A 72089-nucleotide genomic window follows, 5' to 3' on the forward strand; every position below is an offset into this window, starting at 1 on the left:
AGATCGGCAAAAATAAAATAAGCTGTGGACAGGCAAACACAAACATCAACACCACGGTTTTATTGAACCACGTGAATTGCCATCACCCCACCCCTTGGGCAAACAAAAGTGGCAGCCAGTTACTGCAAAAAAAAGTTGCCTAGGCAGGATCCATGAGCAATATGGCGTCTCTCACATCGTCCCCTCCACTGTCAGCAATCAATAACAGAATGCACTGCCAGGAAGCAATACTACATGCCCAACAATGCACTTGTGAGCAAGCTTAATTCCCATCTAGCCAAGTTGCTGGTGGTGCAGTCGCTGCTGTACCATTTAGTCTAGGCTGCTGCCCTTTGGGAGCTGATGGCATGCACTCAGCCTCGATGGAAGATACCTAGCAGGCTTTATTTCTTCTAAAAAGCCATCCCTACCTTGTACTCTCATGTGGAAGAGAACGCGGGTGACTCCTTGTGATTCTCGATTTGAGGCAAGGTGTAAACCACAGTGGACAATTGGAGCAACTGTTATAGGCAGGGATAGTACATGACTTTCACAGCCCACTGGGTCAATCTTTTTGTGGCAGTGGTGAGGCAGCACCCCAGTAACATGGCCAGGTCCTTTTGTCCCCTCCACAATTGTGTCATCCTGGCTCCTACAGCAGGAACTTATGCACCACCTCAACCTTCTCCTCCATTGGCACGCTTTCATCCTGAACAGCAGGGCACATTGTCATTACTACTCCCCCTCCTTTCTATCAGACCTGTTGAACCCTGAAGTAAAGGAGAGCTGACGAGTAGCTACCCCTCTGAGTTGTGCACTGACCAAGGGTAGGCTTCAAGAGAGGAATAACAGAAAACCAGAGTGTTGAGGAGTATGAGGAGAGACTAGTGGAGACAAAAGTATTACCTCAGGCTATAGATTCCATTAGCACCTAATGTGAGACAGGAGGTAGCCTACAATGTCTGTTCACAGTCTACAGTAAAGTACAAGCTGTAAGCAGAGCCACATTCCATTATGGACAGTGCGGACATATTATTAGAAGTTGTAAGTAAGCCAGGAAGGCAAAATATATCTACCGCTCCCGCTTCCCCGGGACTTTACTGCACCCATCACTATTCACATTGCCACATGTGTTAAAATGTCCCATTAAAAATACACTACTTATAAAATACAAAAGGCAATAAAAGCAATAAAACAAAACAAAAAATTATTAAGTACAGGAATCCGGTTCTCTTTGGCTTAGTGACCGCCGATCACTATTCTACAGTCTCCTGCACAGAGCACCCCCGAACTGCTCCAGAGCCTGCATATCCACAAAATATCCAGATACACGTAACTTAGTGGCACGGGCCACGCGGGACACCAAGACCGCACGAGATTCCATGCACTGACACCGGCGTATGACACATGGGACGCCAAGACTGCACGGATCATTTGTAGCACATACCGAGAGGCTTCTATTCTTGTAGCAAATACAGTGTTGGCCCATTGACGCTGCTACCGGGACTTCTTTTTTGTTTTTTCTTTTGTTTTGTTGCGTTTTGTGTTTTATAAGTAGTATATTTTTAAAGGGACATTTTAACACACTTTTCCTCCCCAAATAGGGGTAATAAATTATTGTATATGATATAGTTTATGTGTCCTCTGCGTGTAACCAGATATAGAGTGCCAGTCTACCAATTACGTTTTTCTTACCTCATACTACTGACTGAGTCAGCCAGACTTTGAGCACCATTACATGATAATAGACGGGTGAGCGACTATAGAATTCTGTATCTTATTCACAACAAGCCATTTTTTCTTCTGACAATTAACAACTGTGCGTGTTGTATGGGAAAGCATTGTGACCATGTCAAGACATCATTTTTGAAAGCTTGATCCCCTCCCCCCAAAAAAATGCATAAGAAAAAGTGAAAAGAGATAACATGTTTTCCTAAAAATTCAGAGTCCTAGGAGACTAGAGAGTGTTAACCCTTTCAAGACCAAGCCATTTTTCACCTTCGTGTCCACGTCTAATTTTGCAAATCTGACATGTGTCACTTCATGTGGTAATAACTTTGGAACACTTTTACTTGTCCAAGACATTCTGAGACTGTTTTCTCGTGACACATTGTACTTCATGATAGTCATAAATTTGAGTCAATATTTTACCTTTATTTATGAAAAAATCCCAAACTTACCAAAAATTTTGAAAAATTCTCAATTTTAACATTTTTTATTTCTCTGCTCTTAAAACAGAAAGTGATACCTCATAAAATATTAGGCTACTTTCACTCTAGCGTTTTTCTTTTCCGGTATTGAGTTCCGTCACAGGGGCTCTATACCAGAAAAGAACTGATCAGTTTTATCCCCATGCATTCTGAATAGAGAGCAATCCGTTCAGTGTGGATCAGGATGTCTTCAGTTCAGTCATTTTGACTGTTCAGAACGGAGATAATACCGCAGCATGCTACGGTTTTATCTCCGGCCAAAAAATCTGAACACTTGCCCAAATGCCAGATCCGGCATTTTCTTCCACAGGAATGTATTAGTGCCGGATCCGGCATTAAAAATACCGCAATTCCGGATCCTTCCTTCCGGTCTGCGCATGTGCAGACCTTTAAAAATGTGAAAAAAAAAACAAAAACTGACACGTTTGTCCGTATAACAAACGGACAGACGGATCCGTTCTTGCAATGCATTTGTGAAACGGATCTGCATCCGGATCAGTCTACAAATGCTGTCCGTTTGCATGCAGATTGCCGGTGACGGAACTGCTTGCCGGATCACTCTGCCGCAAGTGTGAAAGCACCCTTAGTACTTAACATTGTCTACTTTATGTTGGCATCATTTTTAAATGTAATAAAAAAAAATTAGGACGTTAGAAGGCTTAGAATTTTAGAAGAAATTCTTACATTTTTTAAGAAAATTCCAAAACGCACTTTTTAAGGACCAGTTCAGGTCTAAAGTCACTTTGTGGAGCCTACATAGTGGAAACCCCCCATAAATGACCCCATTGTAGAAACTACAACCCTCAAGTTACTCAAAACGGATTTGACAAACTTTTTTAACCCTTTAGGTGTTCCACAAGAATTAAAGGAAAATGGAGATGAAATTTCTAAATTTCACTTTTTGGGCAGATTTTCCATTTTAATCCATTTTTTTCTTTAACACATCGAGATTTAACAGCCAAACAAAACTCAATATTTATTACCCTGATTCTGCGGTTTACAGAAACACCCCACATGTGTTAGTATGATGTAAGGGCACACGGCAGGGCGCAGAAGAAAAGAAGCGCCGTATGGTTTTTGGAAGGCAGATTTTGCTGAACTGGTTTTTAGATGCCATGTCCTATTTGAAGCCCCCCCGATGCACCCTTAAAGTAGAAACTCACAAAGAGTGACCCCATTTTGGAAACTAGGGGATAAGGTGACAGTTTTATTGGTACTATTTTGGGGTACGCATGATTATTTTTTATTTATTTTTTCTGCCGATCGTCTTGTGCAGGGGCTCGTTTTTTGCAGGAAGAGTATACTATGTATACTTTTTCTTATTTATGATAAATGAGCAGATATAGGAAAATGCTATTTATTTTATTTTATTTTTAATTTACATTTTTATTTATTTATTTATTTTTTAGACTTTTTTATTTTGACACTTTTTTTTATCAAGTCCTTCTTGGATCTTGAAGATCCAATGGAGCTGTTGGCTGTACTATACTTTGTAATGCTCTTTTCACTATGATAGATGAAAACACCAAATGCCTTTGCAAAGCGTCCGGCAGCCCGATGGTTGATAGAGTGCTATCAGATTTCTTGATAGATGGCAACACCAGATGCCTTTGCAAAGCGTCCAGTTGCCATGGCAACCATCGGGCCGCTGCCATCGCAGAGCAGCAGCCCGATGGTTGAGAGAGGGAGCACCCTCCCTCTATTAACCCCATGGATGCCACTGCCTCAGCATCTAAGGGGTTACAGCAGGGGGACCGCATCAGGGGCAAGGGGCACAGATGGTGTCAGGGTACATGGATGGGGGGGACCGCATCAGGGGCACAGATGGGGGCAGGATACATGATAGGGGGACCACCTGCCCAACAAAGAGGGGGGCTGAAGGCAGGGGAGGTTGAAGGCAGGGCGCACAGATCGATGAAGGGTGCACAGATGGGGCCCACAGATCAGGGGGCACGGAGGACACACTACCTGATTTTAGGCTCTCATCTGCAGAATGCAGATCAGAGCCTGGAACAGGCACTTTTACACTGCCGCGATCCGATTGGTTAGTCTGCACAGACTAACCAACCGGATCGATCGCCAGCAAGAGACCACTCTGATTGGTCCCTTGCCGGCTATACTGGACTGTACGCTGTCCGTGACAGCAGCAGTGCAGGGGCAGAAACTTTGATACAAGCGTTTTTCAGCGCTTGGATTAAAGAGCTGCCATGACCTTTATACAGGTGCTATCTACACGGGGTAGTGCAAATAGCACGTATATAGCCGTATGGCAGTCAGGAAGGGGTTAAATACTAATTTATAGGGTAATTGGAGCCAATTTGTTTCAGCCTGAATCGATTCGGGTTCTAACTGAATTGACAAATCAGAATTTAACCAAATTTTGACAGGTTTGCTCCTCTCTATGTAATGTGATTGGCTATTTGATTTTACACGTGCTAAACTCTATGGACTTCCCTCCATATATAACCCTCAATGTAAACCACAACATATACGGGGCAGCAGACACTGTTTATTAGGAAGAATTTTCCTCATACAGGAAAGGGATCCTGACTCTGTTGAGGTGCTGCACTCTGACATCAGACTTTCCAGCTTCATGCTTCAAATTTATCTTGGTGACCAAGCCCAAGACCATTTATTCTAGGCAGCAACCTGTGCCATTAAACAATTTTGGTCATTGTTTGGGGCTAGCCACATGCCATGGGTCTTACCCCTTCACAAAGGGCAAGGACCTGTGAGACACTCACCATGGTATGCACATCACCATGGTATGTACAGTAGAACAGGGAACCTGAAGCCTCACATATTGTAACACAAAGAATAAATCATGACATGTAACAAAAACAGTAGATCAACCAATAGTGATAGACGAACATCATCCGGGACGTTTCGCGAACGCGCGTTCGAGATCAAATGTTCACGAACTGCACAAACACATCGCGCCCATTGACTTTAATAGCAGGTCATATTTGCAGCCACCAAATACAAACTATGAGTGTACAAATAGTCCCACAACATGGACAGTGACATACCAGAGGGGGGGTCACAGGCAAAAATTCCCACAAAAAAAGATGTATTTTAATCAGGAGCTATTTTTATGCATCTTAAAGGGAAAATCAAACAAATGTGCCCTGCTGGAGCCTAGAAAATTTTTATTTCCTATCGGTTTGATGTATACAAATGTGCAGCACTCCACGTTTTTGCATCCTGCACAGTCCATTTAAAAAAATGCATACGTTAACGTAATTATTTTTTCTACCATGGAATTGTATTGCGAACGGACGACACTGTACGGCATCAGTCTGAGGCATCTGTTAACGCATACATTTTTGGTATGCATTAAATGGATGGCAAAAATAGGACGTGAACCCAACCCTAGCGTCAGAATAAGCACCAGTACACAGTGGAGCAGCGTGGCAGAAAGGGGAGGCCGCCATGTACTGACAGAGCGCTACCTGGTCCTGGTGGTCAGGGGTGATGACTTTTTCTACTGGAATAAAGAATAAAGTTACGTTAAAACCAAGCACACCATTGTTTTTCTTGTAAAATTCCCAATAAGTTTGATGTGTCACATGACCCTCTTGCTATTGAAAAAACTAAAGTTGGATTCAAAATGGCTGACTTCAAAATGGCCGCCATGGTCACCACCCATCTTGAAAAGTTTCCCCCCTCACATATACTAATGTGCCACAAACAGGAAGTTAATATCACCAACCATTCCCATTTTATTAAGGTGTATCCATATAAATGGCCCACCCTGTATATATATATATATATATATATATATATATATTATATTATATAGAAATACATCTATGTTAGGCGTATTTCTGACACAGATTGTGACGCAAAGGTTCTTAGCACCGCAATCTGCATATTTTTTCTGCTCATTCCAGGTCTAAAAAAGGTGACGTGGGCAGGGAAAGGGATACAGTTATAGCATACAGTTATTGGATATCACCGCCATACATTGACTTGGTAACACCTTTGTACAGTTACAGGATAACACCGCCATACCGTGACCGGATAAAAGGGTATAGGATGGCACAGAACAGGGAATAACTAGGGGCACTGCACAAGGTGTGGTAAGAGGGCAAAATGCAGGGTATAAGGGGCACAGTACGGGGTGAGGGACACAGTCACATGACCCTGTAACATTAGAAGGTCCTTTTGGTGAATGTGGTTCATACGCCACCATAATGAGAGGCAGAGGAGTGATACAAGGGTGTGATTATGTGGCTAGAGATAAAAAGTTTAACTGTCGGCCAGTAGCGGCCCCAAAAATTAGCCAATAGGAATTCACCTGACAGCAAAGAACTTTGAAATCTATGGCTGGAGGGACATAAGAATAAATATTGTCGGCCAGTACAGGCCACAAAAATTAGGCATTCACCTGACATAAAAGGCCTTTTATGCTGCTGTATAAACATAAGGCAAGGACCATTCTTTGTTCCTAGTGGTGGCGGATATGTGTGGGCTGGCATGAGGAAATTCAATTACACGTGGTCATCACAGTTGTTGAATTCCTCCGAGACACATGCCTTATTCTTTTTTTTAATGTAAGGAAGTCCACATTGTCGTGAGCTAGATGAGTGCGCTTATCGGTCACGATCCCCCCTGCTGCTCTGAACGTCCTTTCGGACAGGACACTCAACGAGGGGAAATGCAAGAGTTCCATGGCAAATTGTGCCAGCTATGGCCACAGGTCAAGCCTCACTACTCAGAGCGTTCACATCGGCCGTTAATCCAATGTAGTCGGACATCTGTCGGTCTAGGCATTCCCTGAGGCTGGATCTGGAGGGCGGCTCTCGATGGGTTGGCTGCAAAAATGATCTCATATCCGAAGTGACCAACACATCTTCAAACCGCTCTCTTTTTGCAGGCGCGGTAGGATTGGTACCTGCACCTGTTTCGCTGTGAGTGGAAAATCCTCTGCCATTGCCCGCAACAGCAGAATGCAGCATCTCTCGCAGCAAGGCCTGAAATGTTGCATTTTGACAGGCCTCTGTGATGCTGGTAACATGTCCACCATTTTGGGTCAAAATACATTGCCACCCATCATAGGTCTTTGACCTTTATGCTTTTTATACTGGAGTCCCTCTTCAAACACTGGAGCATGAAGGCCCCCATTTGCACTAAATTGGAAGCGGTTGAACAGCCTGGCTCCTGCTCATCGCCCAGGAGAATGTCGTCCTCGGTCTCCTCCCCCCAGCCACAGACAACACCAGGGATCCCTGAAAAGTTTAAATCCTGCTCTTCTTGAGGCTCCTCCTCCTCCCCCAGCCACCATCCTCCTCTAACTCCTCTTCAGACTCCTGCTGACTTGTCTCAGATAGATTAGCCCCCACTGGGAATTCATTCAACATTGCGACTTCCTCATCTTCCATCTCCTGCTCCTCGATGGCTTGATCAATGACACAACGCAATGCACGCTCCAGAAAGATGGCGTAAGGTACAATCTCACTGATGGCGCCCTGGCAGCGACTGACCAGTTTGGTGATCTCATCAAATGGCCGCAGAAGTCTGCCCGCGTCGCGCATTAGCAGCCACTGGAGTGGTGAAAAGAAATCAAGCTCCCCAGAACCTGTCCTGCTGCAGAGTTCGTACAAGTAGTCGTTAATGGAACGTTTCTGCTGGAGCAGCCTATCAAGCATATACAAGGTTGAGTTCCATCGCGTCGGGCAGTCACAAATCAGACGTCTGACGGGCAGGTGGTGTCGCGGCTGAATGCCAGCAAGGCGAGCCATGGCCGTGTAAGATCTTCTAAAATGGCCAGAGATTTTCCTGGCCTGCTGCAAGATGTCCTGGACCCTGGGGTATTTGGCAACAAATCACTGCATGATTAAGTTCAGGACGTGTGCCATGCACGGCACATGTCATTTTTCCCTGTTTCAGCACGCTCAGCAGATTGGCACCATTGTCGCACACCACTTTACCAACTGTCAAATTGAGCAGGGTTAGCCACTGATCGGCCTGTGACCGCAGAGGTGAAAGCAGTGCAGGACCGGTGTGGCTCTTGGCTTCCAGGCACAACAGCCGCAGCACAGCATGGCAACGTCTCACCTGGCACATCGAAAAGGTTCTGGGGAGCTTGGCGGGTGCAGCGGAAGAGGAGGTAGCAATGGAAAAAGAGAAGTCAGCCAAGGAGGAGACGGATGATGGAGTAGCAGGAAGAGAAGAAGAGGCAGGCCTGCATGCAATCCGTGGCGGTAACACCAAATCCACATGGGTGCCATGGGTTACATGCTTGACAGTCGTCAGAAGGTTCACCCAGTGGGCAGTAAAAGTATGAAGTGCCTTTTGCGCTGTGGCATTAGAAGAATTTTGATATCTCTGCCTTTTAGTCTAACCGGACTGTCTATTACTCTGTAATTCCTATAGCGCTGTTCTATGGAAACAGTAGGTTTAAAGAGCACACCAAATGCTTGAAATAACTTCTTTATGAAACCCCAAAGTCACAATTTTGAGGTACCCTTTGCTCAGGGGGTCTGGATTAATTAGCTGACTAGAGAGTGACACTTTGAGCCTAGAATATTGAGCCTTTTCACAAAATTCTAATTTTAAGCTGCATTAATGCAATTCCTTTTAATTTGTATTATTGAAATAAATGGACTTTTGCACGACAATTTTTCGAGTTTCACCTGTATAAGCAGGAGATAGACTAATCATTTCATGATCTGTCTCTAAACTTTCATTACTATTTATGGTATATTTGTTTTCTGTTTTTTTGTTCCTTTAGTCGTTAGCTATTACAATAACGATTAACTAATAGTTTAGAATACAATAGCTACTAGGGACATCCCGACCTAGGAACATCCAGACTAAGGGCCCTCCAAGGGCATTCAGGAGGTTCCTGATACGGGATCGCCCCTATCTGGGCAGCCATTCCGTTTGTAGGCAGGGCACAAATAGCTAGAGGGTCCGCTACAGGGAGAGAGCCCATAGCTATATATTAGGCCCAATCTCTGCCATTCCTAGCCCCAAAGTTAAGTATCAACCTAATGATATCTTCCATCTTGTTTTCTTATTTTACTGTTATGTGGTTTGTGTTGGAGGGTTTGTAGCTATTTTAGATAGATATTAAAAGTTACGTTTTAATAGTGGTTACCTGTGACAAAGCAAAACATAGACAGACATGACAGAGCCAAAAGGGCATGACACCCACTGGGCATGGGCAAGGACAGACATGAACAAAGACATAGCAGGGTACAGACCCCCTCAAGGCATGGCATGACGTGGCATGAACAGGAAGAGCAGAAACATAGCAGGGTACTGGACAGCCTGAATTAACAGTACTGGCCCCCAAAATGCACACAAGAACAGGAACAGCCTGAATTACCAGTACTGACCACAAGCTATGCAGACTGATCCCTGATCCTCAACGCTCAAAGACAGAAGTATCAGCCTAACGAGCGCACCTGAAAGGACACACCCCTGGAAGCGAAGAGGGAGTTTAACCCCATCAGAACCAAGCAGGGAGGTACCTAATCAGGTCAGGGGAAAACAAGAAACCACAGCAAAGAAGCTGCGATACAGGACGTTGCCCCTAGCAACCAGCAACCGCGGAACGCCGCAGCCAGAACGCAAGGGCGCAACAGACCTGAATACCCACTGTAAGACGATACCGCCTCAGAGGTGGCACAAACCACGTCACGGCGAACCGCCACGTGATAGTGGGTTGTGGTGTAGCCAAGTCTTCTTTAAGATTATATAAGGAGCTATAGTAATCTGCAAACGCGTCTGCAATAGCCAGTGGGTGTGTAGTAGTCGTACAATCTCTTTGTCTCATAGATTCAATACGAGACGCGATAGCACGCTTTTTGAGTCTGCGGCCAGCTTAGCTCCTTCTCTATTGCCCAGGTGGTATTGCTTAATCTTAGATAGCTTGTTCGTATTTTTGGAAGAGGAAAGAACGTAGTTGGAACCGCAGTTCAGTGAGCTGTTTCATAAGAGGTTTTATATTGTGTTTCCATGAGAGCCAAACGAGAGAGTAGGTCCTGTAAATGTTTTTCTCTTTGTCTTTTAAGTCTGGAAGCAGACTGCATAAATAAACCTCTCATGTAGCTTTTATGGGAGCACCATAAAGTGAAAATGTACTTACCTGAAATTTTCGTTTCCTGTAGTCCTTAGGCAGCACAAATACATATGGGTTTTATTCCCCTAGGTACAACTAGTAGAGACAGGTAAACAAGCTTAATTAAAAAACTAAATTAATCAACCAATCACATGCCAGGTCCACCCATAAAACTCTGACACCAGTGAAGCCTCTTTGCATTATAATGAAGCAAAAAATTTCATTATTAAGGGAGGGAAAGTTGTGCTGCCTAAGGACTACAGGTGGGTAAATTTTCACTTTTCTGGACATCCTACGGCAGCACAAATACATATGGGATTTGAAAAGCAGAAAATTAATAAGGGGTATAGAAGATGCTAACTCCAGCACTCTTTTGCCAAAAGTCGAGCCCTCTGCCTGCATCAGATCCAGTTGATAATGTTTCATGAAGGTGGAATTCGAGGAACAGGTTTTCGCCAAGCAGATCTGGTGAAGGGACACCTGCGCTAGCTCTGTCCATGAAGTTGTCGTTGAACTGGTTTGAGTGACCTTGATGTTAAGACAACACTGAACTTCCTTTCATCGTTCTACTGTACTGTGTATCCATCTGGCAAGAGTGGCCTTGCTCGCTCTGTTACTCTTACTTAGACTATGATGCTGTATGAACAGATTCTCCGCTGATCTAAACTGTTCTGTCTTCTCTAGATAACACAAGATAGCTCTTCTTACATCTAACAGATGAAGTGATGCCTGTTCTTCTCCAAACAGGATCTGGACATAGCACAGGTAAGGTGATGTCTTGATTTATAATATTATTACTGGAAGCCACCTTTGGAAAGGATCCAGGCATTGTTCGAAGAACCAGACAGTGACCCAGGTCACTGAGATATGGGTCCCGGATAGACAGAGCTTGGAGCTCACTTATTCTTCTGGCTGATGTTACGGCCACAAGAAAGAATGTCTTTAAGATCATCAAGTGCAGAGATACTTGCTGTAAAGGCTCAAATGGTGAGTTGGAGAGCACCAACAAAACAAGAGAAAGTTCCTTGGAAGGAAGCAGAGGATGCACCACTGGATTAGCGATCTTTAGGACTCTGAAAAACTACTTTTACAGGCAGTTATTGGAGAATAATCCCTGAAGCTGAGTGTTTATCGCTGTAAACTGTAACTTCTGAGTGTTGAATTTAAGGCCTTTACTGACACCCTCTTGCAAGAGCTAGAGAATGGTGGTTATGGCTTTAGGATCCCAAAATTGCCTGGTACACCATGACTTGAAGATCTTCCAGACTCTATTATAGGTTTTAATGGTTGCAGGTCTTCTGGACACTAGAATTGTGCTGACAACCTCAGAGGAGAGGCCTAACTAATAAGGGTTGAAGCTTAGCCTCCAGGCCATTAGATGGACCATCTTTAGATTGGGATGAAGGATTCCTCTCTGGGATAGAAGATTGGGCCACAGTGGGAGTTTCCAGAAGATCCCTCTCGACATCATCAATGCCAGAGAAAACCATGAAAACCAGAATGGGAGTACTGTTATTGCCTGGTGTTTTCTTCTAATATTTTCCTCAGGACCTTGGGGATTAGAGGAAGAGGAGGGAAGCATATCAGTTTTCCCATCCAGCCGATAGATAGACCATCTGCAGCTAATGCTTGCTTCTCCCGATGGAGAGAGCAAAACTGTTGTAGGTATGCATACTCCGTTGATGCCACGGCATCCAAGTCTGGCATTTCCATCTTATGGACAGATGGATTGAAGACCTCAGAGTTCAGACTACATTCCCTGGGGGGGGGGGGTTTATTTGTATTCTAATGACAGTAGGGGACTCCCAGTACCCCCCTGTTTGTTTATATAGAAGACAGTCGTAAGGGTGTCTGATTGAACTTGAACATGATTTCCCTGTAAGTACTGCTCTTAGCTTCATCTTTGAGGATAAGGGCTTGTTTGCGATGCTCTTTACCCAATGATTGCCAACATGGGCACTCTAACCCCATGATGAGGTATCCTTGGTGAGGAGAGTCCAGGGCTGAGAAAACAGACAATGACATCTTATGTAGATAAGACGGAATCAACCACCACTAAAGGTCTTAACAGGTCGAGGAATGAATGGACACCATATTGTCCAGGTCTTTGTGAGCACCATTCCATGATACCAAGATGTTGCTCTGGAGCTTATCTCATGTGAGCCTTGGCCCATGGGACTGCATTAATTGATGATATAAGGAGCCTTAGCACTCTCATTGCTTTTCTGATGGAGATCATGTGGCATGTGGTGAGGTGAGTGATTTCTCGTACAATTTTCCATCTCATTTCTACTGAAAGTTTCACAGACATATTGTGAGAGTCCTGCATGAAGCCCAAAAACCTTGATGTTCTTATTGGGATCAGGTGTGATTTCTTGAAATCTATCAGAAAACTGTGTTCTTGTAAAACTTGTATTGTTATCTGTAGATCCTTCGACAGTAGAGTTGCAGAAGATGCTCTCAGTAACCAATCATCTAGGAAGGGAGCCACAGTAACTCCTATCAATCTCAGGACTGCTGATAGTCATCACTCTTGGTAAATACTCTTGGGGCTACCACAATCCCAAAAGGCAGACATATGAATTTGAGATGTTGCAGACCTGTTCTTGAGTGTAGAGCTATCAGAAGATATTTGAGATGCTGGGGTATTGGTAAGTGTAGCTATGCATCCATTAGGTGTATTGTTACAAGATATTCTCCATTGTATAATAGAGCCATCCCTGAACTGATTGTCTCCATCTATAACTTTCGTCTGACCAAAAATCTGTTCAGGTTGTTAAAGAGGACCTCATTCAGGGCTTCCAATATCTTGTCTAACTGTGGACCGAACATGTGCCTGGATAAAACGGCAGGTTACAGAATTTTTATTTTTTTATTAAATATCTCCAGGCCATTGTTTGGTCCATAAAGAATGTCTGAGAGTTAGACAGGGCCACAGCCCTGGAGCAGAACTTCTCACATTTTCAAAGGGGCATCACAGAGGAATTCTGAAGCTGCCTTGAGTAGGAGCAAATTTATTTCCTAGAAGAGCTTTTCCAGGTACTCCATCTTTAATGTCTTGGCCTAGTTGACAAAGCGTACCCACCGAAACCGAGGAAAGAGCGATGTTAGATCTTTTGGATAATCTGGCCACTGCCAAGTCAACTTTAGGACATGGATCCAAATCTTCACTTTCTTGCAGTTTATATGTAGACTTAAATCTAGCGCCAAGATCTGTTCTTTTCTCTGGCTTATCCCAGTCTTTTCTCAGCCACTTAACAAGGACTGGGTGACCAGGCAGCGACCAAACCTTGGTAGGAGGAATATAGAATAACATAGCTTTTGGACTTTAACTTTTTTAACCCCTTCCCGACCTTTGACGTAGTGTTACGTCTTGGGAACCACTGCGGTGCGCGCGCGATCACTGCAGGCGCCCAGCAGTCCGTGGTAGCTAGGCCCCTGCTGTATCCGCCGGCATCGCTGTAAAAGCCGAGGCCGGTGGATTAACCCCTTCTATGCTGACCGCGATATAGAAGAGGTTTGTGTCGGGTGAGGGAGAGCATCGAGTCCCCGCGCTGCTGTGGCGGGGACCCGATGCAACACAAGGCAACCCGATGCCGTGCAGAGGCTGCCCAATGCCTTGCACGGCATCAGGAACTGCCTTCTACGGGAGCCGAGGAGATCCAGCCTCAGGCCCGTCTCCTAGGCAACCTGTTAGTGTATGACTCAGTGTCATACACTAACAGGCAATGCATTACAATACAGATGTACTGTAATGCATTGCAGAGGGGATCAGACCCCCAAAAGTGATTGTCATGAATAAAGTAAAGTAAAAAAAAGTGAAAAAAAGTGTTTTTAATAAAATTAATAAAGTAATAAAATTAATAAAGTAAAAAAGAAAAAAAACGCCCCTTTCCCCTTATTTTATAATAAAAAACAGAAAAAACAAAACAAAACCCACACATATTAGGTATCTTCGCGTCCCTAATGACCGGCTCTATAGATATATCACATGATCTACCCTGTCCGATAAACACCATAAAAAATAAAAATTAAAACAATGCAAAAAAAGCTATTTTTGTCACCTTACATAACAAAAAGTTCAACACTAAGCGATCAAATAGGCGTATGCCCCCAAAAATGGTATCAATAAAACCGCCACCTCATCCCGCAAAAAATGAGCCACTACCTAAGACAATCGCCCAAAAAAAAAAAAAAACTATAGCTCTCAGAACATGGAGACACTAAAACATCATTTTTTTGTGTCAAAACTGCTATTATTGTGCTAAAGTGAAATACATAAAAAAAAATACATATTAAGTATTGCCACGTCCATAACAAATAGCTCTATAAAAATATCACATGACCTAACCACTCAGGTGAACACCGTAAAAAAAAAAAAATGTGTAAAAAAATTCCATTTTTGTCACATTACTTCACAAAAATTGCAACAGCAAGTGATCAAAAAGGCGTATGCCCCCCCAAATAGTATCAATCAGATAGTCACCTCATCCCACAAAAAATTAGACCCTACCAGAGAGAATCGGTCAAAAAATAAAAAAGCTATGGCTCTCAGACTATGAGACACTAAAATATGATTATTTTTTGCTTCAAAACTGCTATTATTGTGCTAAAGTGAAAAAAAAATAAAAAAGTATACATATTAGGAATCGCCACATCCGTAACAAACAGCTCTATAAAAATATCACACGACCTAACCACTCAGGTGAACACCGTAAAAAAAAAAAATATGTAAAAAAAAAGCTATTTTTGTCACATTACATCACAAAAATTGCAACAGCAAGTGATTAAAAAGGCGTATGCCCCCAAAATAGTACCAATCAGACCGTCACCTCATCCCGCAAAAAATGTGACTCTATCTTTCAGACTATGAGACACTAAAATATCATTATTTCGGGTTTCAAAAATGCTGTTATTGTGTAAAACTTAGAAAAAGTAGACATATTAGGTATTGCCACGTGCTTAACGATTTGCTCTATAAAAAAGTCACATGACCTAATCCCTCGGTTAAACGCTGTAAAAATAAAAAATAAAAACGGTGCCAAAACATCCATTTTTTTTGTTATCTTGCCTCACAAAAAAACGTAATATAGAGCAATTAAAAATCATATGTACCCCAAAATAGTACCAATAAAACTGGCACCTTATCCCGTAGTTTCCAAAATGTGGTCACTTTTTTGAGTTTTTACTGTAGGGGTGCATCAGGGGGGGGCTTCAAATGGGACATGGCATCTAAAAACCAGTTCAGCTAAATTTGCCTTCCAAAAACCATATGGCGTTCCTTTGCTTCTGCGCCCTGCTGTGTGCCCGTACAGCAGTTTATGATCACATGTGGGGTGTTTCTGTAAACCACAGAATCAGGGTAATAAATATTGAGTTTTATTTGGCTGTTAACCCTTGCTTTGCTACTGTCAAAAATGGATTAAAATGTAAAATCTGCCAAAAAAGTGAAATTTTGAAATTTCATCCTTATTTTCCATCAATTCTTGTGGAACACCTAAAGGGTTAAGAAAGTTTGTAAAATCTGTTTTGTATACCTTGAGGGGTGTAGTTTCTAAAATGGGGTCATTTTTGGGTGGTTTCTATTATGTAAGCCTCACAAAGTGACTTCAGACCTGAACTGGTCCTTAAAAAGTGGGTTTTGGAAATTTTCAGAAAAATTTCAAGATTTGCTTCCATACTTCTAAGCCTTCTAACGTCCCCAAACATGAAGTAGACATATGAAGAATGTAAAGTAATTACTATTTTTGAAGGTATTACTATCTATTATAAAAGTAGAGAAATAGAAATTTGGAAATTTGCCAATTTTTTTAAATTTTTGGTAAATTTGGTATATTTTTTTTATATAAAAAAAAAATTTAAACATATTTTTACCACTGTCATTAAGTACAATATGTGACGAGAAAACAATCTCAGAATGGCTTGTATAAGTAAAAGCGTTTTAAAGTTATCACCACATAAATTGACACATGTCAGATTTGCAAAAAATGGCCTGGGCAAGAAGGTGAAAACAGGCCCGGGGTTGAAGGGGTTAAGCTGTCAAAAAAATAAAAAAATAAATGTAATGTGCCTTTCTGAAGGAGAAACAACTCCTCTGGGTCATCGGAGTCTAAGTCATCGGATGATTCAGACGCAGAGAGACCTCAGAGGATAATGGCTGCGGAGATGGATCACGTGACTCTTTCCTCGGTCTCTTATATTTATGTGCAGGTTGAATTTCCTTAAAGGGTTTCTATCACTTCATATGACATAATTAGCTGGCAGACACTAGCGATCTGCTAGTGTCTGCTCTGGCCAACCATCCTACTATAATCACTTGTGGGGCAGCGGTTTTGCTAAAAAACTAACTTTTATAAATATGCTAATGAGCCTCTAGGTGCTATGTGGGCGTCATTAGCACCTAGAGGCTCCGTCTACCTTCATACACAGCGGCCGCCCAGCACGTCCCTCCAGCCCGCCCATGTCCTCCTCCGTGTGACGCAGCGGGCGAATTCTCGCGCATGCGCCGTGCGCGGCTGTATTCGGCGCATTAGAGATGTCTGAGCTCGGAGCGGTCAGACATTCAATGCGCATGCGCCGAATACAGCCGCGCATGCGCATTGAATGTCTGACCGCTCCGAGCTCAGACATCTCTAATGCGCCGAATACAGCCGCGCACGGCGCATGCGCGAGAATTCGGCCGCTGCGTCACACGGAGGAGGACATGGGCGGGCTGGAGGGACGTGCTGGGCGGCCGCTGTGTATGAAGGTAGACGGAGCCTCTAGGTGCTAATGACGCCCACATAGCACCTAGAGGCTCATTAGCATATTTATAAAAGTTAGTTTTTTAGCAAAACCGTTGCCCCACAAGTGATTATAGTAGGATGGTTGGCCAGAGCAGACACTAGCAGATCGCTAGTGTCTGCCAGCTAATTATGTCATATGAAGTGATAGAAACCCTTTAAACAGAGTTTACTTGGTTTTTAAACGAAGAAAACCTGGAGCAGAACAGACAGAGGAGACCTTGTCAGGAGACGGACACTGCAGGCCGACTTCAGGCTGATCACAACTGATACATCATCTGGCCTGGTTTTACTTCTCCTTTTCCTGCTGAGAGAAAGGCATCTAGAGGAAAGAGAAAATATAGGAAACAAAGGGTTAATCAACGCTGCGTACTCTGCTACAGCAGATAAACACGTATACAGCACTAAAATAGATAAACAAGCATATAGAGCTGTTAAATTGAACGTAAAATAGTACCGACAGGAAGGAGTTAATCGTTAAGGCCTCCTGCACACGGCTGCTGCGGGCCCCCTTCGCGCTTCGGGGACCACAATTTGTGGTCCCCAATGCACAGGCAATGTCCGTGCGGCGGCAGGGACGGATCGAGACCCACCTAACTTGAATGGGTCCGCGATCCGTCCGCACCGCAAAAAAAACAGAACAAGTTCTATTTCCCTGCGGTGCGGAGGCACGGACAGAAACACCACGGAAGCACTCCGTAGTGCCCCCATGGGGCACCGATCCGCACCTCTGTTCCGCATCTTCGTGATTGTGGACCCACTCAAGTGAATGCGCATGCAGGCCGCAATACGGCCACGGGCACACAACGGACGTGCGCAATAGGCCCAATTCTGCAAACAGCCTTGGTGCTTGTGCTCTATAAGATGTATAATACAGGACAGGAAGGAGTTAATCCTTCAGTAAGGTACAACCCTGCAAACAGCCTTTGTGCTCTATAAGCAGACATATAATACCGGACAGGAAGGAGTTAATTCTTCTGGTATTACTCTGCAAACAGCAATGGTGCTTGTGCTATATAAGCAGACATATAATACCGGACAGGACAGAGCCTTCAATTCCAGAAGAAAGGCTCAGAAAGGAGGCAGATAACAGCACATTGCAAAGGGTTAACCTCTGTGAAGTACCTGAATGCTCCAGCAGACAGTCAGGACAGCAGGGCAATAAGACTTGAGACAAGCCATCACAGGCCGGCGGCCATACTGACTCTGACAGCCAGAGGGTTGAGCGGTCTGGCAGAGCGGATCTGCGGATTGAATCTGCCGGGAAGATTTACTCCACACTTCCTGTCACATGACCTCTGGGCTTCCATGCCGGGCCTTCATGCTGGGCTTCCATGCCGGGACTTCATGCTGGGCTTCCATGCCGGGACTTCATGCTGGGCTTCCATGACGGGCCTTCATCCTGGGCTTCCATGACGGGCCTTCATGCTGGGCTTCCATGCCGGGCCTCCATGCCGGGCCTTCATGCTGGGCTTCCATGACGGGCTTTCATGCTGGGCCTCCATGCTGGGCTTCCATGCCGGGACTTCATGCTGGGCCTCCATGCATGCTCTATTAGTCCTGGCTCCCCACAGCCAAACAGCGCATGCACCAGCGTCCCTGCACTTGCTGGGTAATGCCCGCTCTCAGTCTGCCATGTGTGCACATACTATGGCACCTCATACACTGAGGAGGAGGTTAGTGATAGCGCAGTGCGGCAATGGACATGCCCTGTGTAATAGATGTGCGGTGGATTACCACCCAGGGGAAAGGCACCATCTTAGTACACCTTCAAGCTGAGGGACAGAACGCTCCCTGTATACAGCTTGGAAAGTTCTATATCCCTCCAGGATACGACATCTGTCTCTTCTGAACCTAAGAGAAAGAAAAAATACAAGGAGGCTTCACTGGTGTCAGGGTTTTAGGGGTGGACCTGGCGTGTGATTGGTTGATTAACTTAGATTTTAATTAAGCTTGTTTACCTGTCTTTTCTGGTTGTACCTAGGGGAATAAAACCCATATGTATATGTATTTGTGCTGCCGTAGGACATCCAGGAAAGTGGAGATATTGATGTCAGGGGTGTCAGTCAACAAGAAAAACTCCTTAAGTGAATTAGAGAAGGAACGAAAGCGGTGGTCGTGCTTCAGTAAATAGGAGTTGAGATGCCAAAGTGGTGGATTGGGGTTAGGATATGTGTCTTGAATATGAAGGAAAATGAAGGCATGGTCGGACCATGTGATATTACCAATTGCGGAGTGTGATGGCTGATGTAGAAGGTCCCTTGAAATGAGAAAATAATCAATCCGAGATTGCGAGATATGAACCTGAGACGAGAAGGAGACCCTAACCATTTTCCGTTGCATGTTGGTACCTCCAAATATCGTGTAGGGGTGTGGTTTTAAGGAGCTTACCTAACTCCGGATGATATCCCACCACTACCCGGGAGCATTTGATTGATGCATCAATAGGGACGTTGAAATCTCCAGCCAGAACAATGGGTCCCTTTGCTACCTTCATTACCTTCTTAAAGAAACGGTTAATAAAAGAGAGCTGATGAGAGTTAGGAACATATAGAGTGGCTATGGTCTAATCGATATGGTTAATAGAGCATAAAAGGATAATGAAACGTCCTGCCGGGTCAGTGATGCATTGGTACAATTTAAATTGAACCGAAAGTCTGATCCCTATAAGGATCCCCCCCCCCTTCCTCTTGACCAGTTCAGAGGCAAAGAAAAGGTGTGGAAAGTGCCTATTTGAGCATCTATGTGTATCAGAGGCCAACAAATGTGTTTCCTGAGCTAACAATATATCACACCTCATCTTGGCGTCTGACCACATTGCTGAGCGCTTGTACGGGGAATTAAGGCCTTTCACATTCTGAGACAATAACTTCAAAACCATGGTGGTTTATAAGAGTGTCTGAATTGTATGGAACATAGAGGAGGAGAGAGATGAGCGGCACTAGACAAACTGGCATTGAAATCACGATTCTTTTGAGCGATAAAACAGTTACAAAAATAAAGGAAACATGAAAGAACTAGACGGCAATAAAGCCTATATGATCCAGAAGAGGATTGACATGCGTCCAAACTTTTTAAGGACGCTGGTAATGTCATAGAAGGGAAGGATATACAATATGGGTCATCTCCAGTAAATGTGAGATTAGTTGAAAATCTAAATAATTATAGTGTAAAACATTAGTATATCAAGTATACATAGGTGTATATATAGGGTCACAGCCCTACCTTCACAGTTTTCATAAAATAAGAAACGACAGGCACTTAACAAGAAAGGAAAAGAACACACATTGCAGTTATAACTCTCTAAAGAGAACTGTGGAGAGAGACAGATCAAACGGTGCATTAGTTAAGGATACTTATTCAGGTACCATCAGGATTTAGATTCTTGGTAGGGCCCTGTCCAGCTCTTCTCTTGGTTCTTCCGTTTCTACCCATTTGCACTACGGACCAAGGGGACAGGAACGGTAATACTGGAGAAGTAGCTAGATCCTGAACCGGCGTCCATTCCTCAATTGAAATCATAGGGTCCCCAAGTGCCGTCAGGAGTTCCGTTAGATCTTCATGTCAGCGTATTACAAACCTTTTCCTGTCTATTGTAGTAGCAAGTCCAAAAGGAAATAGCCAACGGTAAGGGATTTTCTTTAAGCCTAGAAGATCCATCAGAGGCTTTAGTTGTCTTCTTTTGTAGAAGGTAATGGGAGCTAAATCCTGGAAAAGAGTTAGTTGGTGACATTCAAAGTCCCATTGTGGTGCATCCCTGGCCTTCTTCAAGATGTCTTCTTTGACTCTGAAATCAAGGAATCTGCAAATTACATCTCTTGGAGGATTTGAGGGTTCTGGACGTGGACGTAAGGCCCTGTGTGCTCTCTCTATTTCAATAGAAAGGGGGTAGTGATCCCCTAGAACAGTGTTTCCCAACCAGTGTGCCTCCAGCTGTTGCAAAACTACAACTCCCAGCATGCCCGGACAGCCTTTGGCTGTGCGGGCATGCTGGGAGTTATAGTTTTGCAAAAGCTGGAGGCACACTGGTTGGGAAACACTGTCCTAGAAGATCAATAGCTAGTTGTTTAACTGTGCTCAGCAATGATTATGAGGTATAAGTTTCAAGAAGACCTCGGATTCTTAGATTATTACGACAATTATCTTTATCTTCCACATGAGTGTAAAGCAGATTTAGTTGATCTTGGCAAGAATGGAAATGAGGTTGATCTTGGCAAGAATGGAAATGAGACAGAGATCAGCTACCATATCTTCTAGGGTGTCTACCCGGTGGCCTATTTGTCTGAGGTCTTGTTTGATCTCCTGGAAGTCATGTGCCAAAGGAGATAATGCTTTAGTGAGAGTTTGTTGAAATAAAGTCCTGGACAGAGGTTGATCAGATTGGGAAGATATATGATCTTCTACAGGAAGTATTGTATATTTGTCTGATTGTGGAGTCCCTAAGGAAGAGGTGTCAGAATCCGCAGGTGATTTAGTGATAAACTATACCATATTTCCCTTGGTTTGAGAGGCTTTAGAAGTCGAGACAGAGTCCTTAGCTTTAGGTTGCCCGTATTTCACCATCACGAAGGCGATGTGCATACACTGAGTGAAGGAGTGATTTTAGCAGGTTGCTGTGTCACATATATATCTTAGATAGCAGCAGTAATATATGGAGAATAACCCATATCAAGGAGATCCGGGTTAGGGTTCCGCAAACATGGAGGCTCTTTTAGCAGATTATAATGAAAGAGCTGAGATCTTCAGACCTCCCCTAACACACAAGAGGGGGTCCAGCAATATAAATTTAGGCTTGGCCTATAAGATGGAGGTAGTAAGGGTAATAATCCTCCCGAGGAAAGTATAATGCCTCTGGGTGCACAGTACTTATATCTTGACTAGCTAAGTCTTTGGCCTATGATGCTGCAGAGCAGTGAGAAGGGGAATATAGTCTGTCCCTTCTAAGGTAGAGACTAAGCGAGTTATTGGTGATGTAGAAGGCTCTGGATTTAAGTGAATATCTCCTCTCACCTTATGATTTTCCCTGATGTGTATCAAGGGCAGGAGTAGAGGTCTATCAGCAAGGCCCCAGCGATCCTCAGGCCGCAATGGGATGTAATGTTCTGCATGACTCCGGTCAACGGTGCGTCCACACTCCAGCATTTGACCCAGGGGATTGTATCTCCATTCGGTAGCTGGTCCACATAGACCCGATTGGTCCCCAGGTGGTAAGCGGGTTCCAAAGACCGCTACGGTTCACTCGCCACCCGGAACTCAAGGATGCGGTCTCTCGAGCGGCACAGACGGCAACCTCACAGGGGCAGCCCACAGTATTGGAAAGAGCCCAGAAGTTCTGACTTGGGCTGGAGAGGGTCAGAATGGGAAAATGTGCCCTGGAAGAGGACTGGTAATTGCAGATGGCAATGGATTCTGTTCTTTTCAGCCGAAGCTCCCACTCTGCATGTCTTCCTCCATCAGCGTATAGCTCGCCCTGCTCTGCTAGATTTATATCAAGCTGACAGCTCATGGGGGGTGTCTCTTCTGCTGCAGCTCAGGGTGTGTGTCCATGCTCTACCTATCACAACTCAGAAGGCAGCTGAAAGATGAAACTGAGCATGTGCGGCCTTCTTAGTGAGCAGGTCAAAGAAATGAGAAAAAGAACAAACAGCAGGTGGCACAATACAGAAACATTTTATTGAATAACTCAGTGGCTATGCTATATTTTTAATTATGGTTTGAAAACTATAGAATATTTTTTGTGGGACAACCACTTTAAGGGACATAAATCCTGTGATCTGAAACCAGTGCTGTGTCATCTGTTCCATGTCCAATGTCTTGTAGATTTAAATAGAAATGTTCTTCTGCCAACAAAGGAACAAAGGAGTTATTGACAATAATTATAATCCAATCATAATTATAGTGGTGTCTTTACCTGATTCTATAAATTGTGAAATCTAGGATTGTAAAAAATCTACACCCTGCCCTGTAGCTTCTCCTCCCTTCCTTCTACATCTCTATAAATGGGGAATCCTTCACCTGGGTGGTTGATATCTCCAGTGCTCAGCAGATATGGCACCAGTGACCAGCGCTCTCATTCTTCTCATTCTGTTCTCTGCAGGATCCTTAGCAGACAACCATGACAAACCACCATCAGGTAATTTTACTGCTGATTAGTCACAGGGATCAATGAAGACCCTTCTAAGTGGTATCTAAAGGCTGATTCACATATTTCAGTTGTGTCTGCTAGTCGACTGTGCTGGATACAACTTATGCCCACAGTGGGCTTCTATCAAATGTCCATAGCTGGACTGAGAAGCGTTGTATGCATAGGGAGAGGTTGAGCTGTGAAACTGATTTCACCAGACACAAAAAAGACCCTATTAGAAACTGTAGTATTAGTAATGCCATCCCTTTTAATTAAGGACATGTATATTCTCAGGGAAAGGGGAAGTGGAGGGGGAACATTCATAAATAAGAACTTATGAGAGTAAGGGGTTTTCAAATATTTTTTTTAAATTTGACCCACGAAAAGGGACTGTATAAATAAAAGAAAAGAAAACCTTACCTTTTATATGCCCTGTCGCTCCAGCACAGTGCTTCAGTCCCACACCCTCCTCGGGTCCTGCAGCAATGGCTTCACACCCACCATTCACATGACCAATTCTGACAATCACTGACCTCAGTGGTTATCTGAGGCTAGTGATTGGCATCAGCGTTCGGGCATGTGAATGATAGAAGTGACATCATACAGTAACTGTGGGAAGAGTGAGAACCAGGACGACTACCCCTTTATTGTACACAACCTTCTTCTCTAGGCCAAGTTTAAAAAAAATTACGAAAATTTTCACCATGATCACTGTAATTGTCTCCATATCTTCGTGGCTTATCCTGTTCCTCTGTCTCCTTTATGTCCCTTAAGCATTACAGTCCAGTGCGAGATGAAAAATTTTCTAAACATGGTCAAGACTCCACTGGTTTTCCTTGTTTTTCCTTGTCTGAGCCAACAACCATAAATAAGTTGTGGGCCTCTACGCATTGACATGTATCCTCACCTTGTAATATCTCCACATGTCCATGCCACCATTTAACCTTTAACAAGTCATCATGCTATAGGTAGAGCTGGAATGTGGGAATCAAGTAAATGCTTTCACCTCTAAAAACTTAGAAACAATTACCATGTGTCTGACCAGTATAACCAGTAGAGCACAATTTTATGATTGTTACCATTTAAAGGGGTTTCTGGGGTCCCAGCAACAATTATTTTTGAGTGACCCTTCCAACTAAAAAAAGGTATTGTCCAAAGCATGCAAACCCCTTAATGGATGGTACACATAAAGAATCAAGAAGTTGTCCAGGGGAGGTCATCCTCATTGATCCTCTGCTGCTCCTCTTCTGACTTTTAACAAGTTCCCACTTGTCTCTGCTTCTCCGTCTGTGGTTAACATTCATGGAAATATCTCTCCACCAATAATTCATTAACCAGGCATCACAAGGCATTTCTTGGGTATTGAGACTGGATCAGGAATCAGCGGGGATCAGGTAAATGTCATAGTGGGAGGGTAGGACTTTTATTCCACTGTGAACCATTTCAAATGTATTTTCCAACAAAACAACTCATTTTTTTACTTATTACTGTCCTCAGTTAAAGGAATTGTATTCTTTGAAAAATAATTGTTAAATAATGATAAAAAGACCTCAGACATCTGGTGTTTAGTCCCTCGGTGATCAGCTGTCAGCTAGAAGGAAACCCTGCAGCACGTGCTTGTTCCGACATGCCTTATGTAACTAGAGGAGCGTGAGATGAAGACCTGGTAAAGGGTGTGGATGTGTGCAGACAAACCAGAGTGAGGAAACTTGTAAATGCGTAGATGTCACTGTCCTGGTGGTGGACATCTGCCAATACACTAATCACTTTTAGGTCTAGGTACAAAACCTCTGTGCAGCAGGAGCAATCAACACGGACATCGAGAAAATCGTATTATTTCGTCTTCATATACAGAATAAGTCATGGAGCATCTACTGCCCTAAATGGGGAAAAAGCGACCTTCAGATTTTAGTTTTATGTTTATAACTAGAGATGAGTGAAGATATCAAAAATCCAATTCAGCTGCTTCGATTAATTTCACAAAGGATCACATTCCATTGAATGTAGTGGGCGCGATGACGGGGAAACAGTGAGCCCCCAATATTGAACCCCTCAGATGCCGCATTTATAACTGATTGAGGCATCTGACACTAAAATTGAGGCCTTTCAGGGGTTAATCAGGGTAAAAATAAAATACATGCTCACCTTATCCATTTGCTCTCCGAGAGGCCGTCATGGCCATCTTGACTAAAGAAACCAAGCGAAACCTTGCGCTGTGACGTGATGACGTCATCATTGAAGACGTCACTGTGCCTGGCCAGTGAGGGGATGTCACACATTTCTTCAATCAAGATGGCCGTTGTGTCCTCTCCGTGAGCAAATGAATGAGGTGAGTATGATTTTTTTTCACTGCCATTTCATAAAAAATAGATTTATTTCTACGAAGCACAAGGAAATTTGGCTTTGTGACAAATCAAATTTTTCCTGAAAATCGTATCAATTTGTTTGACTTTGTTTCACTCATCTCTAATTATCTAGTTATATCGTCTTGGTTTCTTCTGGAGGAGACAATCCAACCAGGGTGCCGATAGATATTTTTCATGTTTTGAACCTGGTTGATATGAGGTCAGTAACTGCATGAAAAGCTTGTGACACAACAAAATCTTTAATTACAGAGAAACCTGGAAAATGTCCACCAGGAGATCCATTGGTACTATGTGTAGATCCATTTCCTGATGGAGAATGCAAATCGGACAGGGGCTGTGATGGAAACCAGAAGTGCTGCAGGGATATGTGCACTCCGACATGCATGAAGCCCTTCACAGGTGAGCACGTTATTTAATAGGATTTGGCACCTGGTGCAGGAGGCGGATTGCGATGCGGTTAAATGACCGGCTCCACCTGATCTGCCAATATCTGCTATAAATTCACAGCTCAGACAATAACCCGTCAGAGGGTTTAATGTATCAAAGTGGTTTGTACAAAGGGGCTAATTTATCACAGACTACCACCCTGTAAGGGAACTTTCACACTTGCGGCAGAATGATCCGGCAAGCAGTTCTATCGCATCTGCATGCAAACAGAAAGCATTTGTAGACGGATCCGGATGCGGAGAAACGGATCCGTTATATATATTTTTTCGCATGCGCCGACCGGAAGGACGGATCCGGCACTAATACATTCCTATTGAAAAAAATGCTGCATTCAGGCAAATGTTCCGTTTTTTTGGGCCGGAGATAAAACCGTAGCATGCTGCGGTATTATCTCCGCCCTGAAGACGGATTGCTCTCCATTCAGAATGCATGGGGATATGCCTGATCAGTTCTTTTCCGGTATAGAGCCCCTAGGACGGAACTCTATGCCGGAAAAGAACAACGCTAGAGTGAAAGTCCCCTAAAACATAGCCTTAAGTCTGTGATTAATTAAAATCTATTATAAAAGCATCTGTCAGCAGCTTTGTCCCTATGACACCGGCTGACCTGTTACATGTGCGTTTGGCAGCTGAAGACATCTGTGTTGGTCCCATGTTCATACGTGCCCGCATGGCTGAGAAAAACTGTGTTTTAACATATGTAAATGAGCCTCTAGGAGCAACGGGGGCGTCACCATTACACCTAGAGGCTCTGCTTCCTCTACAAATGCCGCGCCCCCTGCACTCTGATTGGGTCAGGTGTAATGACATTTATACTGTCTGGCCCTGTCAATCCCAATGCAGAGGACGCAGCAGGTGAAAGACAGAGCGGAGCCTGTAGGTGTAATTGTAACGCCCCCGTTGCTCCTAGAAGCTCATTTGCATAAATTAAAACATCATTTTTCTCAGTAATGCGGGCACGTATGAACATGGGACCAACACAGATGTCTTCAGCTGCCAAGCGCACTTGTAAGGGTCCATTCACACGTCCGTATGTGTTTTGCGGATCTGCAAAACACGGACACCGGCAATGTTCGTTCCGCATTTTGCGGACCGCACATCGCCGGCACTCTCATAGAAAATGCCTTTTCTTGTCTGCAATTGCGGACAAGAATAGGACATGTTCTATTTTTTTTTTAATAAATGGGTCCGCACCTGTTCTGAAAAATTGCGGAATATATGCGGACTCATTTTGCGGACGTGTGAATGGACCCTAACAGGTCAGCCGGTGTCATAGGGACAGTTCTGCTGACAGATGGGCTTTACCATCTCAGAGGTATATTCAGCTTCACTGGAGGCAGAAGTAGGAAATAATACAATAAGTTTATGTTCCAAATTGTGGACCTGTGAGCACTCCGAGCCTCATCGTATGACCAAGAAGATTCAGTGTGCCCCTAGAAGTAATGTTATCTAAAGAAGGATACTGCCATTAGGAACATTACATTACTTACCCTGTACTGATCCTGAGTTACATCCTGTATTATCCTCCAGAGCTGCACTCACTATTCTGCTGGTGCAGTCACTGTGTACATACATTACTTACCCTGTACTGATCCTGAGTTACATCCTGTATTATACTCCAGAGCTGCACTCACTATTCTGCTGGTGCAGTCACTGTGTACATACATTACATTACTTATCCTGTACTGATCCTGAGTTACATCCTGTATTATACTCCAGAGCTGCTCTCACTATTCTGCTGGTGCAGTCACTGTGTACATACATTACATTACTTACCCTGTACTGATCCTGAGTTCCATCCTGTATTATACTCCAGAGCTGCTCTCACTATTCTGCTGGTGCAGTCACTGTGTACATACATTACTTACCCTGTACTGATCCTGAGTTACATCCTGTATTATACTACAGAGCTGCACTCACTATTCTGCTGGTGAAGTCACTGTGTACATACATTACTTATCCTGTACTGATCCTGAGTTACATCCTGTATTATACTCCAGAGCTGCACTCACTATTCTGCTGGTGAAGTCACTGTGTACATATATTACTTATCCTGTACTGATCCTGAGTTACATCCTGTATTATACTCCAGAGCTGCACTCACTATTCTGCTGGTACAGTCACCGTGTACATACATTACTTATCCTGTACTGATCCTGAGTTACATCCTGTATTATACTCCAGAGCTGCACTCACTATTCTGCTGGTGCAGTCACTGTGTGCATACATTACATTACTTATCCTGTACTGATCCTGAGTTACATCCTGTATTATACCCCAGAGCTGCACTCACTATTCTGCTGGTGCAGTCACTGTGTGCATACATTACATTACTTATCCTGTACTGATCCTGAGTTACATCCTGTATTATACCCCAGAGCTGCACTCACTATTCTGATGGTGCAGTCACTGTCTACATACATTACTTATCCTGTACTGTTCCTGAATTATATCCTGTATTATACTCCAGAGCTGCACTCACTATTCTGATGGTGCAGTCACTGTCTACATACATTACTTATCCTGTACTGTTCCTGAATTATATCCTGTATTATACTCCAGAGCTGCACTCACTATTCTGATGGTGCAGTCACTGTGTACATACATTACTTATCCTGTACTGATCCCGAGTTACATCCTGTATTATACCCCAGAGCTGCACTCACTATTCTGCTGGTGCAGTCACTGTGTACATACATTACTTATCCTGTTCTGATCCATAGTTGCATCCTGTATTATACTCCAGAGCTGCACTCACTATTCTGCTGGTGCACTCCCTGTGTACATACATTACATTACTTATCCTGTACTGATCCTGAGTTACATCCTGTATTATACTCCAGAGCTGCACTCACTATTCTGTTGGTGCAGTCACTGTGTACATACATTACATTACTTATCCTGTACTGATCCTGAGTTACATCCTGTATTATACTCCAGAGCTGCACTCACTATTCTGCTGGTGCAGTCGCTGTGTACATACATTACTTATCCTGTACTGATCCTGAGTTACATCCTGTATTATACTCCAGAGCTGCACTCACTATTCTGCTGGTGCAGTCACTGTATACATACATTACATTACTTACCCTGTACTGATCCATAGTTACATCCTGTATTATACTCCAGAGCTGCACTCACTATTCTGCTGGTGGAGTCACTGTGTACATACATTACTTATCCTGTACTGATCCATAGTTACATCCTGTATTATACTCCAGAGCTGCACTCACTATTCTGCTGGTGGAGTCACTGTGTGCTATTACCTCTAAAAACTTAGAAACAATTACCATGTTTCTGACCAGTATAACCAGTAGAGCACAATTTAATGATTGTTACTAGAGATGAGCAAATCGAAGTTGACGAAGTGAAATTCGTTCTGAATTTTAGGAAAAATTAGATTAGCAACGAATGCGAATTTCATTGCGCTTCGTGTGGTTTTCCTAAAATGGCGGCTACACGTGTGATGACTGAGGACATGGAGCAAGGAACTCTGGGAAGGCGGGATCACCCAGATTGACATGCATGCATGCAGCCAATCAGCAGCCAGCCAGCACTGTGATATCACAGCCCTATAAATACGGCAGCCTTTTTAGATTCTGCCATTTTCCAGCGTTCTGAGTGCAGGGACAGACATGAGAAGGCGCTAGGGACAGCGATTGGAAAAACATTATTGGGGAAAAAAGACAGACAAAACGATTTATAAGTGCAGGGAAAGGATAGGGAGGAATCATTCCACAGCATCTTAGTGCAGGGAGAGACGTCAGAAGGCGCTAGGGACAGTGCTAGGAAAGGGATTTACAAGTGCAGGGAAAGATTATTTGGGGATCCAAATAGCCATTATACAGCTCTGTCATTCCAGCTATTTGTCCTGGGGGTGCAAGTGCTATCTGTGGAAAAAGAAAAATATCTACGCACTTCACTGCTGCAGGTTTTTCTGGTGAAAGCGTATAGGGGCGTATTTCAGTTAAAAAAAAGAAACACATATACGCACTGCACTTTTGCGGTGATTTCTGGTGAAAGCACATAGGGGCGTATTTCAGTCCTACCAAAAAATTATATATGCACTTCACTGTTTAGGTTTTTTCCGGCTAAAATCGTATAAGGGCGTTTCTATCATGAGAAATAACGTTCTGTAGCGACGGGCTGATGTCAGCAGTACATAACAGTGTGCTCTATAACTCCATGCCCGCCGACGTTCTCTTAAAATAAAGACTTTTAAAATATGCTAATGAGCCTCTAGGTGCTATGAGGGCATTGCTTCCGCACCCCGAGCCTCGGTCTATGCACCCTTTGGCACGCCCAGGTCCAGTTGATTGACTTTCAAGTTCTCCTCAGTGTACTGTAAATCTCACGCCTGCGCCGTCTCTTTTAGTATTCGGCGCAGTGAGTGAAGGATGTGCTCCTGCTGCCGGCATCCTTCCTTCGGTGCAGGCGCAGTGACGAAGCCGGCAACAGGAGCGCGTCCTTTACTCACTGCACCTGCGCCGAATACTAAAAGTGACGGCGCAGGCGAGGGATTTACGGGACACTGAGGAGAACTCGAAAGTCAATCAACTGCACCTGGGCGTGACAAAGGGTGCGTAGACCGAGCCTCTAGGTGCTGCAGCAACCTAGATGCTTCATTAGCATATTTTAAAAATCTTTATTTGAAGAGAACGGCGGCGGGCAGGGAGTTATAAAGCACACTGTTATGTACTGCTGACATCAGCACATCGCTACAGAACGTTATTTCTCATGACAGAAACCCTTTAACAACAAGAAAAATCTCTACGCACTTCACTGCTTAATTTTTTCCCAGTGAATGCTTATAGGGGCGTATTTCAGTAACAACAAGAAAAATATATTATCTATTCTCTTCTACAATTATTTTTGGGTGAAATCGTATAGTGGCCTATTTCAGTACAACAAGAAAAATATATTTGTCGCTTTTAGGATTGTTTTAATTTGTTTTTCATTTATTTAGTTCAGCTAAAAGTATGTCAGGCAGAGAAGTACCAGGCCATGCACAGAGAAGTGGCAGAGGCCTAAATGTTTCTGGCGCAGGCAGAGGTCGCAGCAGAGTAAGGGGTCGTGGCAGCAGGAGTCGCAGCGCGAGCAGCGTGAGCTCCCAGCGTCATCTAGCGGGCATTTCTTGACCAGCAACCCACCGGTTCTTGATTGGTTAACTCGGTCATCCACGTCATCACAAGTGACCTCAGACACCCCCAACAGTCAGTAGGTTCGTCAGACACAACCCTTAGTTGGCATGGCCATGGAGCAGGCCCTGTGCCCTCATCTGTCCTCAACCTGCCTCTGTCCTTTGCTGTTCCATCACCCACAGTACTATTGCATGCTGTGGGCTCAGCTCCACTATGCAGCGAGGGCGAGCTAATAGAGGGCGGTCATCAGCTACTGCCCTGCCAAGATCTGGAGGAGACATCCGCCACTTCCTCCGCTTGGCGGGCAAGTAGTGATGAGGAGAGTGGCATGGGAGGTGGTGTTTCGAGCGGTCAGAGCATTGAGGAGGACATCAGTGACGTACAGACACTACTCGATGATGAAGCCTATCGCACTTGGGAGCCGGGTGCAGAAGGGGCTTCATCATCAACAGGAGAAGGGGGTGGAAGCTTGCCTGTGAGACAGCAAGTCGATAGGGGGGCCGGGAGTCAGCAGAGTGACAGCAGTGTAAGGTTGGGAACCAAACGGGCATGGGGTAGACCACAGCTTCGCAGCAACTTACCTGTCCAGGAAGTAGTGGTGCAGGAGTTCACGGAGGCAGCGGCGGTAGCAGCCAGTCAGTGCGGACTGTTAGGGGGGAAATCATCTACTCGGCGGTGTGGCAGTTTTTTTGTGAAGCTGCCGGCGGAGGTGAACGTGGTCATATGTAGAATCTGTGGGCAGAAAATGAAGCGTGGCCAGGGGGCCAAGGTTGGCACTACGGCCCTGCATCAACATATGCAGCGTTGCCATCCAGTGGCCTGGGAGAACCGTGGCGCCAATGTGGTGGTCCAGCCTGCCGCATTAACCGCTGCATCACCCACTGGCATGCACCCGGTTTCAGCCAGTCAAGGCTCCACCACCTCAGCCCAAAGGAGCTGTCTGTCAATCCCTTCTTCTGCTGGTCCCCATGCTCCTCCTACTTTTTGTCACGCATTCAGTCAGCAAACTGAATCACCGATGCGATTGCCAAGAGACAGCAGTATGCGTGCATGCATCTAACGGCGCAGAAGCTGAACGTGCTCCTGTCCAAGTTGCTGGTGCTCTAGTCCCTCCCTTTCCAACTGGTGGACTCTGCACCTTTCAGAGAACTGATGGCTTATGCTGAGCAGAGTTGGAAAGTCCCAAGCCATCATTTCTTTGCCAAAAAGACAGTACCAGACCTGCACAAACATGTAGAACAGAAGGTGGGCCAGTCCTTGAGCATGTCGGTGTCTGCCAAAGTGCACGGCAGCGCCAACGCGTGGAGCTGTAACTACGGTCAGGGACAATATAGCGGGTCCTGAAGTCTTCCACCCATCTGCAAGACATCCTAAAAATGGCCAGGAAACTTTGCATGCACTTCAGCCACTCTTTCACCGCAAAGCACACCTTCCTTGAGCTGCAGCGGCAGAACGGCATCCCCCAACATAGGCTGATAGGTGATGTTTCCACCCGTTGGAATTCCACCCTCCATATGTTAGACCGACTGTATGAACAGAGAAAGGCCATAAACAATTTCTTGATGATCCTATGGGATAGGAGTACTCGCCTGTGTAACTTTGATGTCAGCCAGTGGCAGCTCATGCGTGACACCTGCCGTTTGCTCAGGCCCTTTGAGGATGCCACGTTATTTGTCAGTCGCCAGGACTACGGGATGAATGACGTCATTCCACTTCTTCATGTCCTGGAACAGATGCTGGTAACAATGGTTGGTCAGGGAACTAGAGATGTGGCGCTTAGATCTCACGTCCGCATGAGCCCTGTGGGGGCTGAACTGGAAGAGGAGGAGGAGGTGGAGGAGGACATTGAACCACAGGCATTGTTTAGCGAAATGGGTGGTTTTTCTACTCAGGTGACAGGAGAGGGGGAGCAGGAGCAACCAGAAGAGCTTCAGGGCGATGAGGAAGACGAGGCAGAGGACCCAGACACACCGTGGCAGTATGCAGTGGAGATGGAGGCAGGGAGTCCCTCCAAGTCACTTGCACAAAAGGCACAATGCATGCTCACTTGCTTGGGTAGTGACAGCCGAATTGTCACCATTCAGCAGAGGGATGACTTCTGGCTCTCCACCTTGTTGGACCCTCGCTACCGGTCCAAAATGGGTGCTTTTTTTACACGCACTAAGAAGGAAGACAAACTAAACTGCTACAGAGACATGCTATGTTGTCAGTTGGCCGCTGCCCATCTGCGCCATCGTCCATCCTCTCGCAGGTCTGACCTGTGGGGCCCTCTGCGCTCACGTTACACTGCCATGGCTGCTGGAGAGGGGTGGCAGGAGCAGTAACAGTTCCATCAGCAGCAACCTGAGTCTACAGTCGCTGATGAGTAGCTTTCTCCACCCGCATAGTGAAGAAACTACTCACCAGCAGCAGCAGGTAGACCTGGAGCAGGACCTGAACCATCAGATGGTGGCAAACTTGGACAGAACCCTGCTACCCCACATTGAGGATCCGCTGGACTACTGGGCAACCAAACTGGATTTGTGGCAGCAACTAGCAGAGTTTGGCCTTGAAAAGCCGTCCTGCCCGGCCAGTAGTGTGGAATCAAAGCGGGTGTTTAGTGCGGCGGGGGCCATAGTTACCCCAAGAAGAACTCGCCTGTCCACCCAAAATGTGGAGAGACTGACCTTTGTCAAGATGAATCAGGCGAGGATCAGCCAGGATTTCCACCCACCAATTCCAGATGCATCAGACTAGATCATCCATGGTGCCACACCATCACTTTGACAAAAGATACAGTTTTTTTCTTTCTACCTGACTCAGCTATTACTCTGATGCTGCCACCCACATGATGCCACACATCTGATGCCAAGTGGTCCTTCTTTCACCCACCTTCGTCAGATGGTACTGGTAATGCAACCCACCACCCTACTCTCTCACTGGGTAACTTTGTGGTCTCCTGATGCAGCTGCTTCTGCCATCTCCACACTGTCACCTTGCAACTCTGTGGTATCCTGATGCTGATGCTGCCGTATGCACACTACAGTATGTCACCTTGCCACTGTTAAGTATTCTAATGCTGCTGCTGCCTTATCCACACTGTCACCTTGCCACTCTGTGGTATCCTGATGCTGCTGCTACTGCCATCTCCACACTATGTCACCTTGCCACTTTGTGGTATTCTGATGCTACTGCTACTGCCATCTCCACACTATGTCACCTTTCCACTCTGTGGTATTTTGATGCTGATGCTGCTGTCGTATCCACACTATGTCAACTTGCCACTCTGTGGTATCCTGATGGTGCTGTTGCTGTATCTACACTATGTCACCTTGCCACTGTTTGGTATCCTGATGCTGCTGCCTTATCCACAGTCACCTTGCTACTCTGTGGCCTCCTCCTGGTACTTCTGCTGCCGCCACCTCCACTCTCTGTCATTGTGCCACTCGTAGGCCTCCTCATACTGCTGCCACCGCCAGACTCGGTCATTGTGCCACACTGTTTTCTCCTCATGCTGCTGCCAACTCTATACTCTGTCGTTGTGCCATGCTGTGGCGTCCTCCTGATGCTGCTGCCGCCACCTCCAGACTCGGTCATTGTGCCACTCTGTGGACTTCTCAAGCTGCCGCCACCTCCAAACTCTGTTATTGTGCCACTTGTAGGCCTCTTCATACTGTTGCCAAGTCAAAACTCTGTTAATGTGACACTCTGTGTTCTCCTCATGCTTCTTCCATCTCCATACTCTGTCATTGTGCCACTCTGTGGTCTCCTCATGCTGCTGCCACCTCCACACTCTGTTTTTGTGCCACTCGTAGGCCTCCTCATACTGCTGCCAAGTCAAGAATCTGTCATTGTGCCACTCTGTGGCCTCCTCCTGATGCTGCTGCCGCCACCTCCACACTGCCATTGTGCCACTTTGTGGCCTCCTCCTACTGCTGCCAACTCCAGACTGTGTCATTGGGCCACTCTGTGGCCTCCTCCTGATGTTCGACCTCACCACTATTTCATAGGTCCACTCTTTGGACTTCTTTTGCTGTTCCCACCCTCCCCACTTCATGACTCGGCCACTATTTTGGCTTTTGGCCTGGCTGACATCATCATTTATTTGACCCTTCTTGTGATCTGTCAGAAGGAAGGAAAAATGAGACGCACAACAGAACCTGTCTGTGTAGCAGCTGTAAGGCCTGTATGGTCCCATCAGAATTGGCTTCTGATTTGGTAGCCAAAAGCAGGAGTGGGTACAAAACACAGAAGACATGAAAATATTCCGTTCACGTGTCATCTCTGTTTTGGATCCACTCCTGTTTCTATTTGGCATTAGCAATACTGATGGATTACTGACCAAATGCTGACCGAGTGAAGGCGGATGCTCCACAGACAGGATCCGTTTTTTTGTGGGTTATTGTCAGGGCTTTTGTTTCTCAGAGAAAAGGTGGTGGAACTCACCCCCCCTCCCCTGGCCACACCCCTACCCACCCCTAGGACCCCTTAAACCGCCCCTTTAGAGAACAGGGATGCAAGTAAAATTTGGGGGGCTATAAAAGTCCAGCCCAGCAAAGAAACCCCCCAGATGGGGATGGCACTGTTAATGGGGGATCTGGGGATGGCACTGGTAATGGGGGATCTGGGGATGGCACTGTTATGGGGTGGAGGATCTGTGGATGGCACTGTTATGGGGGATCTGTGGATGGCATCCCCAGATCCCCCATCCTATAACAGTGCCATCCACAGACCCCCACATCCTATAACAGTGCCATCCACAGACCCGCCCCACCCCATAACAGTGCCATCCACAGACCCCCCACACCCCATAACAGTGCCATCCACAGACCCCCCCCACCCCAAAACAGTGCCATCCACAGACCCCCCCCTTAACAGTGCCATCCACAGACCCCCCCACCCCATAACAGTGCCATCCACAGACCCCCCACCCCATAACAGTGCCATCCACAGACCCCCCCCTTAACAGTGCCATCCACAGATCCCCCACCCCATAACAGTGCCATCCATCCACAGACCCCCCCACCCCTTAACAGTGTCATCCACAGACCCCCTATTGCCGCTCCAGTACAGTTATAAAATGTGTAATTCAATGAATAATGATTCATGCTGCCCCCTCTGTAGTATAACATTCAATATATTGTACTCACAGGGCTACTGTTATATCGTAATGCAGGCCAGCCGGGCAGACGAGCCCCAGAGTGACTGACTGACGTCACGTGCCTGCGCCGCCTGCTTCATTCATAAAGTAGGCGGCGCAGGCACGTGACGTCAGTCAGTCACTCTGCCGCTTGTCTGCCCGGCCGGCCTGCATTACGATATCAGTAGCCCTGTGAGTACAATATATTGAATGTTATACTACAGAGGGGGCAGCATGAATCATTATTCATTGAATTACACATTTTATAACTGTACTGGAGCTGGGGGCCGGAGAACAGGGAACGCACCGGCCCCCAGCTCCTCCTCCCAGTCCCTCCCCGCTGATACATCGCAGCCTGCGATGTCAAAAGGTGGCGGAACGCCAGAAAAAAAGCCCTGTTTATTGTTCTGATGGATCAGAGGAAGGGAAAAATAATCAGTGACGTCAACACAAACCTACTGCTGACCCCCTCTCCACTCTGTCGGGGGGCTCTACATGTATAAGCGTGTAATTGAATAGGTTCTGTAGACATCTATGTGGAATCAGCTGACGACGGTGTAAAAGGAGTGCGCTTCTTCTTGGCGCTAACATCGACCTGTGAGGCTGAGTTCACCCTTTGGTTATTTAGTCAGTTTTGGCCCGGTGACTGCCCTAATAAGTGAAGTGTGCAGTGATTCTAAGAGCGACGCCTGTCATCTGCATGTCATACGGACTCACAGTATTATTTCACTACCACAGCACACTCCCTATGTGTGTTACTGCAAGACACAGTGTTCTACACCACTATACAGGCACAGTGTTCTACACCACTATACAGGCACAGTGTTCTACACCACTATACAGGCACAGTGTTCTACACCGCTATACAGGCACAGTGTTCTACACCCATATACAGGCACAGTGTTCTACACCGCTATACAGGCACAGTGTTCTACACCCATATACAGGCACAGTGTTCTACACCACTATACAGGCACAGTGTTCTACACCAATATACAGGCACAGTGTTCTACACCACTATACAGGCACAGTGTTCTACACCCCTATACAGGCACAGAGTTCTACACCACTATACAGGCACAGTGTTCTACACCGCTATACAGGCACAGTGTTCTACACCCATATACAGGCACAGTGTTCTACACCACTATACAGGCACAGTGTTCTACACCACTATACAGGCACAGTGTTCTACACCACTATACAGGCACAGTGTTCTACACCCCTATACAGGCACAGTGTTCTACACCCATATACAGGCACAGAGTTCTACACCCATATACAGGCACAGAGTTCTACACCACTATACAGGCACAGTGTTCTACACCGCTATACAGGCACAGTGTTCTACACCGCTATACAGGCACAGTGTTCTACACCCCTATACAGGCACAGTGTTCTACACCACTATACAGGCACAGTGTTCTACACCACTATACAGGCACAGTGTTCTACACCCCTATACAGGCACAGTGTTCTACACCACTATACAGGCACAGAGTTCTACACCACTATACAGGCACAGTGTTCTACACCCCTATACAGGCACAGTGTTCTACACCACTATACAGGCACAGAGTTCTACACCTCTATACAGGCACAGTGTTCTACACCACTATACAGGCACAGTGTTCTACACCCTATACAGGCACAGTGTTCTACACCACTATACAGGCACAGTGTTCTACACCCCTATAAAGGCACAGTGTTCTACACTCCTATACAGGTACAGTGTTCTACACCACTATACAGGCACAGTGTTCTACACCCCTATACAGACACAGTGTTCTACACCCCTATACAGGCACAGTGTTCTACACCCCTATACAGGTACAGTGTTCTACACCACTATACAGGCACAGTGTTCTACACCCCTATACAGGCACAGTGTTCTACACCCATATACAGGCACAGTGTTCTACACCCCTATACAGGCAAAGTGTTCTACACCCCTATACAGGCACAGTGTTCTACACCCCTATACAGGCACAGTGTTCTACACCACTATACAGGCACAGTGTTCTACACCCCTATACAGGCACAGTGTTCTACACCACTATACAGGCACAGTGTTCTACACCACTATACAGGCACAGTGTTCTACACCACTATACAGGCACAGTGTTCTACACCCCTATACAGGCACAGTGTTCTACACCGCTATACAGGCACAGTGTTCTACACCATTATACAGGCACAGTGTTCTACACCACTATACAGGCACAGTGTTCTACACCACTATAAAGGCACAGTGTTCTACACCCCTATACAGGCACAGTGTTCTACACCACTATACAGGCACAGTGTTCTACACCGCTATACAGGCACAGTGTTCTACACTAATATACAGGCACAGTGTTCTACGCCGATATACAGGCACAGTGTTCTACACCACTATACAGGCACAGTGTTCTACACCACTATACAGGCACAGTGTTCTACACCACTATACAGGCACAGTGTTCTACACCACTATACAGGCACAGTGTTCTACACCACTATACAGGCACAGTGCTCTACACCCCTATACAGGCACAGTGTTCTACACCACTATACAGGCACAGTGTTCTACACCACTATACAGGCACAGTGTTCTACACCACTATACAGGCACAGTGTTCTACACCACTATACAGGCACAGTGTTCTACACCTCTATACAGGCACAGTGTTCTACACCACTATACAGGCACAGTGTTCTACACCTCTATACAGGCACAGTGTTCTACACCACTATACAGGCACAGTGTTCTACACCCCTATACAGGCACAGTGTTCTACACCACTATACAGGCACAGTGTTCTACACCACTATACAGGCTCTCTGCAGCCAGGAAATAGACGTTTTTTAATGAAATTTGCATAGTGGGAGGGCAGGAGTTTTTTTTTATTATTATTCCACTGTGAACCCTTTTAAATGTATTTTCCACCTACACAACTCCATTTTTACTTATTACTGTCCTCAGAAATGTATTCTTTGAAAAATAATGATAAAAAGACCTCAAACAACTGGTGTTTAGTCCCTCGGTCATCAGCTGTCAGCTAGAAGGAAACCCTGCAGCACGTGCTTGTTCCGACATTCCTTATGTAACTAGAGGAGCATGAGATGAAGACCTGGTAAAGGGTGTGGATGTGTGCAGACAAACCAGAGTGAGGAAACTTCTAAATGTGTAGATGTCACTGTCCTGGTGGTGGACATCTGCCAATACTAATCACTTTTAGGTCTAGGTACAAAACCTCTGTGCAGCAGGAGCAATCAACACGGACATCGAGAAAATCGTATGATTTTGTCTTCATATACAGAATAAGTCATGGAGCATCTACTGCCCTAAATGGGGAAAAAAGGGACCTTCAGATTTTAGTTTTATGGTTATAACTAGAGATGAGTGAAGATATCAAAAATCCAATTCAGCTGCTTCGACAAATGGATCATATTCCATTGAATGTAGCGGGCGCGATGACGGGGAACAGTGAGCCTCCGTCATTGAACCCCTCAGATGCCGCATTCATCACTGATTGAGGCATCTGACACTAAAATTGAGGCCTTTCAGAAGTTAATCAGGGTAAAAAAAAAATATTGTACATACTCACCTTATCCATTATCAAATGTTTCCAGAAAATGGTATTAAAGTCAATTCGTTTCTCTCATCTCTAATTATCTAGTTATATCTCCTTGGTTTCTTCTGGAGGAGACAATCCAACCAGGGTGCCGATAGATATTTTTCATGTTTTGAACCTGGTTGATAAGAAGTCAGTAACTGCATGAAAAGTTTGTGACACATCAAAATCTTTAATTACAGAGAAACCTGGAAAATGTCCACCACAAGATCCATCGGTAAGATGTACTTTTCCATCTCTTAACAAAGCGTGCTACTCGGACAGTGACTGCGGTGGAAACCTAAAGTGCTGCAATAATCCGTGCAATCCGACATGCATGAAGCCCTTGACAGGTGAGCACGTTATTAAACAGGATTTGGCACCTGGTGCAGGAGGCGGATAGTGATGTGGTTAAATGACCGGCTCCACCTGATCTGCCAATATCTGCTATAAAAGCATCTGTCAGCAGTTTTGTCCCTATGACACCGGCTGACCAGTTACATGTGCACTTGGCAGCTGAAGGCATCTGTATTGGTCCCATGTTCATACGTGCCCGCATTACTGAGAAAAATAATGTTTTAACATATGTAAATGAGCCTCTAGGAGCAACGGGGCGTTGCTGTTACACCTAGAAGCTCCGCTCTCTCTACAAATGCCGCTCCCCCTGCACTCTGATTGGCTCAGGTGTAATGACATTTATACTGTCTGGCCCTGTCAATCCCAATGCAGAGGGCGCAGCAGTTGTAGACAGAGCGGACCCTGTAGGTGTAATGGTGACGCCCCCGTTACTCCTAGAAGCTCATTTACATATATTAAAACATAGTTTTTCTCAGTAATGCGGGCACGTATGAACATGGGACCAACACAGACGTCTCCAGCTGCCAAGTGCACATGTAACAGGTCAGCCGGTGTCATAGGGACGGATCTGCCGACAGATGGACTTTACCATCTCAGAGGTATATTCAGCTTCACTGGAGGCAGAAGTAGGAAATAATGCAATAAGTTTATGTTCCAAATTGTGGACCTGTGAGCACTCCGAGCCTCATCGTGTGACCCAGAAGATTCAGTGTGCCCCTAGAAGTAATGTTATCTAAAGAAGGATACTGCCATTAGGAACATTACATTACTTATCCTGTACTGATCCTGAGTTACATCCTGTATTATACTCCAGAGCTGCACTCACTATTCTGCTGGTGAAGTCACTGTGTACATATATTACTTATCCTGTACTAATCCTGAGTTACATCCTGTATTATACTCCAGAGCTGCACTCACTATTCTGCTGGTGCAGTCACTGTGTACATACATTACATTACTTATCCTGTACTGATCCTGAGTTACATCCTGTATTATCCTCCAGAGCTGCACTCACTATTCTGCTGGTGCAGTCACTGTGTACATACATTACATTACTTATCCTGTACTGATCCTGAGTTACATCCTGTATTATACTCCAGAGCTGCACTCACTATTCTGCTGGTGAAGTCACTGTGTACATACATTACTTATCCTGTACTGATCCTGAGTTACATCCTGTATTATACTCCAGAGCTGCACTCACTATTCTGCTGGTGAAGTCACTGTGTACATACATTACTTATCCTGTACTGATCCTGAGTTACATCCTGTATTATACTCCAGAGCTGCACTCACTATTCTGCTGGTGAAGTCACTGTGTACATACATTACTTATCCTGTACTGATCCTGAGTTACATCCTGTATTATACTCCAGAGCTGCACTCACTATTCTGCTGGTGCAGTCACTGTGTACATACATTACTTATCCTGTACTGATCCTGAGTTACATCCTTTATTATACTCCAGAGCTGCACTCACTATTCTGCTGGTGCAGTCACTGTGTACATACATTACATTACTTATCCTGTACTGATCCTGAGTTACATCCTGTATTATCCTCCAGAGCTGCACTCACTTTTCTGCTGGTGCAGTCACTGTGTACATACATTACTTATCCTGTACTGATCCTGAGTTACATCCTGTATTATACTCCAGAGCTGCACTCACTCTTCTACTGGTGGAGTCACTGTGTACATACATTACATTACTTATCCTGTACTGATCCTGAGTTACATCCTGTATTATACTCCAGAGCTGCACTCACTATTCTGCTGGTGAAGTCACTGTGTACATATATTACTTATCCTGTACTAATCCTGAGTTACATCCTGTATTATACTCCAGAGCTGCACTCACTATTCTGCTGGTGCAGTCACTGTGTACATACATTACATTACTTATCCTGTACGGATCCTCAGTTACATCCTGTATTATACTCAAGAGCTGCACTCACTATTCTGCTGGTGCACTCCCTGTGTACATACATTACATTACTTATCCTGTACTGATCCTGAGTTACATCCTGTATTATACTCCAGAGCTGCACTCACTATTCTGCTGGTGAAGTCACTGTGTACATATATTACTTATCCTGTACTAATCCTGAGTTACATCCTGTATTATACTCCAGAGCTGCACTCACTATTCTGCTGGTGCAGTCACTGTGTACATACATTACATTACTTATCCTGTACTGATCCTGAGTTACATCCTGTATTATACTCCAGAGCTGCACTCACTATTCTGCTGGTGCAGTCACTGTGTACATACATTACATTACTTATCCTGTACGGATCCTCAGTTACATCCTGTATTATCCTCCAGAGCTGCACTCACTATTCTGCTGGTGCAGTCACTGTGTACATACATTACTTATCCTGTACTGATCCTGAGTTACATCCTGTATTATACTCCAGAGCTGCACTCACTATTCTGCTGGTGCAGTCACTGTGTACATACATTACATTACTTATCCTGTACTGATCCTGAGTTACATCCTGTATTATCCTCCAGAGCTGCACTCACTATTCTGCTGGTGCAGTCACTGTGTACATACATTACTTATCCTGTACTGATCCTGAGTTACATCCTGTATTATACTCCAGAGCTGCACTCACTATTCTGCTGGTGCAGTCACTGTGTACATACATTACTTATCCTGTACTGATCCTGAGTTACATCCTGTATTAATGTAACATGCGGTCAAAAGACCCAAAAAATCCCTTTAGGGGTCTCTAACTGATACTAAAATACATCTTTATTCTTTCATTGTTAAAATCGTGATTCACTAATTCTATATTAGCTTCTCATATATTTGACTATGCACTATTGATTGTTACTAACAACAACTCAGGGATATGGTTACAGTCCATGTTTGTTAATATATATACCTATCATGGTAAATCACCCATGAAGGTACTTGGAGCAAGGGATCAGTTTTCTGTGCTCATGTGTATCCAGTTTGAAGAATACGAAGTGTGGTCCCTAAGGGGAGAAGGTGCAAGGGCACCCCCCGGGGTAAACTGCTCGGTAATAAGAAATGAGTGAAAAAAAGGGGCAGTAATGTATTAAAACCTAACGTTTATTAGAATGATTAATATCCCAGGATTGGGAAGAGGAAACCCCTACCAAACAAACATTAAAAAACAACGGCAGGGAACCTGGGTTAACAGGTCACCTAATGGTCAAGTCCACATTGACGCCTCAAGGCGGGGCTGGAGTGGGACTGTATGACCAATAAACAAACACAGTGTTGAGACCACGGCTGTGTGCCAGAGGTCTAAAAGCATGCCAATAGGCAAAAGTAAAAGGGTGGATCTTACCGGTGGTGGACGTCAGGACCGTCTAGTCCAGTACCCAAGGGGAAGATATTCTCACGCTTGAATACGTCCTCCAGTGGGTTGTTACTTGGTGCAGGAGGGCCACAGGGAAAGTCTGTCCCTGTTAATGCCCTACTTGGCCTGTTGTGCCCTAAGGTAACCTCCTAACACGGGGTCCTGTCCCTGCAAGGGGTGGCCCCATCCGGAACCTAACCCTAAATAAATGACCCTAGGTAACCCTGTCAGGGCAGGGGAAGTGGCCCTATTGGATCTATATGGATCGTATACTGGGTCCATTTGTGCAATCACTCCCTTCCTACGTGAGAGACACAGGCCATCTACTCTCCAAGCTAGAGAACCTTAATTTAGAACCCAATCGGTTCTTGGCATCAATTGATGTCGAGGCCCTATACTCCTCCATTCCTCATGATAAGAGTTTCCTAGCCACCGCACATTTCCTGAGAGCTAGAGGACTACAGTTCTCCGCACATAACGAGCTGGTCCTCCATCTCTTGAATTTTGTACTTACGAGCAACTGTTTTCTCTTTGACGGTCGGATATACCACCAGCTCAGGGGCACCGCGATGGGCAGCTCCTGCGCGCCATATTACGCGAACCTGCTCCTGGGCTGGTGGTATTCAACGATGCACCTAACTGGTACACCGAGTACATCGTCCTCTGGGCCCGCTACATAGATGATATTTTAATTCTGTGGAGCGGGCCAGAGGATGACTTCAAGAGGTTGGTAGAGGAGCTTAACCACAACACCATCAATCTCAGGTTCACTTCAGTCATTGCACAAAATAATCTCCCTTTCCTGGACATTTGTATATCCAGGGACACCAAGTGGGGTCTGCAGACCACTATATACCGAAAGGAGACATCGACAAACTCACTGCTTCGATGGGACAGCTGTCATCCTGTCCCATTGAAGCGGGGGATTCCCGTCGGCCAATATATAAGGATTAGACGCAACTGCTCGGAACAACGGGAGTTCAAACGTCAGGCAAATGAGTTAAGAAAGCGCTTTCGTGCACGAGGTTATCCTGATAACACATTGAGAAAGGCCTATCAGAGAGCACGACAGGAGACACGCACTATACTGCTGCCTCCCACTGGGGGCCCCAAAATCGAGCCACAGAAGAAATTACGAGTCATTGGCACATTTGACTCAGCGGCCAGGCAAATCAAAGAGATCCTGGGATGTAATTGGGATACCCTCCTGATGGATCCGGATCTGGCCGATGTGGTCAGTCCTCATCCATCAGTGACCTTCAGGAGAGGGACCAACCTCAGAGATTAATTTGTCCACAGCCACTTTAATCCCTCCAAAAAAAGGACGTGGCTGGACATACCAGTGTTGGGATGCTTCAAGTGTGGTCGTTGCAGTTTTTGTAAGTTTGTCACTCAGAGTAAATCACTGATACTGAACTCCACGGGCTCTACCCACCAGATACGTGATTTCATTAACTGTCGCACCGCAGGAGTAATTTACCTCCTTACCTGCGAGTGTGGAATCAGATATGTGGGCAAGATCCGTAGGGAACTACGGGTACGTATAGGCGAGCATATGGGTGATATTCGCAACAACAGAGATACCCCAGTGGCGAGACACGTTCACTCTGCCCATGGTCGGCGGGCGTCACAGGGTCACATTTTTAGGCCTAGAAGTGATCAGGAAGCCACCACGAGGGGGGATTGGGATAAAAGGATCCTCCAGAGAGAGTGCTAGTGGATATTCAAATTGAAAACTACCAACCACCATGGCTTAAATGATCAGCTACAATTTGGCTGTTTTTTGTGACCCGGTTTGGTTCCCGTCACCCTATAATATTCTTGTCTACGTACTAGTTGGGGTGACCAATTCAGGTGGACTATGAGGCATTTAAGTTATATCTATATGCCCCTGTCCCTCTGATGATTCACCCCTCCCACTTGTGGGCTGTTCTCTGTCTCTTTTCTCATCTGTCATCAGCAAGCGTTATTTTAAGTCAATGACCCAACTGATTGAGCAGCGGTTATTATCATCTTTCATAAAAGTCAATGTATCTTATCTAGGTCCAGGGGTCTGACTGCCATTAATGTCCCCTCCTAGGTCCCATACTGGAGGTGATGCCTATTATCCTCCCCAGTATCAGCAGGAGTGTAGTTGTAGGAGCTGCTATGTTTTAATCATGAGCCCTCCCACTCCTGCTACCTCTCTTGGACAGCCGGCGCTGCGCTCCGCCCTGATCACGCTCTCATGCGATGACGCCTATGAGTGTGCCGTGATGCTGCTGAAGCCGCACTGCGAATGGGCTGCCCTCATGGTAGGTGCGCATGCGCTAGGGGGTACATGGTCCGCCGCGTCAGGTGACATACATTTCATCACGTGAGCGGCGGCCACGCCCATCACGCATGCGCACAGCAACCCCTTCCCTTTTATTTAAACCTAATAGCGCGCTCAGTCGCGCTGACAGATGCCGGCAGACTGGCGGTAAGCTCCACTGCCCTGCCGCACTCCATGGTAAAGGCCAAACGCGCTCCATGTGACACAGTAAGTAAACTAACTTTACATGCCAGCAGTAAGAGTCGCAGCCATGTCCTGAACCTGAATGGATCCTTTTTGTTGTTTTCCATTTGCAGGTATCTGGGTTGATTTGGACTAAATACATCCTTTTAAGTCTGCGCAACCTTGACTCTATTCCCCCCCCCCTCCATCTGCTAGAACCATCCAGCTGGTCTGGGAGTGGGGGCTCCTCCTCTACTCGAGACCCTTGTCCCCTGACGAGTTAGGGGGTCTTCCAGAAGTAGAGGATCTCTTCCTTCAGAGTAGGATATATTCCAATATGAAACGCGTAGGAACTTTGAGTATATCTTTACATTAGTTATTCACCATTGCCATCTCCACGACACACCCTGGTCGTTTAAGCCACTTCCCCTGCCCTGACAGGGTTACCTAGGGTCATTTATTTAGGGTTAGGTTCCGGACGGGGCCACCCCTTGCGGGGATAGGAGGTTACCTTAGGGCACAACAGGCCAAGTAGGGCATTAACAGGGACAGACTTTCCCTGTGGCCCTCCTGCACCAAGTAACAACCCACTGGAGGACGTATTCAAGCGTGAGAATATCCTCCCCTTGGGTACTGGACTAGACGGTCCTGACGTCCACCACTGGTAAGATCCACCCTTTTGCTTTTGCCTATTGGCATGCTTTTAGACCTCTGGCACACCGCCGTGGTCTCAACACTGTGTTTATCTATTGGTCATACAGTCCCACTCCCGCCCCGCCTTGAGGCGTCAATGTGGACTTGACCATTAGGTGACCTGTTAGGTTCCCTGCCGTTGTTTGTATCCAGTTTGAACCAGAGATGAAGGGCTTTCACTGTCTTGTCATAGCACTAGGATATCGGCCAGATGAGAGTTAATTATTTTTATTTTATATGTGATTTTGCTGTACCACTCAGTACACCGTGTTCCTAATACGTGGCCACTTGTATGCAGTGTGCCAATCGTCTCCACTGTTCTGTGTGTTGCCAGTTGATTGCGACACAGTAACTGAGTTTAGAGATCTCTCCTATATTCAGTTCACTCTTAACTATGCCTCATATTTCTAGTCAGCTAAGCCTAAGCTTATTTAATGTTAACAACTTGCCATTTGTCGGTGGCTATCTGGTCTGAAACTGGTCCTATAACTCCAACTAGTTCTCTCACTGTGTTCTGCCTAAAACTTAACACTGCACTATGGCGCCCCCCCCCCCCCCCGACATCTTTTGCCACTGGTGTGGCTTCGTCAGGGGAAGTGGGGTCCTTAGCGTGCACGCGCTCGCATCGACCACTATTTATGCATCGAAAATCTCCGCCCAGCCGCTCAACATAGCCTGTCATAACACTATTCTCCACAGTGGGAGGTGCGCCTTCCTATCAGTTACCGGCGCGTCCCATTACTCACATGCTGTGCGCCCGCTTCTCTTAGATACGTCACCGGTTCTGCGACGTTAGTATTTCCCCCCCTCCGATTTCGTCAGCCGTCCATCAACCTGGACAGTCCTCAAACTCCTCCTCTTAGTGCGTTCCACTGTCACCCTAGGTAGGATTCTCAATCCCTAATTCCAGATGATTTGTTGTCCTTCTCTATCTATAACACTAGACTAACAAAACATAACGGCCTCCTGTAAGCAAGCTAGCATGAGCATAATATCCATGTCACTTGCTGCTAATCTCTCTCTATTATATTCATGACATTCTGCATACTAGTCTACCAATTTTTCTTTTTTACTGTCAATAGCCGAATGTTCCAATGATTTTGATTCTTGGGGGGGGATAGATAGGGAACTATAAGTGTATTGCTGGCAGTATCCCTACTGTTAAAGTCATTTTAGACGCACCACCTCTATTTTGGTTCTACTTATGCGGTCAAACCTATTTCTTAGGGGATAATTATTATATAAATTCCTCTTTCCATTATACAGTATGGTGCTGTAGTTTAGATGATAACACTATAACAATAGAATCAGTCAAAACTGTGGAATTACTGGGCGGGCATATATTTCTTTGCAAATATACAAGGGTCCAGATGATCCCCTATTATGAATTTTCATGGAATCATGTATTTATATTACTTTCTTAATAGTACAATGTTGGCATGTTAAATGAAGGCCGTGTACGAAAAGCCATCATTCAGGCCTTTAGGGCTAAGGGTCTGTGATCTATGGATCCATTTTGCTTCTTCCTGGAGAAGCTTCTGGTCCAGATTGCCACTTCTTGGTCCCAATTTGATTTTAGCCAGTCCCCAAAATTTTAGGACTTCTAGATTTCCACTATGAGTATACGTGATATGTCTATAAAGTGAAGTGTCCTTTTCCGTATCGGTACCGTATAGGTGCTATGATTGCAACCATCAACAAATAATGAAGATTTTGAGAAAACATTGGAAAATACTCACCAGTGATGGAGAACTGAAGACGGTATTATCACCATACCCCAGCGTCACATATAGAAGGGGACAAAACCTCAGGGACAAACTTGTCCATAGTTTTCTACCTACAAGAGAGACAAAAAGTGAAAATTGGTTAAAATCTAGTATTGTGGGTTCCTTCCCATGTGGCAATTGCACATTTTGTAAATATATTCCGAGAATAAAGAAATGTAAGAACCCAGTTGATGGACGTGAATATATAATTAGAGATTTCTTTAATTGCCGCAATAGTGCCATTATTATTATGTGGCGTCGTGCACCTGCCCAAAATTATATGTGGGCAAAACAACACAGGAACTCAGACGGAGAATATCAGTGCATATCAGTGCCATTAATACCGTTGTGCCTTTTCATAGGTAAATACATTCATATCCAATTCATTATTGTCAAGATGGATGTTCATTACCTCCAAGAGCCATGCTTGACTATAGTTACAATTTTGTATGTCTTGAGTAGGCCAAATTAAGGTCACACAAAGGTTTATACTCTTCAGGGTTATTCTTCTCATAAATATACCAGTCTGAGAAGAATCCTCCTTGTCTACTTTTAAATTTATGACGGGAGATAAAGATAAGCTCTATGCAGCTGGTGATAATTACCTATACAATTAGGCATTTATTAATGAAGCAAAATATATAATTCATATATTAATTTAATGAGCCTTAGTTAGTCCTTAGCATAAGACAATCAGTAGGACATATATATATATATATATATATATATATATATATATATTACTTTATATTATATTGTTATATGTTATGAAAACAACATGTATCCAGTATATTGTATATATTTCTCATTAGAAGAGTGTCTGTGAAGATGTGTATTTTGTAACCATTAATCACATCTTTGGTATGACAGAGGAGGTACTGATATCTCTGGGAGAAAACAAGGCCATTCATATCAATAAATCAACAGTGTGAGAAACATTCAGAGAGACGCCTAGAGGTCTGTCTCTAATTGCTACAAGTGTCAGAATTAATCCCTATGGCTTTGAATTAATGCTTCTAAGGTCAAAATGTATATTCAGACTTACATAAGTTAACCCTTTATACTATGATGCAGATAGCTTATACAGCAGTGCCACCTAGGTATGAGTAGGTGACAATACAACAGTAGCAAAAGTGCATTCTGGGTAAGGTTATGATGTCACATTTTTATCAATGGTCACGCCCATCCGACAATGATTGGAAAGTTCCAAACTAGGAAGGTGTGTCTAACTGATAAGTTTGTGATCATAAACCATACACGGGGGGAAGAGAAAGAAAGAGAGAAAAGGAGGAAAAGAGAGAAGTTGAGCTCTCTAGAGGGGTCTATCTAAATGAAAGCCATGGTGAGATGTGCTATGATGGACCACCCAGCTTTCCTAGGAGCAGAAGTGAGATTCCTACTAGGACTTGGTAAGAGACACAGAAAATGATATTTCATTTTATTAAGACTAATTTGATCGTGTGGGTGAAATTATACCATCTAGATTGGCGAATAAATAAATAATTAAATAAATTGATCATCTCCATATTGAGATGTAGTCTTAGGATATTGTGAGGCTTCATTCTACCTGCAGAAGAATCTAGACTCATAATCTAGCAAAGCATTAAATTATTGCTTTTATATATATATTGATAGAACATTCTTCGCCAAGCTAAGTGATGGATTCCCACAGGAAGGACTTGTTTCAAGTCCTTCCCATTTAAGATCCTAGATCCCTGTAAGGCTACTTTCACACTAGCGTTCGGGGCTCCGCTTGTGAGCTCCGTTTGAAGGCTCTCACAAGCGGCCCCGAACGCATCCGTACTGCCCTAATGCATTCTGAGTGGATGCGGATCCGCTCAGAATGCATCAGTCTGGCAGCGTTCAGCCTCCGCTCCGCTCAGAATGCATCAGTCTGGCTCCGCTTGGCCTCCGTTCCGCTCAGCAGGCGGACACCTGAACGCTGCTTGCAGCGTTTGGGTGTCCGCCTGGCCGTGCGGAGGCAAACGGATCCGTCCAGACTTACAATGTAAGTCAATAGGGACGGATCCGTTTGAAGTTGACACAATATGGCTCAATTTTCAAACGGATCCGTCCCCCATTGACTTTCAATGTAAAGTCTGGACGGATCCGTCTGAACAACTTTCACACTTAGAATTTTTTCTAAACTTTAATGCAGACGGACCCATTCTGAACGGATCCAAATGTCTGCATTATAGGAGCGGATCCGTCTGTGCAGACACCAGACGGATCTGCTCCAAACGCAAGTGTGAAAGTAGCCTTATCTGTCTTAATATTCTTACCAAAGTTATATGTGTGAAAATAGTCCAGGATGGGGCGGAAGGATACAATTATCTCTTCTAAGTTATATCATTGGATGGATTTGCCCATCTTGAAGCCATATGATGTGTAGTTGGTTAGGGGGGGCAGAATGTATTTAGCACTCCATATTGATGTCTAGGATTAGACATGCCCGTCCTGATATCATGAGGTTTTCTCTGAACAGATGTAATGTATATAACTTATGTTCATATTTTGATATCCTAACCTAATAATAGCTTGGTTATAATGTGACCAGTTATTTCCACTCACATGTATTGTTAAGCTTGTAATGCTTTATATTAACGCTATATATATTCATTTGTATGTATCATTGTGTTTATTGACTTATATATGTATATAACCTTGTAACCAATAAATCTGCATATTTTTATAATACCTGTGTATCATTGTATAATGTTAATTATTTTTATGACCAGAATTAATAATTCTTAATTGAATTATTACCCCCCCCCCCCCAACAATACGGAAAAGGACACTTCACTTTATAGACATATCACGTATACTCATAGTGGAAATCTAGAAGCCCTAAAATTTTGGGGACACAGACAGGATCCGTTGTGCGTCACATTTTTCCTTCCTTCTGACAGATCAGAAGAAGGGTCAAATAAAGATGATGCAACGCTGAACGCTGAAGCCAATTCGTTTTTTCCGACCGAAATAAATCACTAAATGTTTTTCCGCATATACCTGCAACAGTGAACGCTGAATATATTTTGTTTTTGTACTGAAATAATAATAACTGCAGAAGTGAAATGCATATCTATTTTTCGTTTTGGACTGAAAGAGGCCACTTAAACCCTTTCACCACAAATAAATGCAGCAGTGAAGTGCGTACATATTTTTTTTCCTACTTCTATTGTTCTACAGGGTAATCTTATCATTCTATGTCATTGTGAAGGCCAATGTCTACTATTTCTGAGCACCAGGGTGACACAAGGTTGGGGTGGTGTGAAGAATAAGTGGTAGAGGTCAGAATACATTGGGAACACTCTTCTGATTAGTGTGTACCAAAAATGGTTTATATTATAAACATTACAAATGACTTTTTCATCTCTTCTAGGATGAGTGGTTGGAAGATTATCGGCAAATAAAGTGTTGACCAAGGATAACCACAGAAGGATAGGCTTCCTCGTATTGTAGATCTGCAGTGATCAGTGGATCATGGATCGGCCTCTATATATCTGTCATATAAACTTGTCTTGTGCGTTGCAAATGAATAGGGTTATTGTTCTCTACCGCCATGATCAGTTTCGCTTATCACTGATTGTGACATTTTGCTTTTATAAGTTTATTAACACATTTATAGGTTGTGCAGGAAGAAATTTCTGATCAGAAAATCTGTAGAATTTTGATTTATTGTAATGTGACTCTTTTCTTACATCAGATCTGGAGGTTCCAGAGTCAGTTTCTGTAATCAGGCTTAGCTTCTCCGTCTTCTATTAATAAATCGGTGAGATGCAGGGATGAGAGATTGTGTCCGATCATCTGTTCAGAATCCTTTCATACAGGCAGAGATACTAAATCCTGTCTGGGTTAAGTCAGTGTGCATATTGAAGATATGTTACATTTTTGTGACCAGTATAAATCACAGCTGGGTGACTTGATCCCTCCAGAAGATAACACCACTCCTTGAAGGCCATCTTGATGCCCAAAATTTCTCTATCACTAATATAGTAATTACGTTCTACAGTAGTGTTGAGCACGAATATTCGAATAACGAATTTTAATCGAGAATATTTTTGCATTTCGATGATTCACGAATATTTTGAATATATTGCTATGTATTCGTTTTTCGAATATTCAGCATTTTTCATCATCCATCTGAAGTGAACAGTACACATGATTCCTCCCTGCTTAGGGTGTCTGGTTCCCAAAAAACTGTTCTTATCTGTCCGGGCTCCCTAGGATTTCAGCCCGCTCCAATCAGTGCCCGTTGCCGTGCGCATGGAACGTTCCCATCACCATGGGAGCGCCTCTGGGTTAGAATATACCATCGGATCCGAGTTTTCACGATCTCACAACAGCGGATAGTCGTGTTCACTTCAGATGGAAGAAAATTACGAATATTCTAAAAAATTTATATATTGCACTATTGCTATATATTGGTTTTTTAGAATATTCATCATGATTCCTCCCTGCTTCAGGCTCATTGGCCCACAAGCAAGAAGCATGGAGGAATCATGTTTTCAGATGGGAAAAGAATGACGAATATTTAAAAAAACGAATATACAGTAGCACTATATATTAGCTATATTGCTCTATATTAGTTTTTTCTAGAATATTCCCTATATTGCTATATATTCTTTTTTTTTTGAATATTACAAATATTCTAAAAAAAGAATATATAGTAATATAGCGCCGAACACTGATCCATCCTGACTTTTAGTTCGTGAGCGAATATGTAGAATATACTATCTTCTACATTTTCGCCCACAAGCTAAGACTTTCACACCTGCATTCGGTGCGGATCAGTCTTGTATCTGCACAGACGGATCCGCACCAATAATGCAAACGCTTGTATCCATTCAGAACGGATCTGTTTGCATTATTCTTTAAAAAAAAAGTCTAAGTCAAAATGGATCCGTCCTGACTTAGATTGAAAGTCAATGGGAGACGGATCTGTTTTCTATAGTGCCATATTGTGTCAGTTAAAACGGATCCGTCCCCATTGACTCATGAACAAGACCGTTGTTGTGGTCCGCATTTTTTGCGGCTCGGGTGTGGACCCATTCACTTCAATGGGGCCGCAAAAGATGCGGACAGCACTCCGTGTGCTGTCCGCATCCATTGCTCCGTTCCGTGGCCCCGCCCAAAAAAATATAGCATGTCCTATTCTTGTCCATTTTGCAGACAAGACTAGGCATTTCTACAATGGGCCGCCTGTTCCGTTCCGCAAATTGCGGAGGGCACACGGGTGGCGGACAGCAAAAAACAGAACGGTCGTGTGCATGAGGCCTTAGTCAGGACGGATCCGTTTGGCTCCGCATCGTCAGGCGAACAGAGCGGAATGGAGGCGGAACGGAGCCAAATTGATGCATTCTGAACGGATCCTTATCCATTCAGAATGCATTGGGGCTGAACTGATCCGTTTTGGGCCGCTTGTGAGAGCCATGAAACGGATCTCACAGGCGGACCCAGAAACACCAGTGTGAAAGTAGCCTAAAACTCCTATAGGGCGAAAAATGTTTTCTGGGGAAATACATAATTTTTTAATAGTCAGGAATCGGATGAGTTAAAAATAAAAATATAAGTGTCACTCACCTCATAGTTCCCCCTCCGCTGCCATACTGATATTCTTCTGCTCCATAATGCTCCGCAGTCATGGTCCTGGCTTGAAACACAGGAAAAGGCTGGAAATGCAGGTTCAGCTAATCACTGGCTGCATCATTGATGTGTACTGTAAAAAAAATAAAAATAAAATAATTATATTCGTCATTATGAATATAAAACACTGCATTCATTGAATATAGCGCCATATATTCCTAATGACAATTTTTTTTTTTTTTTTTTTACACAGTACAAATCACAATGATATATAAAATAAAAAATTCTATTTCAAGTCAACAAAAATGAAGCACAGATGCATTCGTTATGTGGGGACATTTTACCGGCAGTTCTATGTAACTCCTGAACACATTGGGCCAGATTTATCATGACTCTGACAGCTCACTCCACTTTCACATATGGCTAAAGTCAGTTTTAGCCAAGTCAGATTTATGATCGGCCCTTTAAGACTGTAATAAATCTGGTTTGACGGTAGCAGTTTATCCGTCAGTAAGCAGCTTTACAAAAGTTGCACGTTTTTATGAAAAAGTCGCATGTTCTATTAAAAAGTCGCATAAGATAAGCATGGTCCTCACTGGAGTGAAATTGCGACTTTTTTGCGACTTTTTTGCGACTTTTTAAATAGTCCCAATAGTAAATCTGTCTAGAGATTCATTTACATAAGAAAACACGCCCACTTTCAGAAAACTGGCGAGCATAGTGCAGAGCAGAAAAAAGTCGCAAATTTGTGCGCAGTTTTAGCATTTGGGACTTTTTTGGGTACTTTTTCGGGGACTTTTTCACTCCATTATTCTGACCTGAGCTAATGATAAATCTGGCCCATGGTGCCTTCAGATCTGACTCTAAACTCTGCTCTGCTCTGACAGTGAATGTGCTCCACTTTGCCTGTCAGCCCCTTCCTGGTGAAGTCTGCCCCGGGTTGTGTGACACTACCCCCCGGGTGTAGACAAGCCTTGCATCTAAAGGCTTATTCTGCACAATGACCAGCAATCGATGATCCGGGCTGCGCACTGGAGGCAACCGCTGAGGACCCACCAGCAGTGAGGGAACGCAGCCGAGTCTTCAACAATGGGAAGGTGAACTAATCTCGGCGCATGAGCAGGGGACACTTCAAGACCCTGGCCGAGGACAGCTGGCTCATCACTGCCTTCTGTGCTCAGACGGGCACAGGACGGATGGGTCCTGCCGTTGGCCGGTGATGATCGTGTATGGGTGGGGAGAGAGGTGGTACCAATTCTTCCTCACAGACAAAAGGAGGATGAAAGAGCCGCTGGTAAATACCGGCACTCTGACTGCCCTCTGGCTTGGATGAATCAGCACACGGTGAGGCTGTCTGCCCTACCGTAGAGTTCTGCCACAGACTTGATGAGCCCGACATGGAAACTGATAGCTGACCGATGCAGGCGGCGTGTATAGTTAATTTAGTACAAATTTTTTGTGTCGTTTCATTAAGTAAAAATAATGTAAAAAAAAATTATAATGTAAAATAGTGCATGTTAATGCATTCCTGCTGCACACTTACAACATGCTGATGTCAGAGGTGTCTTAGATTATTTATGGTTTTGTCCTGGTCTGATGGGGGCTCATTCCTGGGAACACATTCCTGCTGCACAGTGTACACTTAGAACCTGCTGCTGCTGCCTGTCCTGCTGAGTTATGCCGAGCTATGTGTAGACCTTATACTCGACCATTTCCATCTACCTGCTGCTGATGCTGCTGCTGTCTGTCCTGACCCTGATGACTTATGTGTGGGCTTTATACTTCACCGTTACAAATAACTCCTGCTGTATGTCATGACATTGCTGAGTTATGTGTGGGCCTTATATCATAGATGGTTGTACTCTTAGTGAATACTATACTGAATACAAAATCCTTAACTACGTCAAAGTGCTGAATACATAATCAATAGGGGAAATAAATACCATAGGGGTCTATGTTCTAGGTAAGTACTATACTGAGTACATAAATGGGAGAAAAAAAGGTTGCAAATATCATAAAGGACTGCACTCTGGGTACTCTATGCTGAATATATCGTCCATGATAATGTCAGAGTGCTCAGTACATCATGGTAATTATATGCGTCATGCTGGGTACATAAACCGTAGTATCCACTGGAATTCGTATTGCGGACATGATGGAGGTGACTCCTCCAGTGCTATCATCAATCAATTAAGGAAAAATGACCCGATGCATGGTCATTTTTTCTTAATTGATTGACACCGACACATTCACCTGCACCCGCACGTCTACCTCTTCCACCTGCCCCACCACATCTGCCTCCCCCTATATTGGGACCTCCACCTTCAGGCACAATATTATTATGTCTTATACTGTATTGGCAGAGTAGACTATACCAGACGCACCTAGTCATTGTTGAATTCCAGCGCAGTTGGTTCATTCTCTTTACTATTTTGCTATGTTTTGGGGCCTCCACAACCCCCCCCCAAAAAAAAAAAGCTGGTGACCTCCTCTGCCTCCTTCGTCTCTTCCGCCTGCACCGCCATGTCCACCTCCTCCTCCACTGAGACCTCCGCCTCCAGGCTCACGATTATTATGTCTTATAATGGCGTAGAGTAGAGAAGTGTACCGGCCCCACCCAGACATTGCTATACTGCAGCGCACTTTGTGTTCTCTTTGTCATCTCCCAATGTTTGGTGGTCGACAGTTACCCCCCTCCGACCCCTTCCAAAAAAAAATAAGAATTGTAATAAGATGACCCATTTTGAATCCATCCAATTCTGTGGAATGTGTCTGTGAAAGTCATGAATTTTTTGAAAAAAAATTAGGAACACCCTCCTCATCCGTCTCACTGTGGGAGAGGAAATTCTTCTGTGGAGTGTGTCTGTGACACCCTGGCAATTTTTTAAAATGTAGAACACCCCTTTTGCATCTGTCTTACTATAGTAGGAGAAAAATTGACAGACACATTAAAAAAAAAGAAAAAGAACAAAAACTGTGTTGACTTCTTCCTCCTCCGCTTCTTCCACCTACACCGCCATGTCCACAGCCTCAATGTCCAACCAGATTCAAACCTTGAAACGAAGTTCAGCCGAACCCCTCGAACCCGTACATCCAGCGGTCCGCTCATCCCTACTCACAAATTGTAACACAAAAAATAAATCACAAGATGTAACAACAACAAATCACAACTTATAACATAAACAAGAAATTACAAAATGTGACAAAAAAATTAAAAAACATATAACCCATTAAATTACAAAATGTAATGAAAAAAAATCACAAAATGTAACATAAAGAACAAAACATTGTAAATAACAAATCACAAAATGTAACGAAAACAATAAATTGCAAAACATAATGAACAACAAATCACAAAGTAACAAAAACAAATCACAGAATGCAGAATAAAATTAACTGGGCACTCTCAGGATATCTGCAACAATTGAATTTATTTGCATATATTACAATAGCACTGAACAACAGTATGTATTGGCGGTAATAATAAACACTATATAACAATATATAAATAAACACACAACATGCAGTAATATGTAAAACAACTGGAAAATAGAGATCTAAAATGTGATTAAATCGAGGAATAATATTGGAATACTTGATAGTAAAATGATCGTATAAATACTCAGCCGAATATTTATATGGACAAGTCACCTCGGATACTGGTCGCAATAAACGGTGTCCTCTAATATTGTCCTATTCAATTGAATAACAGGGGTATCCAAAACTACAGTCCCAATATGTGGTCCACTGAACCAACTTTAAGCGGCGTCCCGCTTATCACATCCAGCAGCGTCTCACTGGACTAAAAGTCATATGAAAAAGTGCTGGATAAAATTGCTGGATAAAATCAAACGGTCTTACCGTCTTCCTTGATAGTTCAATGAAGGTAATAGTATGGTCCTCTGAGTCTGTAGACCGATAGTTCGTCAATAGATTTGCACACTGGCAATTGTTTGGCACATGTGTTCAGGCCTTCCACATGGACTCAGGCCTTACAGGTTGTATTCCAAGTGAGCCATTCGTGTGACAGACGATTCCTTCTTAACAGATATCTAGTAGATTCTCCAGATTCCCAAGTGGTCCAAGTTTCTGGGGTCCTGTCTAGGTTAGACGCGTTTCAGGGTATCACATTACCCCTTCCTCAGCAGCTAGGAAGAATGTAACAACATCAATAAACACAAAATTAGAGATGAGAAAACCAGTCAAGATTCATTTCTGATCTGGTTCGTTTAATTTTTGAATTTTTTTTTATCTATTCAGGCCTCCTAGGACTCATAAATATTTTTCCCTTCCCCCCTGCCCAAGCTCTGGAACGCAATGACAGCAATTGTTCTGTCTTCATACACGTTCACACAGTGTGCAGTCCGATATTCAGCATAAACCATTCCTGTCTTCCAAATAAGAGGACTGTTTTCTGTAGTCTAACTTGTTTATTGGCCAACAGGATTGTTAATTGGTAAAACTACATGAATACAAATGGCTTGTATAAGTATAAGGGTCCATTCACACGTCCGCATTTTTATATCCGGGATTGCGATCCGTTTTTTGCGGATCCGTTGTTCCGCAAAAATGTTTCTGTATATCATCCGTATGTGATCCGTTTTTGCGGATCCTCAAAAACGGATAACATGATGTAAAAATAAAATGCTAATAAAGTTGTAATGGTTTAATTTTTTTTTTATAAAAGTAATGACTGGTTTTACTTCAGGTGCCATTTTGTTTGGTTAAGAGCTCTGTGTGAAAACTTTGCTTGAGATAGGCATTTTTTCTAGAATTCTCTGAAACGATATCATGCCGAAAGATATAAATGTTGTTCTCCTCCGTTGGCTCCTTTCTCAGCGATTTGGACAGCAAGCAGCGATGCTGGACGAAGAACCGGAGAGGAGGAGGCGACATTGGGTTCATCCTATTGTCGCTCAGCGTCATCTGAATGGACAATTCCACACAATATACAGCGACCTGCATCAGGACCCCTTAAAGTTCCAGAGTTACTGCCGTATGTCCATAGAGGCGTTTGATAATCTGCTGGTGTCTCTACTTCCGGACTTGAACTTTGTGGACACGAGTATGAGGCGCAGTATCTCTGCAGAACAAAGGCTTATAGTCATGTTGACGTAAAAAATATTTAAAATATAAATTTTGTAATGTGCTTAAAAAATATAATATATTAAAAAATGTTTTTTTCTTCCCACAGATTCCTTGCAACTGGAAATTTGTTTGCTTCACTGCACTTTGAATTTTTGCTTGGGATCTCAACAATCTCTGGGATTGTCTGTCATACGTGTAAAGTCATATGGCAGCGACTCAGAGAAGCGGTAATGCCCACCCCCAAGACGGAAGATTGGCTTCGTATCGCTGAGGGATTTCAACAATCTGCGCAGTTCCCTAACTGCATTGGGGCACTGGACGGAAAACACATCCGTGTAAAGATGCCGCCACACTCAGGGTCCCGGTACTACAATTACAAGAAGTATTTTTCTGTAGTGCTGATGGCCTTGGCTGACAGTAATTACAGGTTTGTAATTGTGGATATCGGGGCCTATGGGAGCACTTCTGACAGCCGCATCTTTAGTGTTTCCAGAATGGGTCAACGGCTTTGAGCAAACCAGCTTGCCCTGCCAGAACCAAGAAGACCTCCCGGATCTGCAGGTCCGCCGGCTCCATTTGTGATCGTGGCAGACGAAGGATTCGCATTGTCACCCCACCTGATGCGGCCCTTCCCTAGACGCGATCTGGATGACTGGAAGCGCATCTTCAACTATCGATTGACTCGTGCCCGTCGGTATGTTGAGTGCGCTTTCGGAATACTGTCCACAAAGTGGAGGGTATTCATGTCATCCATACAGATGAATCCGGACAATGCCACCCTGGTGACACAGGCTTGTATACTGCTACACAACTTCACCAGGATTCACAATGCCTCCTCAGATGCAGATATTGTTCAAAATATGACATCTTCTGTCATTTTTGAACAGAGCCGGACTGGACGACCTGGAACCGCAGGACTTGCTGTTCGGGAACTCTATGCCGACTTTTTCTGCAGTCCAGAGGGGGCATTACCGTGGCAGTTGGAAGCCATCCGTGGAAATCGTTGATATCAGCTTGATTCTGGAATTTAAATTACTATTATCATTCAAAAGAGCGTTTCTACAGGGAGGAACAAAAATAACAAACTTCAAAAAAGCTAAATTTAGCCAACTAAGAGAGGCCATAGGCCTAACTAACTGGGACAAAGTCCTCAAAAATACAGCCACAAAATGGGATATCTTTAAAAACATCCTAAAATCTCATTGTGAGAGGTACATACCGTATGGTAATAAAAGGTTAAGGAACAAAAAGAAACCAATGTGGATAAATAGAACTGTAAAGAAAGCAATAAATGACAAAAAGAAAGCATATAAAACACTAAAACAGGAGGGTAGCACGGAAGCACTGAAAAACTATAAGGAAAAAAATAGAACATGTAAAAAACAAATAAAAGCGGCCAAACTAGAGACCTAGAGATTAATTGCCAAAGAGAGTAAAACTAACCCTAAAATGTTCTTCAATTATATAAATGTTAAAAAGTATAAATCTGAAGGTGTCGGCCCTTTAAAGAGTAATGAGGGGGAAGTCGCAGAGAGCGATGAGGAGAAAGCAAAGCTGTTAAATATTTTTTTCTCCAATGTATTCACTGAGGAAAATAAACTGTCAGATGACATGCAGAATGCAAAAATAAATTCCCCATTAAAAGTGTCCTGTCTGACCCAGGAAGAAGTACATCAGCGACTTAAAAAGATTAAAATAGACAAATCGCCAGGACCGGATAACATACACCCCCGTATCCTAAAGGAATTAAGTAATGTCATAGCCAGACCCTTATTTCTAATATTTGCAGACTATATACTGACAGGGAATGTCCCACAGGATTGGCGCGTGGCATATGTGGTGCCAATATTCAAAAAGGGGCCAAAAACAGAGCCTGGAAACTATAGGCCGGTAAGTTTAACATCTGTTGTGGGTAAACTGTTTGAAGGTTTTCTGAGAGATGCTATCTTAGAGCATCTCAACGGAAATAAGCAAATAACGCCATATCAGCATGGCTTCGTGAGGGATCGGTCATGTCAGACTAATTTAATCAGTTTCTATGAGGAGGTAAGTTCTAGACTTGACAGCGGCGAATCAATGGATGTCGTATATCTGGACTTCTCCAAAGCATTTGACACTGTACCTCATAAAAGGTTAGTATATAAAATGAGAATGCTCGGACTCGGAGAAAACGTCTGTAAGTGGGTAAGTAACTGGCTGAGGGATAGAAAACAGAGGGTGGTTATTAACGGTACACACTCAGATTGGGTCACTGTCACTAGTGGGGTACCTCAGGGTTCAGTATTAGAGGGGTCACTGTCACTAGTGGGGTACCACGGGGGTCAGTATTGGGCCCTATTCTCTTCAATATATTTATTAATGATCTTGTAGAAGGCTTGCATAGTAAAATATCAATTTTCGCAGATGACACTAAACTGTGTAAAGTAATTTACACTGATGAGGACAGTATACTGTATATACACTACAGAGGACAGTATACTGTATATATACTACAGAGGACAGTATACTACTACAGAGGGATCTGGATAGATTGGAGGTTTGGGCAGAGAAGTGGCAGATGAGGTTTAACACTGACAAATGTAAAGTTATGCACATGGGAAGGAAAAATGCAAGTCACCCGTACATACTAAATGGTAAAACACTCGGTAACACTGACATGGAAAAGGATCTAGGAATTTTAATAAACAGCAAACTAAGCAGTAAAAACCAGTGTCAGGCAGCTGCTGCCAAGGCCAACAAGATAATGGGTTGCATCAGAAGGGGCATAGATGCCCGTGATGAGAACATAGTCCTACTAATTTACAAATCGCTAGTCAGACCACACATGGAGTACTGTGTACAGTTCTGGGCTCCTGTAAACAAGGCAGACATAGCAGAGCTGGAGAGGGTCCAGAGGAGGGCAACTAAAGTAATAACTGGAATGGGGCAACTACAGTACCCTGAAAGATTATCAAAATTAGGGTTATTCACTTTAGAAAAAAGACGACTGAGGGGAGATCTAATTACTATGTATAAATATATCGGGGGTCAGTACAGAGATCTCTCCCATCATCTATTTATCCCCAGGACTGTGACGAGGGGACATCCTCTGCGTCTGGAGGAAAGAAGGTTTGTACACAAACATAGAAGAGGATTCTTTACGGTAAGAGCAGTGAGACAATGGAACTCTCTGCCTGAGGAGGTGGTGATGGTGAGTACAATAAAGGAATTCAAGCGGGGCCTGGATGTATTTCTGGAGCGTAATAATATTACAGGCTATAGCTACTAGAGAGGGGTCGTTGATCCAGGGAGTTGTTCTGATTGCCTGATTGGAGTCGGGAAGGAATTTTTTATTCCCCTAAAGTGGAGAAAATTGGCTTCTACCTCACAGGTTTTTTTTTGCCTTCCTCTGGATCAACTTGCAGGATAACAGGCCGAACTGGATGGACAAATGTCTTTTTTCGGCCTTATCTACAATGTTACTATGTTACTATTAAATTAGAATTTTCATAGTTTAGTTAGTTCCCCTGTTTTTAGTTTAGAATAGGGACTCACAAGAGAATGAGGACCCGTGACGTGGGCTGAGGTATTTTGTAAATTCCAAATTCCACTATCAATTTACAATTATTATATTGATAGTAAATTAAAAATTTTTACATTTTTTGTAACTATTTTTTTGTGAATTTGGTTTTAATACCTTCTAATACCTCATTACAAATGACATCTTAAAAAATAGTCAATAATAAAAAAAATTTAAGATGCAATTGTACCTGCACTATGTTGAGACCAGTGTTTTACATCTATAGAGAAAAGACGAGAGCTGTATTTAATAAAAAATAAAGGTAAGTATATAATTTTTTTTAGGGAAAATAAAATAAAATCAATAAAGAATTGTTATTTTTTTGTATGACTCATTATTGACTCTATAAATATAGTCCATATTTATTCACTTGCTGGCTGTAATATTTTCTCTTACATTACACACTTCTGAGGATCAGAGCAAGCCTACATCCCCAGACGATTTATACTTAGATCTCCACGTCTGGTTTGTGTGCGCCTAGGAGGGCTGATGCTGTATACAGGTGTATATCTATCTGTCTATATATATATATATATATATATATATATATATATATATATATACAGCATTATTCATTTTATAAGACACACTTTTTCCAAATAAAGTGGTGGAAAAATTGCTGGGAGTCTTATAAAGTGAATCCTAGTGAGCGGTTACATTATGGAAGCGCTCACTAGTATGCATTAGGTGCCGGGAGTGAAGCGCTACGAGTGCTTCCTGTACTCACCCTTCCCTGGTCTTTCTTTCAACCAAGGTTGAGGCGTTGCACTTTCATTACTCTGTACATCAGCTGATTCTCCTATACCTTTCATATCTCTAGTTCCTATATACACCATAAAAAAATCAAGATTTTTAAATAACAAAATATTTATTTTTACAGCAATTTTTTTTTTAATAACATCAAGAGCTTTTCAGATTTACAACAAGTAAACTTAAAGGGTTTCTGTCACCCCATTAAACCGTTTTTTTTTTTTTCTTTAATAATAATCCCTATAGTGCGATCTCATGATACATAATCAACTTAATAATTTTGGTTCAGTAGATTTTGGTAAAAAACGATTTTTAAAATATGCTAATTACCTTGCTACCAGCAAGTAGGGCGGCTACTTGCTGGTAGCAGCCGCATCCTCCGATGGTAATGACGCCCCCTCGGCATGCTGATTGACAGGGCGTCTTCTCTTCCGGGTGTATGCGATGACGTCATCGACGCAGGCGCATTGAGGATGGAGCGGTCGAGCAGAGCGGCCGCCTCTCAGTGCGCCTGCGCCGATTGAAGCCAGGTACGGCGCAGGCGCGACATTTCAAATTCTAACAGCGCCAGCAGAGAAGGATTACCTTCCCTGGCCCTGTCAATCAGCATGCCGAGGGGGCGTCATTACCATCGGAGGATGCGGCTGCTACCAGCAAGTAGCCGCCCTACTTGCTGGTAGCAAGGTAATTAGCATATTTTAAAAATCGTTTTTTACCAAAATCTACTGAACCAAAATTATTAAGTTGATTATGTATCATGAGATCGCACTATAGGGATTATTATTAAAGAAAAAAAAAAAAAACGGTTTAATGGGGTGACAGAAACCCTTTAAACTTTATTTTACTATAATTAAAGATAGTAAAGATCCCGAGAGAAGGATCCAGTAGGTGGATTAGATTATGGGCGAACAGCAACTTGCTCATGTTGATGTGGCCGTTGGGCAGAATAATTAGGCCTCGGATCATGAGCAAAATATTCTTGCCCATGTCGAGTTGGAGGTGGATTTTGATATTGATAATTAGTTGGAGGAGGATAGTTAGAAGACATGGAGGTTGCTTGGCTCAAATTTGTTTTCTGGATAAGCCTAGACCGTGCCTGCTCCAGATATTCGTGCACTTCTGAGGGGTCATTTTCACCCATGTATAACTCCAACAATAAGTTCATTGAACACATACAATGGGGTTGACGTTCTCGTGGAACCCGGGTTAAATAATTTCCAAGGCTCTTCATCATGCCGTCTTCTGGAGTTTCATCTCTGGTTTTATTCAAGTACTCCAGGACCTGAGCATCTATTATTTCCCGTGTAATTGACACAGGAGCAGGCTGACTTTGGCTCTTCTTTGGTCTAGCACTGCGTGGGTTTACATGCGGTGATGTAGAAACTTCCACCTGCGTAGATGGTCCTGCTTCTTCGTTGTTTGAAGTTTGAGGCTGTGACATCGATGTTTCAATAGGTATTTCAGGATTGTCAGAAGCCCCGGGTTGTGCCTCTTCCTCATCCATCAGATTGTCAACAGTCCTTGAAATAGATAGAAGAAGAAAAATAAAATCAATATGCAGCAGGATTAAAATAAATTTATATGGGGATAAGCATTACCATTAGCGATCACTCCTCCTCATACTGTGGAGAATATTGCTGCTTGTAATTGCAGTGGTATTCTCTGCTAGTGAGCAGGCAATTGCCTGTAAAAGAAAACCTCCGTCCCTGAACCATTCTACTTGAATTGGTCCGTAATCAGTTATGCTAAACAGTTGTGCATGCACTACATTTTTGCAGTGCTGTAGAGCTTCAGTGGGGTTCCCTACCTCCATTCTGCACCGCATTTTCGTGATGGCGGACCTATTCAAGTGAATGGGTCTGCGATCTTTGATGCGGGCTGCACACGGCCGGTGCCTGTGTATATTGCGTACCCGTCGTATGGGTGCCGTAGCATGGGCTGCAGAATTTCGTGTGCATGAGCCCTCAATGAGTTTGCAACTAATATGCAAGTCGTTAATGATAGTTCCACAAAAGTCTAAGTGGTGGCTCGTCTAATTGTATCTGCACCATAGAAATTGAGTTGTGGATGTGCTTCTGCAGAGCATTTTCAAGTTCATTTCTATTGAACTTTAGAAAATAATTGAGTGCACAGCTATGCCAAATTTTGTTCTCCTATAGAAAAACATTTAGAATTTAGTGTTTATATAAACCCTGATATGCCCCTCCATATGCCCGAAACAAATCTGACAGATACTACTTGCCTGGCTCTACGGCACCTGCAAAACTTCAGAACCACGCGTGGCCGGTTCTGCATCTACCTGTAGCAATGAATATACCAATAGCAGGCCACGGAATTCTGAAGTGATGGGGGTGCCTGGGAGTGAGACAAGTACTATCGGTGTGAGGGAACCTGACATATGGGATGGCATTTCAGAGGTTGGGTAACCCATGGACTGGGAGCTATATAAATGATGGCACAGTGATTGATTGGCAGCTAGAAGCCGGACACACTGACTTACCGTTACCTTCTCCAATTGTTGGTGTAAGATTTAGATCAATAAATGTTATTTTACAAAAATTTACTGTAGTTACTTACGGACGCATATCCATAATAACTTTTAGGAATTGGAGCTGCTGAGTATAAAGGTATGGCTTTTTGGATAGAGGTGCATCACCACTTCTTGATTTCTCGTTCAGCTCACGCCTAAATTGGTCTCTGCAGCTTTGCCATCTGCTCTTGATTATCTTTACTAAAAATAAAAATAGATTCATCTATTAGTATACCATACATATCTTTATTTGATGGTGACATTTTTTCAGCCCTATCTTCCTTAACTTTATTTAATTTTCGGTTCACATATCTGTTTGAGGACTTAAATAACAATACCACATATGTTTCATTTAAATTTGTTAGTAAAATATAATAATTTTTTTTTTTTTTAATAATAATTTATATAAAATATGTAATTCCCATATTCTTACACCAATAACCTTTGTATAGTTAGATCTACAGAGATGTGTTGGAGTTTATTTTAATTGGCATAAGCAGGCGCCATGTTTGCACTTTGCTCTAGCGCTGTACATGTATGGCACTGGTAGCAAAGAGGTTAAAGGGGTTCTCTGAGTTTTTTGTATTGATGACCTATCCTCTGCAAAGGTCATCATTATCAGATTGGCGTGTATCTGTCACCCGGCATCCCTGACAATCAGTTGTATGAAGATCTCCTGTCTCTAGCAGTTTGCTGTTGCTATATCAACAACTAGCAGAAAGAGAGACCGGAGACGCCATGTGTGCATGGTGCATGGCACCCCCACCATTCACCTAGATTTTAGTGTCTCCACATTCTGAAAGCCATAATTATATTTTTTTTTGTTGGCTGATTGTCTTAAGTAGGGTCATATTATTTGCGGGATGAGGTGACGGATGAATTGGTACTATTTTGGGATGCGTATGATTTTTTTTTCTGCTGGTTATTACACTTTTTGTGAAGTAAGGTGAGAAAAAATGATTTTTTTGACACCATTTTCGTAATAAAATGGGAATGGTTGGTGATATTAACTTCCTGTTTGTGGCACATTAGTATATGTGAGGGGGGAAACTTTTCAAGATGGGTGGTGACTATGGCGGCCATTTTGAAGTCGGCCATTTTGAATCCAACCTTTGTTTTTTCAATAGGAAGAGGGTCATTTGAAACATCAAACTTATTGGGAATTTCACAAGAAAAACAATGGTGTGCTTGGTTTTAACGTAACTTTATTCTTTCATGAGTTATTTACAAGTTTCTGACCACTTACAAAATGTGTTCAATGTGCTGCCCATTGTGTTGGATTGTCAATGCAACCCTCTTCACACACTGATAGCAACACCGCAGGAGAAATGCTAGCACAGGCTTCCAGTATCCGTAGTTTCAGGTGCTGCACATCTCGTATCATTTGAAGGCAATCGTCAATGCTGTGAAGATACGAGATGTGCAGCACCTGAAACTACGGATACTGGAAGCCTGTGCTAGCATTTCTCCTGCGGTGTTGCTATCAGTGTGTGAAGAGTGGGAGAAGAGGGTTGCATTGACAATCCAACACAATGGGCAGCACATTGAACACATTTTATAAGTGGTCAGAAACTTGTAAATAACTCATGAAAGAATAAAGTTACGTTAAAACCAAGCACACCATTGTTTTTCTTGTGAAATTCCCCATAAGTTTGATGTGTCAAATGACCCTCTTCCTATTGAAAAAACAAAAGTTGGATTCAAAATGGCCGACTTCAAAATGGCCGCCATGGTCACCACCCATCTTGAAAAGTTTCCCCCCTCACATATACTAATGTGCCACAAACAGGAAGTTAATATCACCAACCATTACCATTTTATTAAGGTGTATCCATATAAATGGCCCACCCTGCAGTCTTTAAAGACTTGTTGTAGCAGGCTCTCCGGAGCTGAACTGCACAGGGAATTATGTCATGTGACCAGAACTATAACAACGGATCCGCAAAAACGGGTAACAAACGGATAACATCCGTGTGCCATCCGTTTTTTTTGCGGAACCATAGAAATCAATGAGACAACGGAGCGCATTTTGCGGAATAGAATAGGACCTGATCTATTTTTATGCGGAGCTGCAGAACGGGCATACGTATGCGGACAGCACATGGTGTGCTGTCCGCTTTTTTTGCGGATCCATTGAAATGAATGGTTCCGCATCCAATCCGCAAAAAAAAACGGATCGGATGCGGTGAAAAAATGCGGACGTGTGAATGGACCCTAATAGTCAAATCAATAATGTAAGCAATTTTGCACCTCACTAGATATATCCACAATCAAAACAAAGAAAAGGGAATTATATATCTCCAATCACAACCTAAGTATATACCCCTTAGATTCAACGCGTTTCAATGTGACACCCAGGCACCAGCTCATCAGGGGACAATATCAGAATGGAAATCTATCCAAATAGGTACAAAAATTATATATAAGAGCACAACTTAAATGGTGAAAGAGAACCTACAAAAACCACATGATGTCATATTCTCCATAATAATCCAAAAATTAAATTCCAACACATCATAATTTATTTTGAACAATTTTCTTTTATTGAATATTGTGATAAATTAAATGTTGGGATATATAGGCCGCGATGATTATTATGTTACCATATTAATTAATTTTATTAATTCTCCAATTCCATTGTAATAAATTTCCATATGTATTTCAACAAATTAAAAACTCAAAGTCCACTCAATGGAGTGACTTAACCACCACCGCCACATCGCAAAGCGACATGGCCAAAGACATCGCAACCTAAAATAAATTTTAATTGAATACTTTTTCAATCATATTCTGAATATCAGCATTAAATATATCGAGACCAATATCTGATAACTGGTCTTTCAAAGGGTGGTAAAGACCTCTGGTGAATCCATCTAATTCCCAGTGCCTGTAAGAATTTTCCCCAATCTTAGACATTAATTTTTCCATTTGCTTATTTATTATTTTGCATATTTTTCCTTTGAATGCCAGATCCTTATAAGACCATGTAAAGCTTGGTATAATCTCCGAAAAAATTACTTTGGGGTTTCCAAGTACATTGCGAATTTGACTTATATTTTCTTTTAATTCGCATATTATTTAATGTGTTTTTATCTTCCCTATTTCATCAGCACCGAACTGTAAAATAACTAAATTAGCTAAAAGGCATTTGCATTCATCTAACAATTTGCTACATTTTAAACCTTTTACCGATCTCCAAAATAAAGAATAGTTCTCTGGAAATCCTAGATTATTCGATGACTTTCTGACAGTTGATCGTCTTTGAGCCAATGATATAGTGTCATTTCCTAGGATCCAAATTATTTTCATTGTTCCTAAAATTAATGAACAATTAAATTAGGACGAATGTATAGCTTATAACAATTGGATTTCCATCTACCTAGCTTCATTATAAAATATAGTGGTAGGTTGTGGTGGCTCACTAGCAAGTAGTTACGGTATGGTATGAAGGGTTTTGGAACCGCGCTGCTCTGGACCAAGTCTCCCGATAAACGTGGATAGCAGAGGATGAGCCCCTTTCTCCCAACACCCAAAGGATCCAATCTTCAAAAGATCTCCTCCTCTAAGGGTTAAAATGGGATAGGCAGAATAGTGAAGCACCCTTTGCAGTTTTTTCTTAAAAGGTTTTATTATACTCACAAGAGTTGGTAGACAAAAAGCATATAATACAAAATATCAGAACGTCAGGTTCCTGCCCGACCCGGGTTTCGCTGTCTCGCTTCCTCAGGGGCATCTGCAGATGCCCCTGAGGAAGCGAGACAGCGAAACCCGGGTCGGGCAGGAACCTGACGTTCTGATATTTTGTATTATATGCTTTTTGTCTACCAACTCTTGTGAGTATAATAAAACCTTTTAAGAAAAAACTGCAAAGGGTGCTTCACTATTCTGCCTATCCCATTTTAACCCTTAGAGGAGGAGATCTTTTGAAGATTGGATCCTTTGGGTGTTGGGAGAAAGGGGCTCATCCTCTGCTATCCACGTTTATCGGGAGACTTGGTCCAGAGCAGCGCGGTTCCAAAACCCTTCATATTGTATTCACCAGTGTGTATGACCTACCACACTACTCCGGGACCAGCAGCAGCGCAAGTAATTTGTCGGTGTTGGGACACAGGACTGACTTTTCAAGTTACGGTATGGTGCTGCAAGCTCATATAGAGGGAATCACCCCACCCTCTCTTAAAGGCAAATGTAGTAATAGAATAATGAGCGAGCACTCATACACTTGGCAACCAAATTGACATGTGCAGAAAATATTTATTAAATCCCCATAAAATACAAGTAATAAAATTTATAAGAACAATGTAGCAATAATATACTACATTACAGTCACATATATTGTTGTAGATATCATCGACACTATATTCATATGACTCAATAGTGTTGATAAATTCAATAATATATATCACACCAAAAAACTTCAAGTATATGCTGTTATTTGGGAAGAGGGGGTATTATCTTCTAGCGCTCTATCCCAATTTGGGAAACTGAATGTCACTGAAAATGTTGTAGGTGTATTCACTGGGAGCGCAACATGTTCATAAAGTGTCCACAGGAATCCTGATAATGTGAAAAGTCTCTTATAGCATATCCTTTTAAGGTCGATATGAGCTTTGAATTGAAGAAAACTTTAAATCGATATTTGGCTTACCGTCTAGTGTCTGCTGTCTCCTTATTGCTTCAATGGAGCTTTAAATATTTGCCGGCTTATTCAGTCGCTCCATACAGCAAGCTGGTTTAAATTTTGCGGCAGTTCCAAAGATCGCGGGAGTTGCCACTCTGTTCCGCAATTTCCTTTGGTGCAGCTTTCGACGATAAGAATAGTTAATCTTTTACTGTAGAAATTTTCTTCTGTATGGCCATACAGTATTATCGGAGGCTTTTCAATGCAGGTACATCACTTGTTTCACCATACGCGTTACGGGTAGATTCACTCTCCCTTCCTCAGTGGTCAAGTGTCTGCCTGCTCTGCCTCCATTTTTATCCATTCCTTTAATTGCTTCCCAAATCTCAGACACCTGTTGTTCATGCTACTCCCAGTTGGCCAAGGAATCCTCCCACATAATCAGGGGATAATTCTATACAGCCTTGATAATAAAAAATAATAAAAAACTTTTTTTTTCTTTTTTTTTTTTCTCTTGCAGTTTCCATGCGTTTTTTATGCGTTTTTTTGGGGACACATGCGTTTTTTGGCCCAGATGTCCCAATTGGTGTGATATATCATTATGTGAAATATAAACTTGATATCTGATTGCTAACACTTATAAAAAAACTTTTTAAAATAAAATATTGTTAAACAAATTTTCAAGATTAAAATATCAATATAAGAATATATAAGAATATAAAACAATAAATAATAAATGTGAGGAATCATGAAAGTTTCATAGGAATCCTAGAGTTTGATACAATTATTCGGAGTTATCTACCTTATGTGACTACAGTGGAGTTATCTACCTTCTCCAGTGCCCCTGTAACAGACAATATATAGGACGTACTAAGAGGCCATTCAAAAAAAGAGTGGCCGAACATATTGCCAACATCAGGAAGGGTTATGATAAACATTCCCTATCTAAACATTATAAAGAGATGCATAATCAGGATCCATCAAGTCTGGTGTTTACGGCACTGGAGAAGGTGGAGAAACACTGAAGAGGCGGTGACAAATGTCTAGGATAGAATCCAGACGCATTTATGAATTTGGATCTCTACAACCGAAAGGCCTTAATTCGGAGTTGGAAATTTTTGGATTTATGTAGGTTGGGTGTCTCGTGGCCGACGGCACGTCGCATGCTAGGCCGTCTATCGGCGCTGCGACGTGTCCTTGGCTCCGAGACACCCACCCTTCTTTCTCTATCAAATCCGAATAATTGTATCAATCTCTAGGATTCCTATGAAACTTTCAAGATTCCTCACATTTATTATTTATTGTTTTATATTCTTATATTGATATTTTAATCTTGAAAATTTGTTTAATAATATTTTATTATAAAAAGTTATTTTATAAGTGTTAGCAATCAAATATCAAGTTTATATTTCACACAATGATATATCACACCAATTGGGACATCTGGGCCAAAAAACGCATGTGTTCCCAAAAAAAACGCATAAAAAACGCAT

At 43.4% G+C, this 72089-nt stretch overlaps 2 protein-coding genes across 2 annotated transcripts; one reads left to right on the forward strand and one right to left on the reverse strand.

Annotated features, from left to right (window-relative positions):
- Positions 1–23046: 23046 nt before the first annotated feature.
- LOC120997018 (antileukoproteinase-like) lies at positions 23047–52253 on the forward strand. The gene is made up of 4 exons (XM_040426925.1): positions 23047–23175; positions 25782–25931; positions 40038–40187; positions 51845–52253. The coding sequence occupies exons 1-4, from the start codon at positions 23091–23093 to the stop codon at positions 51847–51849; spliced, it is 390 nt and encodes a 129-aa protein (XP_040282859.1). The 5' UTR covers positions 23047–23090; the 3' UTR covers positions 51850–52253.
- Positions 52254–64343: 12090 nt separating this feature from the next.
- Positions 64344–69337, reverse strand: LOC120997770. Its single transcript, XM_040428036.1, has 3 exons — positions 69165–69337; positions 66023–66176; positions 64344–64965 (listed from the first exon to the last, which is right to left on the reverse strand). The coding sequence occupies exons 2-3, from the start codon at positions 66034–66036 to the stop codon at positions 64344–64346; spliced, it is 636 nt and encodes a 211-aa protein (XP_040283970.1). The 5' UTR covers positions 66037–66176; positions 69165–69337.
- Between the last annotated feature and the right edge of the window lie 2752 nt (positions 69338–72089).

This window comes from Bufo bufo, chromosome 4 (genome assembly GCF_905171765.1).
Source record: "Bufo bufo chromosome 4, aBufBuf1.1, whole genome shotgun sequence".
NCBI lineage: Eukaryota > Metazoa > Chordata > Amphibia > Anura > Bufonidae > Bufo > Bufo bufo.

Bases quoted from the DNA above. Each gene is read 5' to 3' on its own strand.
- LOC120997018 (XM_040426925.1), top strand. From the start codon at position 23,091: ATGGCACCAGTGACCAGCGCTCTCATTCTTCTCATTCTGTTCTCTGCA. The intron at 23,176-25,781 runs GTAATTTTACTG...CTTTAATTACAG, and splicing joins CCATGACAAACCACCATCAG to AGAAACCTGGAAAATGTCCA. The intron at 25,932-40,037 runs GTGAGCACGTTA...CTTTAATTACAG, and splicing joins ATGCATGAAGCCCTTCACAG to AGAAACCTGGAAAATGTCCA.